Source organism: Phragmites australis, chromosome 3 (genome assembly GCF_958298935.1).
Source record: "Phragmites australis chromosome 3, lpPhrAust1.1, whole genome shotgun sequence".
NCBI classification, from domain to species: domain Eukaryota; kingdom Viridiplantae; phylum Streptophyta; class Magnoliopsida; order Poales; family Poaceae; genus Phragmites; species Phragmites australis.
Genome location: NC_084923.1, coordinates 36601165 through 36673253, shown reverse-complemented (window position 1 = coordinate 36673253; position 72089 = coordinate 36601165). Strand labels below are relative to the sequence as shown.

The window sequence follows — 72089 nt, the reverse complement described above, 5'->3', positions numbered from 1 at the left end:
ATTGATGAATCTTTTGCTGATGATGCACCACTGCTACCCTCAGGCTTCCGTGTCATACCACTGGATGCCAAGACGGTTAGTACAACAGTTTTGTAGTTGTAGCGTTAGTCTTTGTGATTTCCTAAACTAACGATGGCTTGGTAACAATGAACTGCAGGATCCACCGTCAGGCACACGTACACTTGATCTAGCATCTACTCTTGAGGTTGGATCTGGTGGGGCTACAAATGCGTCCAGTGATGCCTCCGGCACCTGCAACACAAGATCAGTCTTGACCATTGCTTTCCAGTTCTCATATGAAAATCACCTTCGAGAAAGCGTTGCAGCAATGGCCAGGCAATATGTCAGAACTGTGGTGGCATCAGTGCAGCGAGTGGCCATGGCAATATCTCCTTCCCGACTTGGTGGGCAGCTTGAAGCGAAGCAAACTCCAGGATCTCCTGAGGCGCAAACACTTGCAAGGTGGATTGGCAGGAGCTACAGGTGAAACTCTCCTTTTCCTTTACCAATTCTTCAGAACATTTAAACAGGTGACAGCATTAGCTGGTGTATCTATGCACTGTAAATCGTATTGCTTTGTTTGATTGTGCAACATATTAATTTGGTTGCATTGGAATTTTCAGGTTCCACACTGGAGCTGAACTGCTTCGCACAGAAACCCAATGCACGGATTCTTCCTTGAAAGCATTGTGGCAACACTCAGATTCCATCATGTGCTGTTCCCTCAAGGTCAGTAATGTGGTTGCTTATGTTGTCGATTCGTAACATTACACCGTGCGGCCTGGCCCTGATGAAAATTGTCCAACAATGCATTTAGGCTGCTCCTGTGTTCACATTTGCCAACCAAGCCGGCCTCGACATGCTGGAAACAACGCTGATTGCTCTTCAGGACATCTCTCTCGAGAAGATCCTTGACGACGATGGCCGCAAGGCACTGTGTGCTGAGTACCCCAAGATTATGCAGCAGGTATGCGCAACCGCCATTTATACAACAGCCTCCTAAGTCAGCTCATGGCCTCATGCCAACCATCTCTGATGCTAATGAAATGAGTGGTGTCCTCTCCAGGGCTTCGCGTACCTCTCTGGTGGCGTCTGCGTGTCGAGCATGGGGCGGCCCGTGTCCTACGAGCAGGCTGTGGCGTGGAAGGTCCTTGGCAATGACGACACCCCGCACTGCCTCGCGTTCATGTTCGTGAACTGGTCCTTCGTCTGAGACCCCTAGTAGAGTCAGTCGCCCAGTATTTGCAACTGTCACTTCTGAAGAACCTTCTATGTACCGGTACTCTGTCGCTTTTGCCTTTGTCATGAGACCTGTGGAACACCCTGCAAGTTATTGCTGCTCTTTACTTGGTTGCTATGTATGAATATTGATCGTGGTTTGCATCTCCTGAAATCGGCCTCACGAGCCCATTCCTTGAATGTTGGATGCCCTGATATGTTGCTTGATTATTGGGGGTGAAATGTCAAGTGTGCCGTGGCCTTGTGCTGACCTCGGACGCCGGCCAACTATGGTGCGGCAAGGATGCAACTGCCATGGGGCCATGGATGGCGACCGCCGCCGGCGGCTAGGTGGTGGTTGCATCCGGGCTGATCTGGTTAGGTCCGGTCTATGGTTGACCGCTATAGTAAGTCCGTGAACGACTGAAAGGAAGTGGAAAAAGCAGCGCCCGGGGGACACACCTGGGGATAGCGACGCCCCGCCGAAGCGCCGGCCTGGTTGGCTGCTGGCGTTCGGCGTGTCGCCATTTTGCCGTGCTTTTTGCTGTGTTTTGACCGGTTCGCGTTCGCGATGTCGAAGTGCGCGTGGGCGGTGGGTGATCGTGGGACGAAGCGATGCGACCGGGGAGGACGGATGGGGAGCGTTTGTGGTTTCGTTCCGGCGTGACGGTGGAGTGGTGTTGCTACGTGTCGCGGTTTCAGGGGAGCTGCCAATTTGGAGCGCGTTTAGGTGTGTTGTGTGTACTCGGATGATGAGATGAGCGCACCGCACTAGCGCAGAAAAAAAGGCACAGTGGAAGCTGGACGTTGAGGACACCTGCACTACGCCACTCACCTTGACGTACAAAACGGAGTGGAGCATGGGAATGGTCGACAAGTCCTAGGGAGAATATGCCTAGGTCTCCATCTCACTGCCAGCTAAGGTGTAGTCAGTGAATTATCCAATGTTTAGCCCTCTCGCACCGCTAAAACCGGTTCCGCTAGAAACAAAAAAATAATAATGGAAACAACTGCAAACCAACTCCAAACCGGTTCTGTCACTATCTTGACAGGCATAATTCGAATATGGGTCCACATAATAATATTTTTATCTTTTCACAATTTTATGTAAATTATGCTCTGTAAGCATTTAATCTTGTTTTTCTTTACTATTCCAATTGAATAACTTTTATTTGGATTGGGATATTACACTTCATCATCTGTGCAGTCTGCAGATTGCGCCTTTCCCCATCCTAACGTCATGATCTTGAGCTACACAGTTCACGCCTAGTGCAACGAAACCCATATCCTCCTATATTGATTCACTCATGTGTCCTGCTCTACAGAAAAATAGCTTCCTTCGTCGGCGTTCGTTGTCACTACTAGAGGTTGTAGTTCTACTATCAACGATATGTAGTCTACGTCTTACTCTATTGCCTGACTGATGCCATGACATTGAACTACAGGGTCTAAAACCCAGTGCAGCAACGCTTGTATCCTCCCCTATGTAGCAAACATGCCCTTTTGGATATTGTAGCAAAACATCTTAGGGCATGTATGTGATTTTAGTGATTAATGATAATATTGTTAATGGGACTAATATGTTTATTAAGTATATACTTTAGTAGATCTTATTGATGCAATACATAAAGAAGCTACCGCAATCGGGACAAAGATTAACTAAATTGAAGAAGTCCTAGGAAAAATATACTCACCGGATGGTCCAGTGCTGAAAAAATTGTATTCACCAGAGCTTTGTGTCCAGAGGTAGCTTCACTGGATGGTCTGGTAATCACCAGAGGATCATACTGGACTAATTCTTGCAGAGAAGAATCCAATCACAGAAGAACGAAGATCAACTCACCGGAAGGTCCAGTGCCTGTGTTGTACACATCGGATGCTTCACACCAGAGTATTTCCTACAGAAGCGTTTCTAAGAATTGAAGATCAAAGAACCTCACCGGATGGTCCAGTGATAGGTGTTGTGTACATCGGATTATAGCACCGGATCATTTTTTTAGAGGCGATGACAAGTGTTGAAGAGTAAAAAACAACGCACCGAAGGTTTGGTGCTTGAAGATCAACACACCAGAGTATTTCGTGCAGATAAGAAGTGGCGCGGTCTGGCTCAAGTGAACTCGCCGAAAGGTCCGGTGATGGAGTTAAAGATCTCACTAGAGTATCTAGTGTTCATGATGACTTTGAGTGAGAGTCCAACAGCTAGTTTTTGATGATGTACACACCAGATTGTCTGATGATTGTACTACTGTTGTCACCGGATAATCCGGTGTTAATAACTTTTCTAAGTAGTTGGGTTAACGGCTAGTTGGTGAGTTTGAGGCTATAAATATCTCTCCACTCGGTCATTTGAAGTTGCTGGAGTTTAGAGAAACACAGAGGCACTTGAGAAAATATCCAAGCCACCAAAGTGTTTAAAGTGATCATCCAAGTTAATTAAGCACAAGATTAGAGAGTGCTTAGTGCTTATAGGCCTAGAGTGAGTTGTAGCTAGGTACTGCAGCTTGAAGAAGGGATTATGGAGTGATCCTAGCTTGTACCAAGTGGTACGTCGGTGTCTTGGAGTCTTGGTGACTCACTGGCGACTTGAGTCGGAGTTGCTTAAGCTTGTTGACCCTCCGACTTCGTGTGAAGCGGCGGCAAGACGCTTGTACGGGGACACGGAGACCCTTGCCTTAGTGGCTCAAGCTCCGAAGTGATCACGGCGGCAAGTGACCGGAAGAGAAGCTAGTGGTGAGACCTTGCCTTGGTGGCTTGATAACTCATCTAGTTTGAGGCCTTGCCTTGGTGGCTTAGTGGCTCAAGAGTCGTGACAGGGTGCCGATCGAGAGCATATCCTTAGTGGAGCTCCTACGTGGACTATGAGTAGCATTTATGTCATCGATACCACGGGATAAAAATCTCTTGTGCAGAGTTTGCTTTCTCTACCGTCTTTACGCTTCCGCATTTACATTCTTGCAATCTACCTTTGTGTATTTACTTTTCTAAAGTAGTTTGCTAGGATTGACTATATGTTGCAAATCTTTTAAGTAATAGAATAGACACACTAGATAAAGTTAGAGCACAGTTAGATAGAAATTGATATAGGTTTATCTTGTGAAGTTTTTAGAGCCAATTATGTTAGTTTTTAAGTATCCTAATTCACTCCTCCCATCTTAGGATGTCATCGATCCCTACTATTGGTATTAAAGTAGGGGCTCATACCTTTTATAAGGACACACCATTTCAAGTGGCATTTGAGATCTCGTCTCATTTTGATTGGTTAGGCTAGTAAGTTGTGACGTTCGGGGTTATGATGGATACCTATAGTGCTCCACTTTTTTATGGCTCAAATTTTTCTTGTTGGAAAATTATAATATATTGTTATTTGCAAGCTAATGGTCTAGATGTTTGGAGAGTCACCGATAAAGAGTTGAGGCAACACATCACTAACAAGGAGAGACAATTAGATGTATTAGCGAAGAGTATCATTTTATCATCTTTAAATGTTGATGCTTATTCTCTCACCAATGCACATGATATTTGGCTAGTCTCATTGAAATTTATGAATGCACAAAAGATGTGCTCAATGAGAAATATCATGTGCTAGTTACTAAGCTCAATGGCATCAATAACTACCCCATGAAAATACTAATGACATGTACTCACGTTTGAATATTCTTGTCAATGAGATCAATGGGTTAGGTTCGACGCAAATTGAAGATGATCAAGTGGTGAGAAGAATACTTCAAACTCTTCTTCCAAAATACAAGTTGATAGTCTCCATCATCTACGACAAAAACAACATCAAGAGGATGACTCCAAGTTAAGTACTCGTCAAGATCACTGTCTCTGAAATGACTATGAACATAGGGGTGGAAGCTTCTTCCTCATCTGACACCAAGAACCTTACCCACATAAGCAAGCAAGCACCATACCCACATATGAAGGTGAAGATGAGGAGGCAAGAGCAAGAGTCAAGTTCAAGTGAAGATGATGAAGATGAAGAGAGCGATGAAGAAGATGAGCAAAACACCTCAAGTGAAGAAGAGATGAATCCCGAAGTTGCCAAGCTCATCTTACAAGTAGAGAAGAACATTAAGAAGATCAATGCCAAGATTGATCACCGAATCTTCATAAAAGACTTGGTCAAAATAATCGATCATATCAAGAAAGAGAGGAAGATCAAGAGCAAGAGAGAGACAAGAGAAAGACGTGAGGCATTTGCAAGCATACGAAGATAGGTGAGTGAAGATGAAGCTTCGAGCTCAAGTGATGAGAGCTTCGCCACCCATTCCTCCAAGAGAAACTTTTCGTCAAGTTCGTCATCGTGCAAGCCATCACACAAGTGCCTCATGGCCAAAGGTATAGATATCGTTATAAGTGATGATGAATCTGATGAGGATTCTCCCTCTCAACAAGAACTTCTTGATTTTATCAATGAACAACAAAGGGCTTTAAAGAAACAATCTAAAAAACTTAAGAAGATTGATACACTTAATGACATTCATGCTACCTTTGTTTTCAATTAGAAACAATTATTGAGCAAATTCAAATTGCTAAATAAGGAGCATGAAAAGCTTAAGGTAAAATTTGAGTGCATTAAATCTCAACCTAATATCCCTTTGATGCAATTTACTTCTCTATTTAATTTCAATCCTAAGGTAGATGTTTGTACCTCTTGTGATGATTTAATTGATTTATCTAACTCACCCCTTTGCAATGAAATATGTGTGGAGAATATTCTTGTAGAACCATCTAATGAACTCATTGCATAAAAAATGATGAGTTCAAGCAAGAAGTGAAGAAGTTCAAGAATGACTTGCAAGATTAAAGGGCAAAAAATATACCCAACCTTCTCAAGATAATCGTTCTAACATGGTGAACAAGCTTGCAGAGGGGTCCACCGTGACATGCTTCAAATGTCATCAAGAAGGCTACAAGTCCTTCTAATGCAAGCAAGTCAAGAAGAAGACTAAGGAGAAGAGGATAGTGATGAACCTCTCCATTAAGACATCCACTTTCTACACCAAGTCCAACTACAAGATCAAGGCCAAGAGCAACAACTACAAGCTCAAGAAAAAGGATAATGGCAAGGTGGTTGCACACAAGGTTGGGAGAAAGGAATGGGGTGGAACCAACCCATTTAGGTGCCCAAGGAAGTAATCACAACATGAAGGAACTCCAATCGGTTCGGATTCCACAGAAGACTTGAAGCCCAAGGGTTGGTTTGGTGGAGTTGGAGACTTGGCACACAAAATAAGGTGAAAATTCAAGCAAAGAAGTCAAGGATACAAGTTTGGACGTATTAATAAAAATCATGATCAACATACACCCAACATCCCCCCATCTAAAGGTAAAAGAGGTAATAGTAGCTAGATTCTTGTTCATGCATTTTGTGTTGCATCTAATTACTTTGTCTTGCCTAGAATTGCATATGTATATTTCAATTTATTGCAGTGGCTAGTGTAGGTCTTTCATATGGTAGGTTGTTTGTGCTTATCTCTAACCCATGAGCAACCTATATGGTTTATTAGTAGTATATTCCTTTCATGGCACTAGTCTTATATTTGATATCATTTATATGCCATTAATCCAATCTATAGGGTAAATTCCCCATTGTTATCAATGACGAGTGCATATATATCACAAGTATTCAACATTTGTATGTACGTATTTACGGGGAGCATATCCTATGGGTTATGAATTTAAGACTAACATGTGTTGCAAGTTATATCTTTTGTAGTCTCATGGAGTAATCCTCAAATCCTCGGAGGTATGCGATGCTTAAAAGTTTCAATTGGTATCATTGTCAATTCTTTTTTCATTTAAGCCACATCTACGAATAATATAGCTTAAACTTCCTATCTTTACATATTGTATAGTTATACATATGTTTCTATCTTACCATATATATGCACATATATAGGGGGAGTTTAAATCATATTATGTGAGTTTCATAAATTGTGATCTATATGCTTTTATTTCAGTTGGTACTATTTTCTTGAATTGAATTCTTACCAGTGGTATCCCTTCAATTGGTATTATTTTATTTAATAATAATTTATGAAACTCTCTTTGATGTGCTCTAACATTTTCTCTTCAACATATGCTTGTAGCCATTTTTGAGATTGTTGACAAAGAGAAAAAAAAATTGATGACCAAAGCAAGATACAAAATGGCATGTCTAGGAGAGAATAAGCAAGATGCATGATAGCATGTCAAGATTGACAAAGGGGGAGTTCTTGCATGGGTTGAACAAGGGAGAAAGTAGCAATAGAGAAAGGGGAGCCACAACAATAGGGAAACTAAGTAGTAAATACATGCATCCAAGCAAAGAGGTAAGATCTTTGGCCATTTATATTTGGTATCATTTTTAATTTGCCTCTTGTTTTTATTGTGTTGTCATCAATTACCAAAAAGGAAGAGATTATAGCAAACATGCTCTTGTGGAGATTGTAGCGGAACATCTTAGGGCATGCATGTGATTTTGGTGATTAATGATAATATAGTCAATGTGACTAACATATTTGTCAAGTATGCTTTAGTAGGTCTCATGGATGCAATACATAAAGAAGCTACCGCAGCCGAGACAAAGATTGATTGAATTAGAGAAGTCACAGGAAAAATGTACACATCGGATGATCCGGTGCTAGAAGAATTGTACTCATCGAAGCTTTGTATCTATACCTCACCGGATAGTTTGGTGTCAAATGGACATAAGTAGCGGAGCATTGTTGATAAAAGTGATAATACAGATAGCTTCACTGGATGGTTCGGTGATCACCGGAGGATCATGACGAACTAATTCTTGCAGAGAAGAATCCAAGCACAGAAGAACGAAGATCAACTCACCGAAAGATCCAGTGCCTATGTTGAACACCGGATGCTTCACACCGGAGTATTTCCTACAGAAGTGTTTCTAAGAGTTGAAGATTAGAGAATACATCACCGGATGGTCCGATGATAGGTTATGTGTACACCGGATTATAGCACCGGAGCATTTCTAACAGAGGCGACAACAAGTGTTGAAGAATGACGAACAACGCACCAGAAGGTTTGGTGCTATAAAGATCAACACACCGGAGCATTTCTTGCAGAGAAGAAGTGGCGTGGTCTAGCTCAAGTGAACTCGCTGGAAGGTCTGGAGATGGAGTTAAAGATCTCACTGGAGTATTCGGTGTTCAGGATGACTTTGAGTGGGAGTTCAATGGCTAGTTTCTGATGATGTACACACCAAATTGTCAGTTGATTATACTATTATTGTTATCGGATAATCCGGTGTTAACATCTTTTTTAGCCGTTGGGTTAAAATGGCTAGTTAGCGAGTTTGAGGCTATAAATACCTCTCCATTCGATCATTTGAAGCTGCTTGAGTTCAGAGAAATATAGAGACACTTGCGAAGACATCCAAGCCACCAAAGTGCTTAAAGTGATCATCTAAGGTAATTAAGCACAAGATTAGAGAGTGTTTAGTGCTTATAGGCCTAGAGTGAGTTGTAGTTAGGTGCTGCAGCTTGAAGAAGGGATCAAGGAATAATCCTAGTTTGTACTACGCCAGCGCCTTAGAGTCTTGTGTGACTCGCCGGCAACTTGAGCTGGAGTTGCTCAAGCTTTTTGACCCTCAGACTTGGTGTGGAGCGGCGGTAAGATGCTTGTACAGGGATGCGGAGACCCTTGCCTTAGTGGCTCATGCTCCAAAGTGATTATGACGGCAAATGATTGGAAGAGAGGCTAGTGGTAAGACCTTGACTTGGTGGCTTGGTGGTTCATCCAGCTTGAGGCCTTGGTTTAGTGGCTTAGTGGCTCAAGAGTTGTAACCGAGTGTCGATCGGGAGCATATCCTTAGTGGAGTTCTAACGTGGACTATGGGTGGCTTTCATACCATCGGTACCATGAGATAAAAATCCCTTGTGCAGAGTTTGTTTTCTCTACCGTCGTTACACTTCTGCATTTATATTCTTGCAATCTATCTTTGTGCATTTACTTTTCTGGAGTAGTTTGCTAGGATTGGCTATAGGTTGTAAATCTTTTAAGCGATAGAATAGATACACTAGATAAACCTAGAGCACATTTAGATATAAATTGATATAGGTTTATCTTGTGAAATTTTTGGAGCCAATTAGGTTAGTTTTTAAGTGTTCTAATTCACTATTCTCCCTCTCTTAAGACGTCACCGATCCCTGCACCCTACTAATCCTTGTCTTCATCGATGTCGGTGGCCATACGGGTCATTGGACTTCTCTTTTTTGTTGCATCCGTCTTAGTTATTTGGCATTGGATACGCGGTCCAAACTTGTCTCTCGCTTTAACACCATTACGCATTATGACATCCTTAACGTCGACGTCTTCCCACCTAACACAGCATCCATCCCCTTCCTCTGCTACAGAGCGGGCAACGGTGTTGGCCAATCGAATCGCCAGCCCATCTACATTGTCTGGGAGGGAGAGAGAATCGGTTATATTGTTTTTTTTTCTTTGAGTGGATGCTTGTTTTTCCACAATTTGAATAGATCACCTTGTATAAGGTCTTATCTTCTTTTTGTTTCTTTTTACACCTCTCTTATAGAGCTATATTTCTATTTTTCTTTTTTTTTATTGCATTTTACATCAAAAGATCATTTGAATTGTAGCTTTGAACACTTTAATGCATCTAGGGCACACCGATCTTATGTATTAATCAAATTAGGTTGCCTTTTTCTTGCTGGCATTTGGCTTTTTTTTAATAACAGCATATGTGGGTAATATATAAGCATGTATAGGGACACTTTGCTTTTTTCTATCTCTGATTAATGTGGTAACTAGCAATCGCACACGTGTTATAAATACATGGAATCAATAAATATTGTAATGGGAGTAAAAAATTTGTAAGCATGCATATGTAATGCATCAAATCATCATTTTCGACTTTCATTATAATATTTATTGATTTCATGTGTATGGTTGCTATTGAAGATTACAGTCACAGAGACAAAAAAAAAAGTTATAACACAATTTACTGGTAAAACCAAAAAACAACAAAATCATGTACCTACAGGTAGAAAATCAATCAATAATATAGCAATTTGAAGAAGTAAAAAGTTACCTATCAATTAAAACATGATGCATATTGTGTATGTTATTCACACATGCATTAAAACCGTAGCATACTATGATAGTTAAACCACCTTTTAACTAATCATACATGGAGGAATCACTCCATAAGAATCAAATATCTTAAATTTGAAAATGAAATATGGAAATTGCAGTTGAAAAATGCAATAGTCACAAATTAAACAAGTGCATATCATACGAGTATCAATAATTCCATACATGAAAATGAACACAACTCCTCACGGTATCTCGCCAAGTGCAAGCTAGGATCTTGCACTATCTTTTATAGACTCATCATTATCCTTTCAATCTTCCAGTGTAACAAGAAAAAATGGAAGTGTATAATCCATGATCACCTAAATATAACATAGCAAATAATGAACTCTTTTCATATAAATTGTGTTTGGCACATGGACCTGACATTATAGTATTTCAACAAACAAGAGATGCGCATGAGCATCCATTGAAGTGAGATCAACAAAACACAGGAAAAACTAGTTTGGTATAAAAGAACACAAGCAATCCTACAGACAAAAAATTAAATGGCAGAAAGGATGCCTCACCTCGCAACATGGGAAGGAGTGGTCGTCAGCACAGGATCACGGCATGGGACGACCATGTGGGACTATTGTGGCCCTGACATGGGTGGAGTGAAGTAGGAGATTGGCATATGCACATATGTGATAAGGTGATGAAAGAATTGTGACATGCCAGAAAGATTTATGAGTGGGTTTCCTAATTGATCAAGAATAATTGATTGGGTGATATTTTGCAAGGAGATTAATTGATTTCGGCAGTATTTTGGAAGGAGATTAATTGATTTGGGGAATATTTTGGAAGGAGAATAATTGATTTGGGTAGTATTTTAGAAGGAGATTAATTAATTATTGGATATAGATGGAATGAAATAATGGTGTGTTAAGGATATTTAATGTTGATAGTATTAGTCAATTAATTGCATATATAAACTGGTTAGAGGTTTTCAAACTTATTGGGTTTCTAAAATCATCACGCGTTAATTTGGAAGGGAAAATGAGTGAGGGGTGATGACCAATTGATATGGTTTTGGTGCCTAATTGATGACTAATTAATTGGGGTTTCTAAATTAATCACAAGTTAATTTGAAAGGGGAAATTGGGTGAGGGATTTTGACTAATTGATGTTGTTTTGGGGCCTTATTTATGACTAATTGAGCCTAATTGTGTGTCCTCGATAGATCCCATGTGCGGCTTGATGGCGAGCAGCAAGGATGCATCTTCGATGGCGAGCAAGTTAGAGGCGTCCAGTACGGTGAAGGGCGGCAACGATGAGAAGTGAGTGGCGTGCTGTGGAAGGGCGTCGCCTAGGCATGGCAATGGTGGCGATCAAATTTGCAGCATTGGTGTGGATTGAGCAAAATTCAGGGAACATGTTGCACGTAATTGATTGCATGCATTATTTGATTGTGGTTTCATAATTAGCGTGCATGATTGTGACCTCCTAATTGATTTCGAAGGAATGAAGAAGGAAATAGCAACCGGATGAGGTGCACGTAGCGAGATGAGAGGGGAGGGACGATGCAATCTCAGTCTTTGGATGCAATGACACAGAGTCAATCGAATCTGGGTTGTTGGATGTGTAACATTGTTTATAGATATTTACATATCCGAGGTTGCTGGTTGTCCCGTGCGTATTTTTTGGGTGGACATAAAATTATTTGTGGTTGCTCTTTATAGTATAGATTTATAGCATTGAGAGCAAAGGAAAAATCTTCCTTATTAATATAATAAAAGACATATGACTTGCTAATGCTCAACGTGTTAAAACAAACAGAGACAAGTCATTGGATGACTGTCTACACTTAGTCACCTAACTATTGATAACAAAAATTGGCATTTTGTAAGAGTTTCAGAGCTAGTAGTTTCAACGCATCCGAACATTCGATCGGAGGATTAGAACATCCGGTTAAATCTTTTTGCCAAACAGAAAGGTTGGTGTTTGAAAAAATCGGACCTTCCGACTAGATTGAAACATCCAATGTTATCATCAAAACATCTGATTAAATATTTTTTACCAAACAGAGAGGTCAGTGTTTAAAAAAACTGGACCTTCCGATATGGATTGGAACATCCGATCATGAGTATCGGAACATCCGATCTAACCTAGATCTGGATTTTTGGGAAGAGATCGAGTTGGATTTGAAGATAAGTTTTGGTAGATTCCGATTCAAAATGGGGTAAGACTAACCCTCCCTATAAATATAAAGGGCCATGGATGATTGAGAACATCCAACATCCAATAGAACAAATACAATTTACTTTACCTTTCTTTTTTTAACCCTTTTGCCCTAGATCTCTTTTCCAACCTTCCTATTGCTTCTTGTTCTTGATCTCGACGACCAAGGACAAACCGCTGGCCATCTACGTTCTAAATTGTCCCTCCCGAGCGTGGGTGATGATAAAGTTCCAACGGTGCAGCGCCATGACTAGAGTTTCCTAGGTGCTGTCTGTCGGATATTCAAATCGAAACATCTGACACCGATCGGAACATCTGATCGGGGGATCAGAACATCCGATCCAATATTCTACACATGAAGTGCTTAGTGTTTGGCATGACATCTTTTCGTGTCAACACACTTTTTGGCAACTCCGCTAGGGAGAAGCGTTTCAACCATCTTCTAGCCAAATCTGGAAACCCTAGCCATGATGAACGGAGCTGAAGTCAACCCTGACAACATCGTTGTGCCCGCCATCAAGGAGCTAGATGAGGAGGCACAACGAGAATACGAGAAACATAAGATGGAGTTTGACAGGGCGTTCGCTTCATTCTACCAAAAGATGAGACAGGGCGTCATCTGGAAAGGAAGAGATTTCACACCTATCTACACCAAGCCTGAGGTAACTTCCACTGCAAGTGATGTACATCTTACTAAAGATAAAGTTTCTTTGATGATTGATCAGCAAGTAGGTGCTTCTATGTATAATGCATTGGATAGGTTGTTACCTAGTCGTCTTAAGGTTATGGGTTTTGAAGTGCAAAGTGAAAAAGATCTAAAACAACATGTTTTGCCTCATGATAATGGTAGCAGTAATAGCAGCGGTCAGCATGACTCTTTGCTTGCTAATGCATCAGCAGCAGGTACACCATCTAAAGTTACACCGCAGGGTGTGCCGATGCAACATATAGCTAAACTAATGCGTTAAGTTCAGTTGGTCATAATGCATTACCACATGTTATTCCAAATACTGTTACCCGAATCTACAACACTTATGCCTTCACCGTTTGCAAATGCTAATATGGTCAATTCGGGTGCGCCTAATGTTAGCAATTGCACTGGTATGGGAGGAAGCTTGGCAAATTTCCAAACACCATTGTATCGCACTATAGCATACAATATACCTTCCATGCCACCTCAAGGTTCCGGCATTCCATATGGTCCACTACCTACTAGTAATTTTAGTAGTTCTCTACAGCATATAACAAGTACACAATTGAACCATACTAATGCATATGAAACACCATAGCTCAATATTTTTAGGCCACAGCAACCAGCTGATGGGACATCCACTCGGCCTATGGCCGAGTCATAAATGGGGCCTGAAAATGTTAGAGAGCAAGTGTTTAGTGTTCTAAGAGAGCAGTTCGGGGTAAAGCCCAAAGGTAGAGCACGTGCGTGTCAAAAGCCATAGCCCAATTTCTATGAAAATATTCAGTATCTCAGAGGGTTTAGAGTGCCTGAATTTATTAAGTTCATTGGGGGTGATGGTAGAACCACTTTAGAGCATGTTGCTCAATTTATTTTGTAGTGTGGTGAAGCTAGTGCTAGCGATACATTAAAACTGAGATTGTTTCCTTTTATCATTATATGGCCTTGTATTTACTTGGTTTACTTCTTTGGCACATAATTCTATTTATACATGGTCTTAATTAGAGAAAAAAAAATTCTATAAGTATTTTTATACTGGGGATATTGAGCTTAGATTATCACATTTAACATTGATTAAACTAAAACACAATGAGCCCGTTGCTGATTATATTTGAAGGTTTAGAGATACAATGACCCGATATTTTAATTTGAAATTTTTTGATAGAGACTTGGCTGATCTAGTTTACTTCCTCATTTAAAAGAAAAGCTAGAGAATCATGATTTCTCAGATGTTAGTAAAGTGTTACAAAAAGCTTTGGCTCAAGAAAGTCAGGCAAAAAAGTATAGAATTTTTCAGAGATCAAATGATAAAGTGAGAGAAAATTGTCCTGATGTTCACATGCTTGAATATAAATCTGAAAGTTTGGACGAGGATGACTTTGATGTATGTGTGGCCCAATGCATTTGGTCTTTTAAGTCTAAATCATTCGTTTGTTCAGCTCTTAAGTCGATACCTCCTAAAAATCGGCAAGAAGACATTAAATTTACTTTTGATGTAGCAAAGTACGATAGATTTTTTGATTACTTGCTACAAGAAAAACAGATTAAGCTGTCTCATGGTCATGTAATTTTGACATTAGATGAATTAAAGAGGTGAGCTTATTACAAATGACATAATTCTTATTTTCATGCTACTAAAGATTGTAATATTTTTCGTCGACAGATTCAATCAGCCATTAATGAAGGACGATTGAAATTTTCGGAGATGCAAGTGGGTAAGCAACTGTTCCCGGTTAATGTGATTGATCTCCAAGATAAGAGTATCCTAATTCGGCCAACTCAAGCTGAATCAACTAAAGGAAAAAATGTAGTCGTTGGTTAAGAAATGCTTAAACCTTTGAGGGAGAACAAAAACTTGCTAAGATAAGTGCTACTTGAGAAAACTTCTGAAGGCAAAGAATCAGTCAAGATTGTAGTGGATACTTTAACCTCCGGGGGTATGACAATGCTGAGCTAAGAATGATTAAACCAAAAGGCTCGGAGGTTTGTGAGTGGAAGTTTAATGAAGCAAAGAGACATGACAAGTTTGAAGCGACCAAGATCACCTTCAAGGAAAAGGGTGTATAATCATCATCAACCAAGGGAGGATCATCCTACTAATGTCTACCTGCCACTTGGTCCATCGCCGTCATTGCCTTGGACACTTCCTCTAATGCTCTTCCCTCCTTGTCCAACATAGGGCTATAATGGTATGTGGATGCCTCCTCCTCCTATGCAATTTATTCCTTTTCATTCAATGTGAGTAGCACCACGAAGGCTGATATTTGATAGAATATAACTTCCTGTGCATGACTGATTGGGTCATATAAATTGGTCTAATGATGTTCAATATGCTAAGATTATAAAGAAAGCATACCAGGTCAAGGGGAGTAGTGTGTCTACTCAAAATTCAGATTCTAATATTGGTAAGACAAGGATCACTGCTACTAATATTATTGAGATTGGTTCAATGAAAGTGGTCATCGAAGAACTTGGTAAAAGACCGATTATTTGTGGTGATAATCCGGTCAAGTCTAAACATGTACCTACTACTGTCTAAGATGCTTTAAAGACCAATAATCATGAAGCAAGTAGTAGCAAGTCACTTTCTAAGTACCTACAGCCGAGGTGATGTCCATCGAGCTTATCTCACACAAAGAAGAGAAGATTGCAGCAGCGGCGCAAGCAAGAATTAATGGAGCGACAAACAGAAAAATTGTGGGATGTTGCTTTCAATGAGGTTAAACCAATGCAACTCGTGAAGCAAATGTGAAAACCAAACTTAGATGCCATAACAGTTCCTACGGCAGCCCTTTCGCCAATAACAACACCAATGCCTACGCAAGATGATAAAGAAGATGAAGAATTATTTGATTATAGAAAGACGCCAGTGCATGCTAATAATGTTTCACCAACTGAAGGTAGGGATATCAAAATAGTTTTTGTGTTACCTTCAGAATTTCATGCTATGGATGAAGGTGAAGTGTATCAATAAATAAATAAAGAAGCATGGCCGATGTATTGGTTACCATCATCCTAAGGGATATTCATAGACGATGTCTTGATCATCGTCCTAAGAAATGGGTATAAAGGGAGATGATATGCTTTTTGTAAGCAAGCTTCACCAAGAAACAGGGGGCATGTGTTGATGACAAAAATTGGCATTTTGCAAGAGTTTCAGAGCTGTAAGTTTCAATACATCGGAACATCCAATCGGAGGATCGAAACATCCAGTTAAATCTTTTTGCTAAACAAAGAGGTCAGTGTTTGAAAAGATCGGACCTTTCGACTGGATCGTTACATCCAATGTTATCAATCGGAATATCTGATATAAATATTTTTTGCCAAATAGAGAGGTCGGTGTTTTAAAAAATAGGGCCTTCCGATATGGATTGAAACATCCGATCATGAGTATCGGAACATCCGATCTAACCTAAATCCGGATTTTTGGGAAGAGACAGAGTCGGATTTAAAGATAAGTTTTAGTAGATTCTGACTCAAAATAGAGTAAGAGCAACCATCTCTATAAATATAAAGGGTCATGGCCGATTGAGAACATCCAACATCCAATCGAACAAATACAATTTACTTTACCTTTTTTACCCATTTTGCCCTAGTTCTCTTTTCCAACCTCCCTATTGCTTCTCGTTCTTGATCTCGACAACCAAGGACGAACCGTCGGCTATCTACGCGCTGATAGAGTCCCTCCCGAGTATGAGTGATGATAAAGGTCTAACGGTGTGGCGTCACGACTAGGGTTTTCTATGTGTTGTTCGTCAAATATTTAGATTGAAACATCCGACACCGATTGGAACATCCGATCGGGAGATCGGAATATCTGATCCAGTATTCTACACATGAAGTGCTCAGTGTTTGGTGTGGCATCTTTTCACGTCAACACAAACCCGAGTAACATTATTATATGGAAGTGACAAATTAATAGATGGCACTAAAGGAGTCCAACTTTTGGACGGATTAGGGATTTAGCTAGCTTGCAGTGATAAACCAGGAATTCAATCTTTAAAAAATGAAACGTTGGTGCTTACTGTATGTCACGTGCGTCGTGATGTTAGGGTATGTTTGTTTTAGTTTTAAATTATGAGAATCTAGTTGTGTCTGTAGAATTCGTGAAACCTTATTCTCATCAGATTATAGATCATTGGAATTTATATTAAAACTTGATTTGTGAATTGTGATAATCGATTTTTATATTATGATCATTTATTTTTACTTTTACCTTTAGAACTATAATCCATAATCAAAATAAAAAACAAACAAAACTTACTTTATTACCCCTACGTGCACTGAGCCTAGTCTATTACATACGTGCACTGAGCCTAGTCTATTAAAGGGCCCAGAATTGGAGCAATTATAGAGAGCAAGTACTGTAGCTACTGTTTATGTAAGTCATATACGTGTACATACATATATACGGATATGTATATGTATACATAATTTTTTATGAAATTCTAGAAAATAGCAAAAATAATAATAGTTATATTGATAAATCAGCTGAAATAATTTAAAATACATAGGAAAATATCTAGATCTAAAAAAAATATAAAACAAATTTAGTTAGATTCGTATTACTGTCGTCTACATGTTAAAATTATGTGCATGCATGAAAATACCAATGTTTTTCTTATAATTAAACGAATGAGTTAAATATTGATAAATTCATAAATAAATATTGAGATGTATAAAATGATGGATTCAATTTTTTAATCTTTTTATTATGCTCTGCCCGATAAAAAATAGATGGGACGTAGACGCGTCAATCCGTCTGGTTGTGTTCGGAGGAGTAAATTTGGGTGGAGACGGAGTAGTATCGATAATTCTTATGCAGCTACTCTGTCGTAGGACCAGAGCTCACAACAGGAGCATGCGCCGATGCGCGCATACGATCGTGCTGCAGCCTGCAGGGTGCAGCTGGGCAGCTGTCCGGTTTGTATGCGGCAGGCGGCAGCCATGGGCAGAGGCCTCGGCGTGCCACGTGAGACGTCAGCGCGGCAGAGGAGGAGGGCAGACCAGCCCGCGTCTTGTCAATGGCAGATCTCCTTTTACAGCTCTGCTCCATCGCATTACTCCCATCTCCCTCATTTACTACGGCTTCCCCTCTGACATCCCGCGAGCCTCGTCGCTCGCCATTCGCCGAGGCAAGTCCCGGCGCCGAGATCTACCGGTCGGGGATAACCGGGCGCGGCGCCGGGGCCCGTGCCGGCAGCAGATGGGGCACGCGGCGGCTGGACGGGCTGTGGCCACACGTTCATTGTTGTTCTGTGCCCGCGCCAGTTTCTCCCACTCGGGGTCCGCGTGCGCGGCGGGTTCGGCGTTCACGCGGCTGACGAGTGACGAGCCCTCTTGGACGGACGGAAATGTCCGCGCTCTTCGGCACGATGCCCCGACCACAGGTATCCGGTATTCCTGCCGTGACGGTTCCCATATACTGTATACTCCACTAGCAATAGTACGGCTGGGCGCCGGCGGGGGTCGCGGCGCGTTGTTCATTCGTGGCGACGTGCAGTGCGGCGGCCAGCAGGAGAGTCGACCGTTGAGCAAGCCTCAAATTAAAGCTAATGGATAGGTCGCAGTACGGCGCCGTGGCACATTGGCTGCGTGCCTGTGCACGTACTAGTTAGTACTGCCACGCGCTGTGCTCGTCCGGCACGACTGAACGAGTAGTACAGTGCTAGTACAGCGTGCTAGCTTGAAGGCTTTACTGTTTGGAACTCTGATGATGTGATCAGAGTGGGCAGGCCGGCCCGTGAATATGCGATTTGACCTGTCCCTGCGCCGCTGTGCGTACCGGTCACCCTGCGGGACGGCAGCAATACTACCGGCAAGGGCAACGGCAATGTTTAATGCCCAACTGACTACAAGGTGAGATCTAAATAAGTGGAGGGTTATAAATGCTATAATATATATTGTAGAATTATCGATATTAATATAGGCTCAGATTACAATAAAAAATTACAATCTAATTAATAGTTTCCCTCTCTCTTTCATTCGCCTTCCCCACATTGAACCAATCTTCTTGTTCTCCTCCCGATTGTAACAATGCCTCTTTTTTCCTTATCCTCCACAAAGCGACTCTCTCACACGCCCTCCACCGAATTGAATTCCCTAGTTACATGATCCGTCTCTCTTCCCACAGGGGATAGCATCAAGATCCATGTGAGATGTTGCGGCTGACAGGTCTCTTTTTTAGCCTCCATATCCTCGCCCAACACAATAGAACAATGGGACTAGCAGTCTAAGCCGAAGCAAATCGTTTTTCATGTCCTAGTGCAACTCTTCTTCCCTAACCTAGGGTGACTCCCAGCGTAATGTTGTCCCGATCCTCGCTCAATTCTGATGAAAACTCATCTTCCCTAACCTCGGTGGCTCCCGGCTGTGAGTGGCTCGGGCCGTCGATAAGCTGCCAACCATGGGCAAGCATCTACCAATGATGTGGAGGGCATGCTTCCCTGTCTTTGTCGTGGCGGCAAGAGCAATCGTTCTGTTGTGTTGGAGAGAAACAAGAGATTTAATCATTTGTTTATTGCTTGTGGCTCGGCTATAGGTATACGGTCAACCTTAAGGACTTTTTGCTTGTGGTCAGGTTCCACAATGGCTATGGCAGAATAGTGATGTAGCATTTAGAGAAAATTCCCTGTATGCCATTGGACATTAAACTTTTGTCTTATGTGCCATCAAAAATTTAGAGTTCCCTCATGTGCCACTGATAAAATTTTGCTCTCCCTTCCATACCATTTCCGTTAGATCAGTTAGTTCGGTTCATCGTTAGAGGCAATTTTCTTGTCAATTTTTTTGGATAATAACAAAAGCACCCCTGGTTCGCATCGAGCGGCATTGAGCTTGCTCGTTGGCGGTGAATCAACTGCGGACAAGGACCGAGTTGTGGTAGCTTAGGCTCCTAGGACCATGGCAAGCTTGCTGGTGCCAGTGGTTTAACAGTTTGATTGCTGTAGCATCGCCGACGGCGGTCAAGAGCGTCGAGGCTTGTCGAGTGTAGCAACATATGCATGTGCGGTGTGCTTCAAGCCAAATTGGCTTGCAGGAGAGCACAATTGTGGTTGATAGGCAGAGATGAGCTATCGGTTCGGCTCCTTGTCATCTGGTGATGGTGCACAAACGGGGAACTGAGCCAAGGCTAGTAGAGGAGGAGATTGGGCACGACGACGACATTGGTTGGAATTGAAGAAGAAGTGATTGATCCTGACGAATGCAACATGGGGCCACACAAGACTCGTTGGTGAGCTCTTTTAGCCATCGAATCCACTGTGCTCCAGCGTAGATCTACTTGGAGGAGCCTTGCCACACCTTTTTTTGCCTTTTTCTAGCCCGATTCTACCGCAACGGGGAGTTGAAGGTGGGATTTCGTGTAGAGAGAGAGAGCTGTCGAGAGGAGAGAGAGGTAAACTAGGATGTCGTAGGAGGAAGAATGAAAAGGAGGCAAGAGCATAACGATCTTTTCGTGTCTCAAGTAATGGTTGTTGGGCAAAAATGGCACAGAAGGGCAATGAAAACTAAATCAATGGAAGAGAAGGGAACTATAAATATTAGATGGCATATAAGTCAAAAGTTTAAGGTCTAATGGCATACAGGGAATTTTTTCTAGTATTTATTGCTTAAAGTCATGTTTTTTAGCATATCGTGGTTGCTCTTGAGAGTAAACCTGAAACCATTTTCTCTCTCTCTTCTTTTTTTTTTTTTTTTGAGAGGTCTCTTTTTGTGCGTGTGTGTAGTAGAGCCATGGGTTGACCAAACTGATTCGATGGGCCACTTTACCAGAACAATGCTAGCTGACAAAACAGGCTGAAATCTACAGTCCCATCCAGATAAGTAAAAGTGTTAAGCCCAAACTATTTGCGATCCGTTTTGGCCCAATAGCTTGCACCCCCTTTGTGTGTAGGGATTTAGTCTCCTCGCAGGCCCACGAGAGCCTGCAATCCTACAAGCAGACGGCCCCAGCTGAAGGGAGGAACGAACAGAGAGACGGGGGAGGTGAGCAATGGAGAAGTCGACGGAGACCGCCGCGGAGGAGGTGGCGGCGCAGTTCAGGTCACTTGTGGACGCCGAGGACGTCGCCTCCATCAGGCAGACGCAGCACCTCATGTGAGTCCCACCACTCCCCTTCCTTCGTTCCCCCCCGATCCCGTCGAGCCCTGTTCTTGTTTTCAGTTCAGTTGTTCCGATCCATCAGTCGCTGTGCCTAGCCTGCTGATTGCCATGTCTTGGTATTTTCCTGATCGGGTTTAGTTGGTTTCGGGGCTACGTTCGTTGCTTGTGTGCATGCATCAATGGTGGGGGGTTATAATTTGGTGCTTGCATGACTGATGAGGGTTCAGGGTTAGGGTTAGAGAGCCTAGAGACATTGCTAATTTCGCCCATAAAGAGTTCCAAAGTGAGGATTGGTGATTTGATGTGTGACTTAACATGTATGGACCCTACGCTTATCCCTTGGACGGGAAGCCTAAAAGTTCAAATTTGAGCTGGAGTTTTCTAGGTGGTGATCGAAATTTCACATGCATTGATGTATGGTGCTTAAGCCGTGGTAGGTGGCGCTCTATTGGTGCAAGGTAAATTCAGACTTTCTTCTCTGTCATTGGGGGCAACCTGTTGGTCTTTTGGATCGCAAATGTTTGTAGTTATGAAAAATTCAAACTTGATGACTTAGACAAACTAAATTGTTCTAAGTCGCGACACGAACCGTCACAATTTTTTTGGTAATACTTTTGTACTTGTATTGGTCATGGAGGTTATTGAGCTGGTAAATAGATCTTAAAACAGTAACTAGTTCATCTACAGAGAATGGAAACTTGCCATATCCCTTTCACTTATGTTACTGTGTTTATCAGAAGGAAGCTTATCCTGTCACCTCCTAATTGGGTATTTGCTTGTGATGACCAATGAGTGCAAGAGATTACAGAAAGAAAGCTAAAAGATTGCATTTAGTTATGTGCTGCTAACTATCTATGCACTTGCAGGTGCTCTATAAAATTATTAAGTACTGTCATATATGGACACACCACCATTTCGACTCTCATGTTAATGGTAATAATTATTGAAAGTTGCTCCTGCCTGCGCACCTGTGCCATGTGTCATTTTCTACTGATCCAATATTCAGCGTCTGTTGGATTGCAATTCCCACTTCACTGCCGGGCCTCCCCTCAACCAGTCCAGGAATAAAATTAGCAAGGTAGATATGCAGGAGTAGCCTCTGTTTCCAAAACTTCTTGTATTGTTAAGGAGCCATCCCTCCAGTAATCATGCACTTTAGCTATCATTTTTTCATGTCACAGTCCTTGCAGTGCTTGCTGTCATACTTATGACTTATGCCTTGTTTTGCGATGGAATCTCGGCATCAGTGGCGTTGCTAGAAAATCAGCATTGGGTGTGCACAAAGCGTACCTCCTTGAGTTCCTCCTCCCTCCTGAGTTCCCCCTGCTTTAGTTTCTCCATCGCAAATCTTTGCTGACTTCCCATTGTTAAGTATATATGGTAACATATCATCCCAGTATGGTAACATATTATTCTGGAGATATTGTCCCATGAGTATCAGCTCTATATATTGACATCAAATCTATTCCCCGGATGTGCTCTTCCCTCACAATTCTAGTCTAAGGTAACATGGAATCAGAGCAAGGATCAGGGTTAGGGTTAGAACTAACTACGATCCCAAAATCAATTCTTTTTTCCCCCATCGCCTGCCGCCGTCAAGCTTCTCCGTTGCCGCCACGCGCGAGCCGCCTGTCGCGGTTCCTGTCGTCTTCTTATCCATCCTGTCGTCAGGCAACGTCGTCGATCTCCTGTCCGTCGTCTCTGTCGTGGATCCGACTTGTCGCCCTCACCTGTCGCGTCCACACCTCGCAGATCCAGCCTGGCGCGCGCGTCCGTGCCTCGCAGCCGCCTCTGTCCCGCGCGTCCGGCCGTCGTGGCGGCGTCACTCCGCCTGTCGTAGCTGTCTCTGCCCATGCGCCTCTCTGCCCGTCGCGACGGCCTGACGCGCACGTGCCTGTCTGGCGTCGCCACCGTCCCTCTGCCTGTCGCGGAGCCAAGCAGGTCTCTCCACCGTGAGTCGTTGCACCTCTGGTCGCCATCTATGGTGGGGATCGCTCCCATCTGCTCTGTTGTTGTGCGGAGAATAGGGGCAGAAGAGCTATTGCTTCTACTGTTTGGCCTCTCTCATTTGTTGCTGCTCTGCGAGGGAGGTATTCATCAGGTCGCCCTGTTACTGTGCTGACACTGTTCATCTACCGGTATTGTTCGCTTGTTGTTACTGTGCTGCCACTATTGCTATTTGCTCCTAATATGTCACAACTAAGTACAATTGCTATCCCGATTAAGCTTGATGGTCATAATTATCGAGAGTGGGTTTTTTCTGTGAAAACTGTGTTGAGAGGATATGCTCTGGCGTCTCACTTGACTACTTGACTGATGTTCCACCTGTTGATAAATCGAAAGATGGTTTTGGTATTGTTGAAGTCAAGAACTGGCAAAATGATGATGAAAGGATTATGAGTGCCATTGTCACTAGTATGAAGGAGTCTTGATCATCACAAGATAGCTAAGGAGATGTGGGATTATTTGCAGCATCGATATGTTCAAAATAGTGGTGCCCTCTTGCATACTATCATGATAGGACTTGATGGCCTTCAGCAGAATGATCTCTCCATAGATGAGTACTACACTGCATTTGATCGTTTGATGGGACCGTTGCTCTCTATGGTCCCTCAGTGTACTGGAGGGTGTTTAGGCTGTTGTGATCAGAAGAATAAGTTTATTGAAAAGTTCTTTATGTATCAGTTATGTCATAGACTACAATTGGAATTTGAGTCTATTCGTATGCAACTGCTCAACAACCCCACTACTCCATCCATTGCTGATGTATTGTCTGCTTTGATTGCTGAAGAGACTCATCTTTATTCACTTACGTATACTCCAGTGTCAGTACCTCAGTGTACTTGCAGCTTTCCAGAGGACCAATAGAGCTAGAGACAGTTCCTCAGAGGATATTCTTTGTGAGCATTGCAAAAAGACTGGTCATCGTTCAGAGAATTGCTTCTCTCGTTATCTAGAAAAGTTGGCTGAGTTCCGTGCCCGCCGTGCTACTCGAGCTCGTAATACAGCTCCTTCCTGAGGTTCTGTATCTGTTCCTGCTGCTCCTAACAGTGATTCTCAGTCTTGGGTTCTAGATTCAGGAGCTTACTTCCACGTCACATCTGATAAGTCTCAGCTGGTTGCTTGCAAGCCGATCGCTACTGGAGGTTCTATTCAGACAGCTGATTGTACATCTTCTCATATCACTCATCAGAGTGCACTTTTCACTTGTTTTTCTGTACCTGATGTTTCTTTTGTACCTCAGTTATCCAAGAATCTCCTCTCCGTAGGTCAAGTCACTGACTAGAACTGTTTTGTTGGATTTGACACCTCATCTTGTTTTATTCAGGATCTATGAAGCGGGAGTGTGATTGGGGTTGGCCGTCGCCGTAGTGGGTCTCCTGGCCTCTACATTCTGGACACCTTGCGTCTTCCTTCTTCCACCAGCTCCACTGCTTGTGTCCTCTGCTGCATCGTCTTTTGCTTTATTTTTTGCCAAGTGGCATCATCGTCTTGCTCACTTGTGTGGATCGCGTTTGTCTACTTTGGTCCGTCAGGGTTGTTTAGGTCTTACATTCATTGAGTCCACTTTTCATTGTAAGGGTTGCAAGCTTGTTAAACAGCTCCTAACTCCCATATTCTAGTAGTCTTTCTCATTCTTAAAAATCTTTTAATCTTATTCATTCCGATGTATAGGGTCCTTCACCTTTTTTTTCAAAAGGTTGTCATAGTTATTATGTCATTTTTATTGATGATCATTCTCGATATACTTGGATTTATTTCAAAAACATCGCTCCCAGTTGTGCTCCATATATCAATCTTTTGTTCATATGGTTTATACTCAGTTCTCTACCGCCATTAAAGTATTGCGCTCTGACTCTGGAGGAGAATATCTCTTCTCTGTTTTTTGTCAGTTTCTCACCTCTGAAGGCACTCTTGCTCAGCTCTCATGCTCAAACATCGCCATCTTATAAAAACTGCATGCACACTCCTCATTGCATTTTTTGTTTCGTGTTATTTCTGACGAGAAGCTGTTTCTACAGCAGTATATCTTATCAATCGGCAACAGTCTTCAAAGTTGGCTGGCAAATGCCTGGTGAGGCTCTTTTTGGTACTCTTAACTATGATCATTTTCGGGGTTTTGGCTATACTTGCTATGTCCTGTTTGCACTCTGTGAGCAGACTAAGCTGCCTGCCCAGTCAATTGAGTGTCTTTCTTGGATATAGTCTTGAGCATAAGGGCTATCATTGCTATGATCCCTCCTCTCGTCGTATGCGTATTTCTCGTGATGTGACTTTTGTTGAGGACCATCCCTTCTTCTATACTCCCTCCACTCAATTCACATCCTCTCCCACAGAGTTCACTTCCTTCATATGTCTTCCTCCTCCTTCATCTGATGATCATGCCCCTGTTCCATCTTCACCCACCTCTGATTCGGTTTCCGCTACTCCAGTCATCTCTGCTCCGCATTTAGCTTCTCCACCATATGTTTCGTCTATCATTCATATCTATACTCGTCGGACCACAGTTTCTTCTGATCATCTGTCTGATCCCACCTCTTTGTCCAATCATGATGCTCCTATCCTTACTGATTATGATATTGTTGATGAGTTGCCTACTGGTCCTCGTTATAATCTACGTGATCATGCTATTATTGAGGTTCCTGACATATTGGGTTTTCCTGGTACGAGTGCAGTTGTAGCTGAGGAGCCATATACTTATCAGGAGGCTTCTAGTATTCCTGAGTGACAGTCTGTTATGTCTGATGAGCTTGCTGCACTTGATCGTTAAGGTACTTGGGATCTTGTTCCCTTACCATCTCATGCAGTTCCTATCACATGTAAGTGGGTATTTAACATTAAGACAATATCAGATGGTTCTGTTGAGAGATACAAAGCTCGTCTTGTTGCTAGAGGTTTTTAGCAGACCAAGGGTTGTGATTATGATTAGACATTTGCTCCTCAGCAACTTAGTGAGCAGTTTTAGATGTCTGATTTAGGTCTTATTAGTTACTTCTTGGGGATTAAAGTTATGACTTCTAAAAAAAGGTTTCAATCTTTCTCAATCTAAATACACTTAGGACCTTATGGCTAGCTCTAGCATTACTGATAATCAGATAGTTGCCACACCTATGGAGTTTCATTTGCAACTTCGTCCTACTGATGGTACACCCCTTGAGGACCTCTCTCAATATTGTCATATTATGGGTAGCCTTGTCTATCTCACTGTTACTAGACCTGATTTTGCGCATGCAGTTTATATTTTGAGTCAGTTTGTGAGTGCTACTTCTGTGCATTTTGGTTACTTGCTTCGGGTATTATGTTACTTGAGGGGGACATCATCACAGTGTTTGTTCTATGCCTGTTCTAGTCCGTTTCAGCTTTATGCTTACTCGGACTCCACTTGGGTGAGTGATCTGATGGATCGACGTTCTGTCATTAGTTATTGTATTTTTCTTGATATTTCTCCTCTTACATGGAAGTCTAAGAAACATATTGCTGTATCACGGTCCAATACAGAGGCAAAACTTCGAGTTCTTGCCACTACCACTTCAGAGATTGTATGGATTCGCTGGTTGTTGACTGATTTTGGTGTCTCTTGTGAAGCACTCACACCTCTTCTATGTAATAATATTGGTGCTATACAAATTGCAAATGATCCTATGAAGCATGAACTCACAAAGTATATTGATGTTGATGTTTCTTTTACTCGGTCTCCTTGTCATCAGAACGCTATTACTCTTCAGTATGTGCCATCAAAGTTGCAAGTTGCAGACTTCTTCACTAAAGCACAAACTCAAGCACATCATCAGCTTCTACTCAAACTCAGTGTCTCTGAGCCTCCTATACCACCTTGAGTTTGGGGGTGTGTGTTAAATATATATGGTAACATATTATCTCAGTATAGTAACATATTATTCTATAGATACTGTCCCATGAGTATCAGCTCAATATATTGACATCAAGTCTATTCCCCGGATCTGCTCTCCCCTCACAATTCCAGTCTAAGGTAACACCTATTTCGATCCCCATAGAAAGATTGGATGTCCATGTTCCTCTTCATACTTTAAAGCCCGTTCTGAAATCTGAACTTTACAATCACAAATTGACAGGGTAACAAAAAAACTGCAATTCCTAAGTGGTTTCAAATTAAAATTGGAAGCACAATGAAACAATTTGTGAGAAATTGAGAGCTAAATCACCTCACAGGATACTGGATCCTTGCAGCTTGCTTGACTGCTGCTCGCACTCAGCGCACGGATTGCTCGCCCACACCCATGCGGCCACGTCGTCGATTCGCTGCCGCTGACCGCTGAGTGCCATGCGCCCACGCCTACGCGGTGGCCGCGCTGTGCTCGTCAGCTCGTGGTCGTGGATGGCTGCTTGCTGCTGCCAGGGCACAATAGGCGCTTTACTGTGTTAGGTTTCTGAGGGGCTTCCCTAGTGTATGTGGCATGTTGGCCTTGGACTTTTCAAATGGGTTGCTGAGAGTTGGCCCAAAGTAAAATGAAGAACTAATTCCTGTTTAACTTTCTGAAATTTGGGTGTGCCTAGGCACCCCTCTAGCTCCGCCACTGCTCGGCATCCACCTTAGCCATGCTTGAAACTTTGATATCTTGTGAAGGTTTTGCTTGAGATCTAATCAACCTAAAAGGGCAGCTGGGGCATTAACTGTTTAGAAATTAACATTTTTGAAAATTTTATATTGAAAATTTCTGCTATTATACTTGAAGAGAAGGCCAAGTGGTCTACAAATTTTGTTTGGGGACTGGATATGGTTAGAAGTGGTTGTAGCTGAAGAAAACTTAGGTTCCAATTTGTTGGGGTGCAAAATATTCTTTCTGTAGACTGCCACTCAGTAATCACTAATCAGTACTCACCAATACAGCCTATTGGCTCAAAGCCTCAAACAGTCTGGAATTCCAACAGGTTTGGTAGTTTTTAAAACTTGTTTTTAATATGGGCAATCCCCATATGTACATAACTAAATGCTGTAACCATGTACCAATTTTCCTCTTGCGATAAAAATCTGACCTACTTTTGCGAGGAATGAAGAATCACTTGCTGCTTTTGAAGACAACATTTTCTACTAGTATATGTACTTGCTGGTTATCTATTGCGAATGAATTTTGGGTGCACAATTCTGTTCCACATATGAGCATTACAGAGCTTGAATTACCTTATCCATCCTTATCCATGCCATCATTGTTCTTGATCTGATTTCCTTGATATAGCTGTATGATTAGTTGCCCATGTTATTAGTGGGATAGGTGGGTAATTGACTATGTTCAATGACTCTACGAAACTTACGGAACACAATGGCTGGTACAAAAGTACTTGGTTAAGGATTCTAATCTTGCTTAGTCTTCATGTAGGTAGAACATGGTTTTTGTGTTTCCCTGGTTATTCATTAACTAGAGATATTGCTACATAGGATATTCATGATTACTATAATGGCAAATCATAGGTGCTTACAAGTTACAAGTTTGACCATTGTGTAAATTTGAATCAAAAATTTTGTTCATTTTTTTGACATAGGATGTTGCTGTAGCGAAAATGACCCTATTAGTCTATGATTGTGATTTTAGTGATTAATGACAATATAGTTAATGGGACTAACAAGTTTGTCAAGAATATATGTTAGTAGGTCTCAGGGATGCAATACATCAAGAAGCCACCGCAGTCGGGACAAAGTTGATTGAATTGGAGAAACTCTCAGAGAAATTGTTCTCATCGGAAGGTCTGGCACTGAAAGAATTGTACTCACCGGAGTATTATGTCTAAAGGCAGTTTGCCTCACCAGATATCCGGTGATAAAGAGTGTACACGTCGGAGCAATTCTGTCAGAAGGAGTCAGAGTGGATTGTACTCACCGGAAGGTCTGGCGATCAGAAGAGATGTACATCGGACTATTTAACAGAAGCTTCGTATTTTCGGAGGAAATGGATTATAAGGCATTTGATGATCCGGTGATGAGATGGATAGCACACCGGAGGCTTCACCGGAGCATTTAACAGAGTGTGTGCAAAACCCAGAAAAGAAGAAATTCTACACACAGGAAGGTCTTGTGATGAAGACAATGCACACCAGAGTATTTTGTGCAGAGAAGAAGCTTGGCACGATTTGGCTTAGGATAACTCACCGGATAATCCGGTGATGAAGATGATGTATACACTGAAGTATCTGGTGTTCAGAAGAACTCTAAGTTGAGTTCTAACGGCTAGTTTCTGAAAATGTACACACCGGATGATCCGGTGCTTGTACCTCTGTTAACACCGGATGATCCGGTGTTCACAGAATATTTGAGCCGTTAGGATAACAGCTGGTCTGCGGGGTTGAGGTTATAAATGCCCCTCCACTCATTCATTTGGAGTTGCTGGAGTCCAGAGAAACCCTTGTACACCTAAGAAGACATCCAAGCCATTCAAGAGTATAAAGTGTTCATCTAAGGCGATTAAGCACACTATTAGTAAATGATTAGTGCTTATAGGCCTAGAGAGAAGAGCTGCTAGGTGCTGCAACCTAGAGTGCGGATCAAGGAGTGATCCAAACGTGTACCAAGAGGTACGCCGACACCTTGGAGTCTTTGTGACTCGCCGGTAACTTGTTGACCCTCCGACTTGGTGTAGAGCAGCGACAAGAGGATTGTGCGGGAACGCGGATGCTCTTGTCTTTGTAACTAAAGCTCCGAAGTGAAGACGGGGTACAAGTGACCGGAAGAGAGGTTAGTGGTGAGACCTCGCCTTGATGGTTTGATGGCTCATCGTGCTTAAGGCCTTGTTTTGGAGACTTGGTATCTCAAGAGCCGTGATCGGAAGAGACTTAGCGACTGGGAGCATATCCTTTGTGGAGCTCTAACGTGAACTAGGGGTGGCTTGTGTGCCACCGATACCACGGGATAAAAATCCCTCGTGCCGAGTTTGTCTCTCTACTTTATTTACGTTTCCGCATTTACTTACTTGCAATTTACCTTGCAATTCTCTTAAGCGGTAGAGTAGACACATTAGATAAGTTTAGAGTATATTTAGATAGAAATTGATATAGGCTTATCTTGTGAAAGTTTTGGAGCCAATAGTTTTTAAGTATCCTAATTCACACCTCCTTTTAGGATGTTCTCGATTCCCTACAGCTACTGATATTACTCAAAAAAACCGAATCATAAATCTTGTCTATTTTTCGACATAGACTTGTGATGCATTGTAGTTCCCCCTTTTCATGGACTATGCTCTAATTTATACTGACTGGCCTACCTCAATTCAGTGAGCTGACATAGGAGATGGAGACACTTCAAATCATTTGTCATCCTGTAGATTAGTCTCCACCTTGAAATTCTGTCGTTGCTATTACACAGCAAATGCTGGTCATCTCGGTTAGTCCATGCTGTGATGCAAAGCCAGCATATCTTCCCCCTTTCTCTTAAGATTCTAACCACTATAATGTTTCTTAAAAATTATACATTTGTATGTGTTGTTGATAAAATATTTATCACTCTTATACTGAGAGAAATTCAGTTACTGAAACATGCGGGATGTCCTGTACTATGTTGTTAGACGTATGAGCAAAACTAACGGCTGAAGTGATGCATAACCTTCGTTCAAAAAAGTGATGCATATCTTCTGTTTGGCAGTGGAAGTTGCAGAAAAAGTTGTCTTTTGTCTTACTTTCCATTTTCCAGTAATGATCATTGCTATTTTGATTGCAGACTGGGGCGATTGCAAGATGGCAATGCTGTTCTTACACATTTTAATGAGTATTCCGAGCAATGCTTTGCAGAGGTGTCTAGTGATTTTGCCAGTAAAACCCGCCTTCTCAAGTCCATGAAGGCTGATCTTGACCATATTTTCACAAAGCTAAGGTAGTGTCCCTATGCCATTTTTCGAAATTATCAACTGATGTTTGACTGTTTCCATCTCCCTATTAAATTTCTGGTGCCACTGTCTCCATGTGCTTGGTCTCTCTTATCCCCTAGTGCCCATTCAAAATTTTAATTAGAAAATAGATTTCCAGCTAAGCAAACTTTCGTCTTACGCCCTAATTGTAGAGGGATGAAAGCGAGGCTAGCGGCCACTTATCCGGATGCTTTCCCTGATGGTGCAATGGCAAAGACGATGGACCAAAGACCAGACCTTGAAAGTCCTCTGGATTAGTCGGTCTAGCACCAAAATTTGGCATATTGATGACGAGATATGCAGGCATAGCTATGAGTCATTTGGTTCCTCTACTTGAGAACTGAAGCAACATATCTTCTCCTTATGTTGCTGCAGAAAATTCCAGCTTTGAGGAACTTATGTTTCTGCTTATACAGTTGTAACTCTGTGTATTATAACAGTGCTTAATAGATCAATATTTTTGTTTTGATGTAATTGTTGGATTTTGGTTGTATGCTCGGCAAATCTATTTAGAGTCAAGAAGATCCTTTCCTGTGAAGGATTCATTCTTCTCTCGACGCCTCAGGTGCTCTGCAAATCGCTGTAAGGAACTTCTTGCTGTTGTGTCAAGTTACATGATATTAGCTATTTTCAGTAATCAAACTTAGTAATTAGTATACATATATGAATTTGGAGCGTCCCGTACGAACTGTGAAGTATAAACAATTTACTTGCCTTTGGTAAACCGAAAGATTAACCATTTCTTGTACCTCACATATAAGCTTGCTAATTCTAGCTGGGGTACAGCTATTGTACTCTGTAACTACAAACAAGTTTGATCTATGATAAAAAAGCATAGCCTGTCGAATCTGGATGACGTGTAGAGCTTGAACATTTTCAACCGTCCTGGGTGCCGATTCCTTGCTTCGATTGTATATCTTGGTTGCCTCCTTTGCCGGGTTTCATAATTTAAATGCTGTTTTGTGTTCCAGTCCTGCTCAGCTAGCCGTGGCCAGGTGCGATTATGCATCTATCTCTCAGAAAGTACGAGCAGTCTTTTTGAGATTCAAAGCCTATTCATTATGATCTTCCACGTATGTTGCGATCATAGATACGAAACAGATGTCCATTTAGGTGATGACAAGTTTTTGTCGGAAATTCACCGTATTTCCCTGCCACAGACCGTACAGCCGTCTCCGTGTCGATCACAGCGTGCAGTGCCCAACCGGCGCTGCCAGGTAGCAGCCAAACGGGTATCGTGAGCTTGTCCATGACGACCAAGCTCGGCCTCCCTTTCGGCGACGATGCCAGGTGGAGATTAATCCCGATGCAGTAGCTGGGGCAAGCCCTCCGTTGGGAGGTCGATCAACCCTGCCGTCGCCGTGCGAACATCGTAGGTGAGGATGCGGAACCTGGTAAAATCCGCGGCGAGGAGAAGAAAAGAGCAGCCGATGCCATCCGCAGCGGTGAGCAGGACGTGGCCGTACTCGGAATCTTGTTTGATCGAGCTCGCAACGATCTCGAGGAGGTCAGCCGAATGTGCGCACGTCGGCGTGGCCTCCGGATCACGATCGTCTGGCGGCGTCACCGCCCGTGCGTGCAAGCACTTGCTAGTATTTCGTACTTTAGGTGTTGGCGAATTTGATGTATACGATGGCTGCCTAGGAGTTCTATTGTGATCCGACTACATACACAATACGATTACGTATGAGATATGTGTTTATCTCTAGTTTTATTAGTCAAAAAAGACTTTGTATGTTTGTAATTCTCTTGGGCTTTGACAATTTTCAGAATGGTCAAATCGACTTGCTGAAACTGAAAGCACACCCTTTTTTTCCAGAATATTTAATTTGATGTAATCTGCAAGCACATCCATGATACTTTAATTTCTCAATTGCTGACCTCTTGTCGGCGCTGCCCACATGCACGCCGGAAGGTGTTAGAGAGAGACAAGAGAGAGCAATGGGTTGGAGAAGAAGGGTCGAAGCACCCAATGTAGTGGGACTGGAGGGTCTTTCCTCAAAATATGTAAGTGGTAGAGCCCCATCCGATCTAAACCCAACTAGTATATAATTATCATATTTGAATACCTCATGATTTTTCATCTTTCTCAGAGTATATTTTTATCTCCGGGAAAGAAATCCCTAGACGCGTGGAAACCGCCTGCAGGTACCCAGGATATCTCATAATCAAAAAAAGTTTATCTTTAAGAATAGAAAGAAAAGACTCCAAAGACCGTACACCCTAACAATTTCAGACAAATTCCAGACAAATAGAGACAATCCAACACAAGCCATTTCACGCAATTGAAGCATGCGGAAGCTCTGCATTTACCAAGCCTTTCGCAGTTAGATATGTATTAGTATCTCCCACGACTGCATGCAAGGAAGCCTTCCAACTAGGTTAGATCCATCAAGTCTAGCCACACACCCCTTGTGACGGTCTCAAAGATCAATACAAGATGCAAGACTGTTATCCTAAGGGATGACTGAACATGTTAAAAAAACTCTATGTGTGTTCGTTGATTCGTCTACTAAAAGCATCCCCTATCTTATTTACAAGTTTGTAAGATCAGTGGTTCACCAATCGTCGATAGCTGGCACCGTCCGCAGGGATCATGACAATATGTGTTGAAAAATCTACACACGATATGTCATCGACCTCGCCCAAGCCTGCACCAAGGACTAACTTCTCGGATAAGGGCTTCTACGATAACTTCGCCCTTTCAACCGATGCGCCGGTGATCGATCGGGTAAACCTCGATGAAGAACTATCTGAGGATGATTCCGACGACGAGGTAAGTCGCTTTGAGAATCAATGAGCCAAGGACTATGACATTGAGTTTGAACCACTTGACTACCAAGACAATCGTGAATGCGATATTCACCATAAGTCGGGATCCACCCCCACAGCTTCCGACAATATGGATTGTCAAGATACCTACCCGGACAAATCCATGATGGATCTAGACTCCTCCTCTGGTGGAGATTACCCCTAAGAAATCTTTGCCATCGAAAACGGTGATGACAGTCTGGTCAATCATGATAACAATCCTACAAACACATAGATCCATGCAGCTCCGGTTCTAAGCAACGGCCAACTTTCGCTGACCACATCTCCCCAATCTAAAACCCTAACAGAGCGTAGGGTTTACAATCTCCTGACCATTAGCAGGGTGCTCAACGCTATAGATTTTCAATGACGCAGATGTTCCTCCTTCTACAAGAGGCTCTCATGAGCCCTCAGACTACTGATATGACAACCCCAGCTGGCAAGGGCTAGATAAACTCGGTGACTGGCATGACAAAGGAGGCTCTCATCCAGGCTGAGAACTCCCATCTGCACATAGTTGAGAATAGCTCTAATCGGGGGAAGTCCCGCACCGCCCTCTCTCGTGATGGATCGGGCTCAGGGAGACGTAATCCCCAGAATAAAATAGCCTAGAAGACAAATGAGCAACTAACCACTGTAAGACTTCGCCAGTCATAGGTCATTCGATCAATGACTTGTGTAAAGCTATCAACAAGAGGAGGCGCTCGAAGACCCCTGATGAGGCATCGACTACTCCTCGACGATATGGTCAGAGGACATCCTGGAACCACTCTAGCCGAGGCCGATCTCCGACCCCTGTGGATAAGACACCCGAGGCCACCTAGGTCAAGCAAGGTGCCATCAACGAGTGCTCGACCTTCTCTTCGGATCTAAGGAATGTGAATTGGCCGGCAAGGTTGCGCCTTGGGTCGATTGAGAAGTACAATGGGAGCATGAATCCCATTGAGTTCCTCAATATCTATACCACAGTTATCCAAGCGGTTGGTAAAACGAGAGGGTAATAGAATATTACCTCTCCACAACCCTTGAAGGGACAGCCAAAACCTGCCTGACCAACTTATCGCTAGGAACAATCTACTCGTAGGAGAAGCTCTGCGATGTATTTCAAGCTAACTTCCAGGATACGTACATTCGCTCTGGCATGAAAAATGATATCTATCATTACGAGCAGACGGATAAAAAACCTTGCGCAAGTTTGTGCACCATTTCAGCAACACCTGAAATACCATCCTCAAGATTAGCGACTATGATGTCATTCAAGCATTCACTCAGGGGGTTAAGAGCCAACGATGTGTTGAAGACGTCACCAGGAAGGAGCCGGGGATGTTCAAAGAGCTCATGAAGATCGTTGATATGGCTGCCAAGGCCGAAGAGATGCTCCTCTTCATCAAGGAGAAGGCATAGGGCATCAAGCGACCGCAACCCAAGCTCGACAACGACATGGCCAAGAGCAAGCGCAAGAACAACTCCAAGGGAGGTAAGGCCATAAAAGCCAAAGTCGATAAAGTTTTTGCAAATCTGCCCAATACCCATCTTGATAAGCGCTCCAGTTTATCCTAGGGCAAGAGCTACACATCAGGCACCGAAGAACGCAACGGTAAGCCTTGGTGCAATATCCACCACATTGACAATCATAGCCTCTACGAGTGCCGTCTCTGGAAGAAGATGGTTAATGCCAAGATCAATAAAGCGGTCAAGGGAAAGAAGACACAGGTGCAGCAGCGAGGATGACTCGGACCCGATGTCTTTCCAACCGGATGAGAGGACTGTCGACCACATGTTCGGTGGTTCTGCATCCTATGAGTCCAAGTGGCAGTACAAGATGGTGGACCGAGAAGTCTTAGCTGCTCTTCCTAAGGGTTTCCAGACCATTAAGTGGTAGAATGTCAAGATTTCCTTTGGTCAGGACGACTACCTAGAGAACTTTGTACGGCTAGGCTGCTTCCTGATAGTGCTTGAGCCTATGATAACAATTGCAAGGTCTCCCGAGTGCTTATCGATGGAGGAAGTTCCCTCAACATCCTCTTTACGGGCGCACTCGAAGCTATGTAGATCTCATGATCTTGCATCAAACCAGTAACGCAATCCTTTCACGGCATAGTACCTAGATCCTCGGCCACTCCCATCAGCAAGATATCACTCCGCGTAACCTTCGCGAAGCATGACAACTTCCGGACAGAAAATATTTTATTCGATGTGGTCTACTTTGAGACAGCGTACAACACCATCTTAGGACAACTAACTTTGTCCAAATTCATGGCTACCATGCACTACGCTTACCATTATGTGAAGATCCTAAGACTCGAAGGGGTTATTACCATCCAGGGTTGCCCTAAGGCCGGTCTTCACTGCGACAAGTGAAGTCTTGATATGACATCTCAACACCGACACAACAACGAATCTAAGGGCTCAAGGGTCAAGGTGAATGAGAAGCCTACATCATGATCACGACCATAATGCTTCGACGAGAAAACTCGATTACCTGGGGATCTGTTTCCATGACTAGTTCAGAACCCATGTAATAGCACTATGCTACCCTTGAGCATCGTCTAGGTTTAAAATATTAGGTCTACAATAGCTCGTGGATCGTCAATTAGCTCTGTAAGTCCTAAGTGTAAGTATTAAGAGTACATTCATAATAATAAAGATCATATTGCCTAGAAAGTTGTTTGAATTCTTTTTCTATCTTACTCGTCTTCTCGCGCATTATAATACCCAACAACAGGATAAGTCGCATCTCAGGAACCTCATCCCATGAATGCACTCGGGGCGGCAAAAAGCTTTTTCTATGAACTAAAGGCAATATGAACTTTCTTCACTTTATTACGTTTTTCCATTTATATTGCCTACCCGGAAGACCTTTTCGACTATGCAGTCGGGGCTTAACAAGCACTTAGTACTAGAAATAGAAAATGACATATTGTATACATTTTGAAAGCTGATTCTAACGAGAAGGGAAGGATCGTTGTGTTGTGACTTTGGGGTTGCGAAAAGGTTCCTTATCACGCTCCATGCGTGACGGGGAGATATGATGCCTTCCACTCAAGCAGACATAATGCTAGCCATAATAAACGCTCCGACTAGTGACTAACATGTCCTAAACTAATCAAAGGAAGAAGTAAGTAAGGATATCATGATATACTGCCGAACGCATTTAACACCAAGTATCCTCATCGAATGCAAAGAATTTAAAGATAAAAACTCTTAAAAGTCTAACAAGCTATCAAGTTCTTTATTACAGAATACAGGATGAAAATTTAAGGCAATGACCCAAGTCTAAAGTCCATCGTGTCCACATAAGCCCTGGTCGGCCTGAGATCTCCTCCACCTCCTTTGTCGACTCCTCATCTGTCTCTTGTGGGAAGTCCTCCTGGATAACATCAGTGTCGATGTTCTCACAGTGCGCCTTCAGTATGGCCAGCACCTGGGTGACCGCTTTCTCCGTGCCTCGTCAGGCCTGGCTCGAGATGTGCTCGATAATCTTCCCTCGGAGCCCCCTGCAGGCCTCGGCAAGCTTGGTCGCCCAGGTGGCCAGTCCGGCTGTATCGACGTCTCCAACAGGCTTCACCTGGATCCCATCTCCGCCGAGCGCTTCCTGGAAGACTTCAAGGGCGGTGACAAGTTGTTGCCGCGATGCGGACATCCGAGCCCCCTCTTGGGCCAAGGCATCATGGATCTCAAAGAGTTCTACAAGACATCGCGTTCAAAACGAAAAGGTGAAGAGGCGGTATATCTGGGTTATCGGGAGCTTACCTTTTGTTCGGCCCTCTAGCTCTAGGCTTGTCTTCCCCTTTTTAGCAACCTTCAGGGAGAGCTAATGACGCATCTTGATAGTTTCTTTCTCAAGTTCGGCTACTCAGGCAGTAGCCTTACCGGTGTCATCGTGAAGTTTGTTCAAACACAACACGGACAACTACAAAACATCATGTCAATACCTATTATTTCATTGACTAAGTGACTAACTTGTGTGTAAATTCTTACCGTGAAGGAGGTGAAGACCAACTCCAAGCCACAACCCCTCGTTCCTTGAACAATCTTCTTCCAGGTCATGTCGTCAAGCAGCCCGAACATCTTTTTCGTGGCTACCAAAAGCGCTGCAACATCCACTTCCTGGCTGTCGACATCCGATGCTCGAGGCTCGCCGGGCTTGCTTCCACTTCCCTTGGAGGATGTGACGTCTAGGATCTAGAAAGGTTGAGACTTAGGGGCAGGAGGTGGTGCTCTAAGCAACTTGCGAGAAAAGGATTTGAATCTTGTGCTCCTATCAACATAGGAAAGACGTCCTTAGCCTGGCCAGCGAGGGTCTTAGCAGGACTAGCATGGAGGCTGCCCTCTTGGCTACCTTCTCGGGGTCACCTCCTCCCATCCCTACCTTTGGCGTAGCTAGGGTTGCGGTGCTCGATGTGCCCGCGACAATGATTGCCTATCTACAATCCTGAGTCAGTGCCTAAACATACTCGAAGTCAAATATCATGGCTACAAAGGATTTTTCTTAATGCTTAAACTTACTGGAGTTAGGACTGATGTTCTTGGTGCTGGGGTCACGACCGAATCCGCAATGGTCGTAGTCGGATCAGATCTTCAGCTGTCTGAGCTGACGCTTGATCCGTGAGCGGAGGATTCGAGCCTGTGACCTCAGGAGCTGTGGGTGAAGCAAGAGTCGTGGGAGTAGAAATGGGTGACATCAGTGGAATAGAGACATCAACCGGCTAGTCAACGCTCGCTAAGAGGTCATCCTCATCCAGCGCCTCGTCGCTGACGTAGGACAAAGCCTACGATGTGGCACCGCAACCACCACTTCCACTTGAGCCTCTGGTCCCCTAGATCTGGACCTCATCCAGGTCCTCATTCTAAACGCCCGCGTTCTTGGCTTTCGGGTCGGACTGCTCATGCCTGGGGAGCTTCACGATTCATGACAGTCACCACCATGGTTTACGACTACTCGGAAAGAAGATGAAATGAGAAAACAAGAAGGCTCGTGATGCTTACCGATAAGATCATTTCCTGAGCATTGGCCTCCATCTCTACGATGGGGACCGGGACATTCAAGCGATTGAACTCGAGGGATGAGTCGAACAGAAGCTTGGTCTTCTGGTCCACCACCTTTGGTAGGATTTATGTGGATAAAAAATGACTCATGATAAATAAGCCTGCATATTCCTTAATGGCTACTCGGGACTAGTCGGTACATGTCTCACCTTCTTGGGTCGGGTCCTCCTTGTAACACCCAGTTTTAAAGGTATAAAACTGGGCACAACACATGTATACCAGGATCAAGTTTCATATATGCATTTACGTCATCAGTGTATCATTACAGTACCATTATTACAATAATGTATTTAACTTAATACAAAAGGACCCAAGGGTCTAAAAGAAAACACAGCGAAACTAAAAATCTTCAACACCAGTGGGACTTCTATAATCCACATGCGTCAACCGGGGGGCACTCTAGCCTAGAACAGTAACTCTGGGTCAAAATTGTCTTCATCAAAGGTTGCAGCTTCATTGACGGCTTCTGAATTGCGGCAGAATGCAAGAGAAGGGACAATAGGTGTGAGTATAAAAATGTACTCCGCAAGTGTAGGGAAAACATGCTATGGGGCTTAAGTCAAGGAAAGGTTAGACACTGGTTTATTGCACTACGCGACGTTGACCTAAATCTCCAACAATAGGCATCCTATTTACTAAGTGCAAAGACACAACTATATCAAGAAAAATAGCTCATCGGATTCCATCCGACTACCAAGACTCACCAGGTAATCCCATTACCTGGCTACCCGACCATTCATACCAAACCCTGATCCCAACTAATCAAGAAGAAGTCCAAGCCGCTCTTGACCGTGAGCATAGCTGATCGATCAGGTTTATACTCTGCAGAGTTTGGCCATCTTTCCCCACGAGTCGTGATTTCATCACCCGCATTACCAGGTGACAGCCTCCATGTTGCCATGTTGATCAAGCACTTACACACTTTTGAGGTGTGCGCTAGAAGATCACTACAAGTCCTTTACAAAGCTCCTACTAACCCGCAAGCACCCACCGAGGTTTCACCCCTAACAGATGATTACATCGCTACAGAAGCCCTCTCTTATGCCACTCAACCGTCCAATGGTGCTCACAGAACCGGAGGGTGGCTAATTAGTTGGCCAGGCCGTACCCATATAGGCCCCGTGGATGGTTGCGGTTCAGCTTGGTTACATGTTCAAGAACTGGTCCTTAGGATCCCACAAAGGAACAACCACAAACCTGTTGTGCAGCACCACCATAAACCAACCATCCAGTTAGGATCCCTATACCATGTTGCTACAAGATTACCGTACTCGATTCTTGTTGCATAAATATTAGTCAAGATTAACATTTACCCAACTATGGCAGCACTAGAATATCTACCCTTCATTAACCATGACTCATCAACGGCGACAAGAAATAATTATACAAAAGCTAGTAAACCCTAACATGTGATTCCAGTTTAGACAAGCATGCAATGAAGGAATAAATAGCTACACATGAATCCTAAAACGGGAGCAAGATGTTCAAAGACACTTTCCTTCAGCTGAAGATTGCTCGAAGTCTTCAAAAGCTCGATCACGCAGATTCCCGAACTGATCACCTCCTAAACAACACACCGGAAAAGCACATAAGGGAAACTACTAATAACAGTACACCAAATAGTACCAAAAGTAGGTAAAAAAACCCTATAAAAAAGATTCTACACGCCGCTATGAACATTTGAGCGTGAAAATCGCCCAAATCGAAACTAAAAGCAAAAAGTTATGAGCTTTTGAAGTTCTAAGGGCTTTTCTGCAAATTTTACTTGATTTCCGAGAATAAACCGATTTGTTGTTATACTAAAAATCTTATTTATGATGTCATAAATAAAACTGAATTATTTTTTAATTCAAAAGCCTATGAAAATGGTCCATGGACCCAGGGACCACGACCTGAAGGGCCAGTCCATGTCCACGGTGGACTGATTATGAGATAGTGAAGGGGTACGCGATCTCGGTCGTTGGATCTCGATCGGACGGTCGGGAGCGAAGGGGGCTTGGACCGGTGGTGCGGACACAGACAGCAGCCGGCCGATGGCGGCAAGGTCGCCGACCCATCACCAGAGACGCGCGAAAATGCGCGTCCAGCCACAGATTTTGATGGGGAGACACGCAAAATGAAGAGGAGGGTGAGGGGAGCATTACCAGAGGCTTCTCGTCGATGAGAAGGACGGAGGGAGGCCAGCGACGGAGAGAGGCAAATGGTGGGGCTTGGTCACGACGCGGGTGGCGTTCCTTGGGTCAGACGATGTCGAGGTGCAGCTAGGAGCTTCTCCGGTGACCCTGCAAAGCCATAGAGGGGAGGAAAGGGTTAGAGACGGCTCATCCACGGAGAATTATGGTGGCGGCGGAGCTCTCACCAGCAACAGAAAAGATGATGGCGCTGAGGGTGAAACCGAGCGAGAAAGGAGGGGGAAACAGGTTGAATTAGTGTGGAACCTCGCCACGGGAACAAAGGCCAGCTTATATGCGCGAGAGGGGAAGTGCATCGGCTGGGATTCGAAGAGATTGGCCAGCGGCCTTGATGGAGATAAATGCGGCAAATTACGCATTAGAGAGGGGGAATGGAGGGGGGGGGGGAAACGGTCGGGGTGCTTGATTGAGGGGTGAAGATCGCGGTAGTGGCGTTTAATTGACGCGAAATGGCTCGGGGAGGCTCAGATTTGAACGGGTGGCGACAGCAGGCGGGGATTGAGCTCGAGCGGGAGGAGGAAGAAGAGGAGCTGATGGGCAAGTGCGCAGCATGACGGCTCATCTCGGCTCGGGCAGGGTCCACGAGGCAGAGAGACACAGGAGGGAGGGGGCTGGCTCGGGCGCGAGGGCAGCGGCCAGCTCGGGCGGGCTTGGGCTGTCAGGACCCTGAACCCGAGTTCCCCTCTGCCTCATGTATCAGTCCCTGAATCAAGTAGCTGATATGTACATAATTTAACAGAATGATATCAAATACATACTTTGAATACAAATAAGTAAAATAACTACCTGAAAAGAGTAAAAGATGATCTGGCAGACAAGAATCCACAACAGACCAGCCAGGTAGAGGAGCCTACAGTGGAACAGAGTGAAACAATGGCGCAACCCAATGCCACAGGCAACTCAGGTGCAGACGTGACCTTAGACTTCTTCTCTTCAACTTTATCTGGGCTGAGGTTGATCTCCAACTCAACAATATGAAAGCAACAAGACTAAGTACGGAAGGTACTCAACAAGCACTATACTACCTCAAGGGGTTGATAGATGCATAATGGATATTTCAAGGATAAGGCTTTACGGTATAGTTTTGAGCGTAAAACAGGTTTTATGCAAGTATCCAGTTATATTCTCCATTGTTAACCTTTTGAAATAAATGTAACGAAGCTTTGAAAACAGTTTTAAAAGTAACAAATGCACGCATCTTCTGTTGGTACTGAGTATCATCTGAAGTCCCCAACGTATTAGAAGGTGACCTGGTAACAAAGCTGTCGAAATAGTTTTAAAACCAGAACCAAGGTAACAAGTTATATCTGGGGGTTTTCGGTCCTCAAAGGGGCTACACCCCACTCCGCAGTCCCTATTATCACATCTAGTGTACCTCTAGTACCACACAACTTCTGGCGGATTGAGCTAGGAACCTCATCACATGGATATCTAATCCACACACTCACTCATCAAGACACACGCACCTTGAGTCTATTCAAGCATGATCATACCTTTGTGTGTCCATGACCGTAGACACGGCTATTCAAATAGATTTACACTTTACCCACGCGATATGCTCAGACTCCAACCGTTGCAAGTGGAGGAGCAAATCATACCGAGACCCTCCAAACACCTTTCATGCCGGGCTTTTCTACGAGACACCCCAAGTCCCAGAGGCCATACACTGAAGGCTAGCTCCCTTTTTAAGCCTAGGCCGGTTCTTGAAACCGTCAGACAGAGGGACAGATGGACACTTAGCCTCTCATTGCTGTCCCTCTGTCTGACGGTTTCAAGAACTTATGGTAACCGAGCAAAAATCACGATAACCGACCTTCTCGGTCCGGTTCGGTTTCAGAAACCGAACGGTAACCGAATTTAAATTCAAAAAATTCGAAAAAATAACAAAAATAAAAAATTCAAAACAAATCTTAAAAAACACTAGACACAATTCTAAGAACTTATGAAAAACATTTTCAAAAATAATGTCATTTGCATCATATTCTATTGGGAGGAAGTTTGAAAAAAATGAAAAAAATTGAAGCGTGCGGCTCAGTTATTAACTCAAGTTAAGGAAACCTTTAACATGCAAACAGATATTTTTCTTGTGTAAAACGTATCTTAAGAGGATCTTTAAAATTAATTTCACTTTATTTAGAGTTTTATTAATTTCTCTATGATTTTTACAAAGTTCACAAGCATAAAGTGAATATGTTAAGAAACAACACTGTAATTAACTTTTTCATGTCTACTATTATTTTTCCTACGTAAATCATAGTATAAATAAACTAATAAAAGTGGTTTCACTAATTTTTTAGGTGTGATGGGTCAGTTATGAATTAATCTAGTTGCAGCATATTTACACAATCATGCATATTACAATAACTAATTCATGAGTTCATGTATTTTTAAAAGACATAGGATCATGTAAGAAGACTAACAAAATTAGTTTCATAATTTTTGGATTAGCAAAGAGTAAACTATGCATTTAACTTGGTTTAACAAATACAATATCTCAAAGAATATTTTGAAGTTTTTTATGAGTATAAATACTTTTATCATGTAGATCATGTTACAAGGAAACCAACAAAATTTGTTTCACTTGATTTGAAGCTCAGATGAATTAGTTATTGATTTTACAAGATTGAGATAATTTTTGGGTTTTTTGTTGAACTTCACTGAAAATCGAGAAAACCGCTCGATAAATCGAGAAAACCGAGCGGTTACCGAGAAAACTGAGTGGTTACCGACAATGCAGAAAATTCGAGAAAACCGCTCGGAAAACGGCTAAAATCGCGATTTTTTTTTCCAAATTTCAAATTTTGCCAAATGAATTTTGTCCGAATTTTTTTGAATTTTTGACCAGCTACCGCGATAACCGCGAATTTTCAGTTACCGCCGGAGCTCGGTAACCGAGTTCCGGTTGGTAAGGTGAACCGTGCTCTCAGCCTCCTAGTATTATGCCCAACTCAGTTTGATGAAAGAAAAGTCAAGTCCTGCCCATTTAGGACACATGGTTGCACGGGAGTGGCTAAGCATGACTGCACAAGACTCGGCCCTTAAGCGACTAGAGTAGGTATCTTCCAGCAATGAACACCACAGAGGTGACTCAAACCCCCAGGAGCATCCTCATCCAGAGTACTACTCCACCTGCCCCCGCCAAACAGTTTTCACCCATTTTTACACAGTACCCACCATATCCCACAAGACATCAAGTATTTCACAACCATCAAGGAATTCACAACCATCAAGGATTCATGGTATATGAGTTATCATTGACAACAGTAAATCTTATCTTTGAGGAGAGGTGTTTTAAAAGCGACGTCTCCGAGGAGACGTATTCAATCCTAAGCATGCTTGATATCGTGGTGGCATCCGATGTTAATATAGATAACGACAGGTAATCCTAGGTTGATATGTATTCTGGATGATAATATTCAAGATATGGCATGTGTTTGATAGGATTAACTATTGCAAGTAGTTTGTAAAAGGCGCAATACATATCACATGCGATAATAAGTTCGATTTTAGTTGATCATGTATATTATTTGAAAATTATGGGTTCAGTATGATCAAGGAAATAGGACTTTCCTTGACGAATGTTAATTCATGATTGGTCTTGTCATTCGAGTTTCCTGGGTTTTCATTATCGGGCCTCGCCTTCAGTTCCTTCCTCGCGTTTTGCTTATATCCTTGACTTCGAGCCTACGCAGATTAACGACAAAAAGCGTACAACGACTAAGAAAATGAGCACCATAATAAAACCAAAGAAAAATCAAAGGGAAGAAGAACGACTGAGGAAAACGATGGAAGCTAACCCTAACGGGAAAACGATCGGCAACACTTAGCTAAGCGAAAACTGATACACAAGACTAGCGAGGTAATCTAGTGAAGCTAGGTCAAGTTGTTAACCTAGTTATTTTATTAACTTTAGAGAAAAGCCTAACAAGTTATTAACGACTAGGTGAGCGTTTATAAGCTTAACTACCGGAAGACGACAGTTAGGGTTTCTACGTGTAGATGAGTGCACGTGTACAGACTTAAACGTATGTGTGATATTTGCATCTATATGTACGTGAGCATGTATACATATATACGTAAGTATAATCCTAGGTGTTTAAACACTATATGTGCTTAAGTGTCAGATTAATATTCTAATCAATAGCACTAATCCCTGGTTATCTAGTAATTAATCTTAATTACCTAGCGTTACTTAATCGTCACTCTAATTAAGCTATAAACTATAGCTATGATAAAAGCATGCATGTAATTACTTAATTAATTAGGTTAATCTACTTTTGAATCTAATTAATTAATTATAAAAGGTTATTCAATTAATTAATTATTAACATTTAAAATATTCTTTCATATTCTAATGACTGGTATTTATTTATTTAACCGCTACACTAGTTAATCTTATTACCTTAATTAAACCAAGATTAAACAATAGCCTAAGCATGAAATAATAATCTACTCCAATTAAAATAAAAGCAATCTTAAGTTTATTCTAAAAAATATTCTTTAATTAACATAACGATTAAACCTACACTTAAGCTAGATTAATTAACATAAGCAACTAATATATGATTATAACCTAAATATGGTTATCGAATTATCTAAACTCGTATTAGTTCAATAAAATACTAAATCTAATCTAGGTTAAACACCATGATATGAAATAAATACCGAGCGAGAAAATAAACGAACTCCAAAAATTACAAGAATTTGGCGGAGAGATAGATTATGATTTTGGAGAAATATCGGCGAAAGAATCGTCAAAATCGGAGTTGAAACGGAGGAGTTATCGACGTCAGAAGATTTGCCGGAATAGAAATCCTGGAAATTAGAAAATGTCACTGTTTCACAAACACGGTCTACTGATTTGTGAGGGGGGTTCATGGTGCATCGGCTTTGTGGACTTGGTCCATGGTTTTGGTGGACCGGTGAGCCTTTGCAGTGGGTGTTCCACCATGGACCGTGGCCATGGGTTGGGGGCCTGCCAGTGGGACCCACATGGCGGTGAGGGGGAGAAGGGCAAAAGATAAGGCTGGCCGGTGATTTTTCCCATTCACATGGGTGATTCACAGCGGAAGAGGGAGAGGGTGACCAGGAGAGAGGAGGGAACCAGAGAGGGGGGTGGCTCCGGGATGGAGGTCGGAAAGCAAAGGTGGGGGGAGTAGATCCTGCCGGTGGCCGGAGATGGCCGGAGGGAGAGATGACCGGTGGCAACTGTCTCTTTAGCTGAGCACGGTGGCCGGGGGAGCCAGCAGAGAGGGAGGTGGCGCCGAGAGATGAGGGCTTGCTAGAGAGGGAGAGGGCCTCTTGGCAGCGAGATCGGCCAGAGAAGTGGTGGCGGCTGGCTAGGGAAAAAGGATGCAGCTGACGAAGGGGTGACTGGCGGGGAGAGCTCGATGAGAGGAGGCTCACAAACGGGGGCATTTTCGCACGCACCCGCAGAGCAGAGACGATGGTTGCGGCAAAGCTCGGCATCCGCAGGACAGCGTGGCGCGCGGTGCGGAGGAAGGGCCGGGATGGTTGTGCGCGACGTAGGAGCCCACGACGACGGAAGGGAGGGTGAGGCACGACACGATCAGGGGTGCGGCGTGCACGGTGGCTGCGCAGGACGATGGCCGAGCAGAGGTAGGAGGGAAGAAAGGGGAGGAGGTGCCCATCGTGAGGATGAACGATGACGGCGCGGAGCTGCTGCGTGATGGCGCGGTCGAGTTACGGCGACGACTCTGCGGGGATGGCAGCACAACGACAGCATGCACAGAGGCGACGCGGCTGCAGGCGGTGGCCTGGCACCATGGAGGAACTCGGTTCAGCGACTCGGTGACGTAGAGGATGGTGCCCTGGCCAGCTGTGCGGTGGTCGAAGGTTGGCGACGCGCGTGCCATCGGCGGTGTGGCTCTCACGGCTACGAAGGGAGCAGCCGATGCCATTTGTTTGTGAGGCGCTGGTGCCGTTTGTGCTTGTGTGTATGCTTGTATGTGTGCGGAGGATGGAGTCTTGCAGATGAAAGAAGAGAGGAGGAAGCAAGGTTGGCTTTTGCCTGCTCGGTGAGAAAGATCAAAGAGGGGGATGGTGCTGGCTGGTGTGAATGCGACCAGCGAGAGAGGAAGGAGAGTAGGGCATGGGCGAGGAGTGGCCGGCTGGTCTGGTCAGTGCGGCGCAGAGAGATGACCAGAGAGAGATGAGAGAGAGGAGCAGTTGGATTTGTGCTATGTGACTGTGAGAGATAAGAGAGAGAACATCTTGATGATGAATTCAAATAATGTATTTGAATTTGTAAACGTGTAATGATTCAAAGGAATCATTTGAATTGAAATGGCTTCAGATAAACCAAATTGTATTGCATGGTATTGTAATTGGAATGTGAGACAATTCGAATAATGATATTCAAATTTGAACTAGATTGTATGACAATTCGATAATTCAAATTGATTGCATTTGAATTGAGATATATGACGATTGAATGAATGTATTTGAATTTGAATTGAGATATATGACGATTGAATGAATGTATTCGAATTTGAAGCGATTGATCTGGATAGAACTGGATACATCTCGAAATATTCGAATTTGCATTCGAATACGAAATCGACTATGATTTGATCAAATTTGAACTTGTAATATTTGGAATTAAATTCAAATAGGTTTATTTCAATTAGGATTTGGATTTGATTTGTGGTTGATTCGAAAGGAATATATGAAGTTGGATTGAAATGAATTTGGCATTAATTCAAATATGGGTATTTGAATTAGTAAAAAGATTCAAACTTGAAGCTTTGGGATTTGAGAGATGTTTGAATTCAGGAGAATTGAATTCAATTTGTATTTTAGCCGAAAAGAATAAAAATTGATATTCGAATTTGAGAGACATTCAAATTCGAGTTGATCAAAGTAACTTGGGGATAATTCAATGGAATAATTGAATTTTAGATTTTAGCTGGATTGGAAGATCGATTTTTTTGGATTGGTTTGGATTAGGAAATTGCCAAAAGGAACTAGAACATATTCAAATTGAGAAGCAATCTATTCGAATCGCCATGCAAAGAACCATGAAAGCAAACAAACCAAAAATGCATATGCTCAATTTATTGCATGGATTAATTCTGAAACGAATTCAGTGATCTTTGGAATACTTAGCCAAATAATATATTTGAATACACACATACAGATATATACATATTCAAATATATATTTTCTTTATTTTATACTGGTTTAATAATTAGAAAAAGTTTTAATTTGGAGTGAATTTTGCTATATTTTTATATGCTAATACTCAGGGTGTTACACAGGCAGGCCGGCCCGCGCGGGGAGATAGGGAGGCGGCCCACGCCTGGAGAGAGAGGAAGGGGGAGGGGGAGATGAGCCAGAAGAAGGAAAATCGGTCTGAGAGGCTTTTACAATTTTGAAATTGCTTTTCTTTTTACATTTTGAACCAAATTCAAAAGAGGTTTAAACGAGCACCTACTAGTGAACTTTTGCAAACCTTTTGCATGCATAAAAACCTATTGCAACTACGACGGCATGAATGCATCAAACTTATATATAACCTATGGCAAAATTAAATTTAGAAATTAATTTTTTCTATAAAACAAAATTTGCAACTCATATTTAAAATTTTAGCAAAATTTTAAACTATTGCAAAAATTGAAATTTAGGGTGTTACACTCCTTGGCTGCGAACTGCCAAGTGTCGGAGATCCTTGACCTTAGAGGACTCAAGCGTCGCTTGATGAAGTCTCTGGCAATGTCGTACACCATTAATCCCAGCTCCTTCTGGTTCCAGATCTCAGCAATGAGAGTCAAGCAGAGGACGGTCTCCTTCGGCTCTTTTGTCCATGTAAGCCTCGGCAGCAGAGCAAGGCCCCATTAGGGGAGTTCTGGTGGCTGGTTGGCGGTAAAACCATCTTTTGTTCCACCCCAACCAGGAACTCATGGTGGCGAAATTAATGTAGTCTGCCCTTTTTTCCTCCTGGAGGTGAAATCTAGTGCCACCAGGGACCTTGCCTTGAAACCCCTTTAGAAGAAAGAAGTACCTAAAGAGGTCGAGGGATGTGCACAGGTATATGAAGGTCTCACACAGGTGTGCAAAGACGCTGAGCATGACAATGGAATTGTGGTTGAGGTAGATGAGTTCAAGGCCGTAGAAACTAAGAACTTCAAGAAAAAAAAGCTGGAAGGAGGGATACGAAAGCCGTAATTGAAGAAATCGAGGAAGACGACAGTCCAGGTGGTGTCTAGACTAGGAATCGTCTGCCCTAACGTCAGGGCGCAGGCGATTAGGGCGCATGAGGGGATGACCTTGTCACGCTCCGCTTTAACTAGCGCCTCCTCTGAGATATCGGATTCCAGTTAGGATGGGATCATCATCGCCATCATGCCTGCGGTAGAGCTTTCCACCTTCTCGATCTTCTTGCGGCCCATGGCACTGGAGAGGTGGTAGTTGGAGGGTTTGAGGATTTTAGAGGCGGATGAAAACAAGAGAGGCTCAAGGAGATGACGGGAGGTAAATGACAATGGAAGGGTAAACATTGTGTGGCCTCCTTGTCTCACTTTATTGGGTGATGACTCTCAAAACGGCTCTTCAGCTTACACCATGCTAGGACTCGATGCCATGATCTTCTGCTTTTCCATCACGTCACATTTAATGCATGTCGCATGAATGAGCAGTGGAGTAGTAACTTAGGGAACTCGGCGCACCACGCCGCCATCCACATACGTTCTCCCAGCATCATCATTATCTCTCATTAGCTAAAGTTCTCACCACTACCTGAAATTTCCACTACGACAGGCCAACTTTCAAGCCTGTCCAAAAACAAGTCGTTTCCCCCTTCCTTTCATGAGGTTGCGACGATATTTCTCAGGCAAATAAGAAATCCTACTCGGACGAAATACCTTATCGAGGACTTGCTTGAGAACTCGTAGGCATTTAAACTCCCGAATAGATGATCTGAAGACCCTGAGAACCTGGTTAGACGTGCCCTCCTAATCGGGAATCCAAGTTCTACTCGATGACGCGATCGAATAAAATGTTTATCTTTGCTGACCAGGTCTTTGATCCATCGAAGCCTCATTTCACGCACTAATGAGAGGCTTGATGGTGAGTAATATAGAACTATCATATCCGGATACTTTAGGGTTTTTCATTATTCTCGGGGTATATCTTTATCTCTGGGAAAGAAATCCGTAGATGCATAGATCCGTCTACAGGTATCTAGGATATCTCGTAAACATGAAAGTTTATCTTCAAAAACGAGAAGGAATGACTCCAGAGGCCGTACGACACCCTTATATATGTGGAGCCTGGGGACCCTACGAAGGACAATTCAAGACATAGAGACAATTCAACACAAGCCATTACACGCCATTCAAGCCTACAGAAGCTTTGCATTCACCAAGCCTTTTGCAATTAGATCTGTATTAGCATCTAAAACCCTTTTGTACCCTTTTGTATAGATCAATCTAGACTAGCCATGCACCATTTTACAACGGTCTCAGAGATCAATACAAGATAAATATGACACATGGCTATTATTCTAAGGGTCGTCTAAACCTGTATAAAAACCATCCTGTGTATTTTTTTCATTCGTCTACTCGAAACATACCATCTCTTTTACAAGTCAGTAAGATCGACGATTCACCAATCATCAATAAAACCTTTAGAACACAATCCAACGTCTCAGATTGAAATTTTTACATTTCCAACACTTGGTGCGTTTGTTAAACGCATAAGGGATTAGATGGTCCAGAACTAGATATTAGTTGTCATATTATTTTTACATGACTATTATACTGTTTATTTTTCTCTTTCATATATTTTGAAACCATCTAAACATATGTTATCTTACCCCAAAATGCAGTCATATAGGTTATTTGATTTCAGTTATGTACAAATGTAATAGGTGATCGTAAACTTTTATATTGTAGTTTGGTTTCAAATGCGGGGTCTATAGGCACATATGTGACACACGTGTATGGTTACTAATTATCCATAAGATTACTAAAAACCACGCACGTGTTCCATACACATAAAATCAATAATATTTTGATGGAGACAAAAAAATTCATGAGAAAAAATAATTAAAAAACAAAAAGATAAAGTACATCCTTATAGATGAAAGGAAATAATAATGTATCAATATTTTTAATACTGATAGCGTATATTAATTGCAGGTTTTCAAATTAATTAAAGTTTTCAAATAATTAAGATTGAAGAAGACAATGACTAACTTTAATTATAGTCTGTTGGATCGTTTTATACTAATAAAAATAACTTTCCCCATGCACCTATAGTCACCGCGGTCCACGTGGATCTCCTCTCCAGCGATCTTTATTAGGCTCCGGTCGACATTTATTAGGCTCCCTGCAGCACCCGAATGGGCCTGGGCCTGACCTGGCCTGGCATAAAATAGGCCTCCTCTTTAGCGGCTAGGCCCACTACTGTGCTAGTCCACCCGAGCGATAAGCCCCTCTTCCCTTAAATCTTTGTAGCGGCTTTCCCCCACCTCCCTTCTTCCTTTGCTGCTAAATTTCTCTCCCACTCCTCCCACCCCCGCGCCCCCTCCCGCCATTTCAACCCAACCCAAACCCCCCTCCCCCCTCCCCCCTCGAAACCCTAACCCTAGCCGACGCCCGGCGGACCGACGATGCCGAAGGCCGGCGGTGGGGCGGCGGACGAGGAAGAGTTCCGCGCCGAGGTGGAGGATCGCCTCGTCAACGAGGAGTACAAGATCTGGAAGAAGAACACGCCCTTCCTCTACGACCTCGTCATCACGCACGCGCTCGAATGGCCCTCCCTCACCGTGCAGTGGCTCCCCGACCGCGCCGAGCCGCCCGGCAAGGACCACTCCGTCCAGAAGATGATCCTCGGGACGCACACCTCCGACAACGAGCCCAACTACCTCATGCTCGCGCAGGTCCAGCTACCCCTCGACGACGCCGAGGCCGACGCGCGCCACTACGACGACGACCACGCCGACATCGGGGGGTTCGGCGCCGCCTCCGGCAAGGTATTAGTTCCTTACCTTTGCTTCGCTTGCGTCTGCCCCCTTCCCCCCTCTTTCTCTGCGCCATCTCTCTCTCTCTCTCTCTCTCTCTCTCTCTCTCTCTCTCTCTCTCTCTCTCTCTCTCTCTCTCGTATGAAGTAATTGTCGATGTTGCTACGGCTATTCTATGCTGTGCTATGCCCTGGGGGATCATGGAATTTAGTTTCATCTTGATCTGCAAGCTCTTGGGGATTAGGGTTTCTGTGTTGATAGTTTGTTAATCGGGTGTATTTTGGGTGTCGATGTCCGCGGGTATCAATTTTATGAGGAAAGATGAGGGATTTGTGTTGATCTGGTCCGTGCTAGCCACCTTATGTTCGAAATGGATGCTTGCTACATTATCATCCTCAGTAGGTTGATCTGTTCGGTCGAATTGTGGACTGTTATACCAGGGGTGGTGGAGCTGTAGGGGTATTGTGAGCATGCTACTCGGCAGGATCCAGGGTTCCGAAGGGGTAGTTCAGATGGAGTAGATTATTTTGGTTGAATTTTGCATATCGGTGACCAGAGGTGAGATGGTCTGATCCATTTGATTGATAAAAAATCTTTTGGATGTGAGTGTGGAACTTGCACTACGGAGTATTTTTATGACAATTCATATACTTGAAGCATAACTGGAAAGGCAGCTTTATTAGGTACTTGCAGTTTGATTTTGTTCTGAGTGATTGAATGAGCTTAAGGGTCTCATGTCTGAAACTATATGGTACCTGATGGTCCAATGGTGAAAACGATGGTCCTAGAAGAGGCCTTGTGAGTTCTTTTAATTGGTTTAGCACCTTAACTTGGCATTTCAGTGATGGGAACTTCAGCTAAGGATCCTGCGGTTCCTCTTCTTGGGAACAGCAGGCGAAACAGCAATGTGGTATCCACATCTTTCTATCTTGTGGAAAGCTCAGCTTTAGGAAACTTTTGTCTGTGCTTATTACAGTTTTGCCGTTGTAGATAGCCGTGCTTAGTAGATGCGTGCAGAAGCCCTTGTTTCTGTTCCCTGTTTTGAAGCAAGATTTTTTGTTCCCAACATAATGAAAATGAAAATTTGCTGAAGTTTCTTGAGACTCTAGGACTAGCCCAGATTATCGTTATTTTATTTGCATTTTTTATTGTCAGATTATAGCAGTTGGATCTGATTGGATATTTTTTTCTATAATCTCAACCTCCAACAGGAGGCTGCGATGTTGTTTTATGGGTTTTCTTCTTTTCTCGTACATGTCTCATAAACATCTTTTTTTTGTTGTTGTTCCCAGTCAGTTCCTTGCATCAGGTAAACCCAAATAACATTAAATACGTAAAAGGAGCGTGATAATCTCATTAGAGATGCTTGCGCTGACCAATGAAATACATATACTTGCATCGTTAATTAACATAGAACAAAGAGGGGAATAATTTCTCAAACAACCCAAATAAACTGCCCAAAACCATAATCAACACAACAAATGAACCGCATGCACTCCTAAACCTTGATACCGATCATTGAACAATCTAATTTTCTACGTAGTCACATCACCCCTGATTAGAGATGCAGATGTGCTCATATCTCTAATAGACAAAACAAGTCCACCTTAAATAAATATAAGTTTTCAAAAGACTCAAATGCCAACAAGGGAATAACCTTGACAACTCCAATTAGCGGCACTAGAAAAAATCTTCACTCATGTCACATAAACATCTGAATCATAGAGAACCCTAATCCCAAAGTACATCAACCGCAAACAAAAAACTCATTTAGCCCACAACCGCATCACAATAGAAACTACCAAAGTGGGTATCAACTTTGTTGGATCCTAGTACAGCTGAGTTGATGTTAGTCGCTGAATTCTTACTCTTGGTAGTAGCAGAATTCTTACTCTCATAGAGAGGATGACACTAGGAGTTGGGGCAAATTTTTCTGGTTTATTTCTCACTTCTCATACAATGCCATGCCAACCTGAGGGGTTGGGGATACATATTTATAGGCCCATGGCCAGCCAAGCATATGTCAAGATGCTAGTCTAAGATGCTAGTCTAAGATGCTAGTCTAAGATGCTGTCCTAGATGCTGTCCTCTAGTCTAAGATGCTGTCCTAGATGCTGTCCTCTAGTCTAAGATGCTGTCCTAGATGCTGTCCTAGTGTCCTAGATGCTATCCTAGTGTCCTAGATGCTGTCCTAAAGCATATGGGCAGCAAGACCACCATGTGGCAGCCCCACAAAGACCATGCAGCAGCACAAGGACTTATCCCATCATTCTCCCCCTAAGTCTTGTGCGTCGTCTTGTGGGAAGATTGAACCATCCCGGTCCTGGAGCAGAGCTCAAGAAACTTGAGCCTCCCAAGAGGCTTGGTGAGCAGGTCCGCAAGCTGATCCTTGGTGTTGATGTAGCTCGCCTTGATGCTCCATTCCTCCAAACAGCCTCGGATGAAGTGGTACCTCACCCGGATGTGCTTGCTCCGTTCATGGAAAACGGGATTCTTTGCCAGGGCTAGAGCGGACTTGCTGTCCACCCTGAGCTCCACCGCTCTAGTGTCTCTGCCGAGGAGATCACCAAGCAGTCGAGCGAGCCAGAGCGCCTGAGTCGAAGCGGTGGAGGCCGCTATGTACTCGGCCTCGCAGCTGGACAGGGCCACCACCTGCTGCTTGACCGACTGCCAGCTAACGAGGCACTTGCCGAGGAAGAAGAGGATCCCGCTCGTGCTCTTGCTGGTGTCGATGTCGCCGGCGTGGTCGCTGTCGCTGTACCCGACGAAGTGTGCCGCCCCAGGGCACCTAGGGTAGTAGAGGCCGTGGTCGAGAGTCCCCGCAACGTAGCGGATGATCCTCTTCACAGCCTGCTGGTGCTCCGTCGTCGGTCGCTGCATGAACCGACTAACGTAGCCGACGGAGAATGCCAAGTCCGGCCGTGTGTGGGCGAGGTAGCGAAGGCTCCCCACAAGACGCCGGTACTGCGTAGCGTCCACCTCCTCCGTCGTGCTGTCGCGGCTCAGCTTCAGCCTCTCCTCCATCGGAGTGAGAGCTGGGTTGCAGTCGGTGAGCCCAGCTAGCTCAACGACGCGCTTGGCGTAGGCGGTCTGTCGAAGCGTGATCCCGGAGTCATCCTGGTGCACCTCGATCCCCAGGTAGAAGGAGAGAGGCCCCAGGTCACTCATCTGGAAGGTGGCCTTCATCTCTTCCTTGAATGCCGCCACCTCCGCATCCTTGGTGCCGGTGATCACCAAGTCGTCGACGTAGACACCCACCAGCAGAGCAGTTCCTCCACTGCCCCGTCGGTAGATGGCCGCCTCGTGCGGGCTTTGCTCGAAGCCCATCCCCTTTAGCGTGGAATCCAACTTGGCATTCCACGCCCTCGGCGCCTGTCGCAAGCCATAGAGGGCCTTGCGCAGGCGGAGCACCTTGCCCTCCTTGCCGGGGATCGCAAATCCCGGCGGCTGGTGCACGTAGACCTCCTCCTTCAAGTCGCCGTTAAGGAACGCCGACTTGACGTCCATGTGATGAACACGCCAGCCCTCCTGGGCAGCTAGCGCAAGGAGGAGTCGCACGGACTCCATCCGTGCCACGGGAGCGAAGGCGTCGTCGAAGTCGACCCCCTCCTGTTGCCCGAAGCCTCGTGCCACCAAGCGAGCCTTGTGCTTGACGATGGCGCCGGCTTCATCCCTCTTCAGCTTGAACACCCACTTAAGGGTGATCGCACGGTGACCACGAGGGAGGTCAGCAAGCTCCCAGGTGCGGTTCTTCTCGACCGCATCCATCTCCAACTGCATCGCGGCGCGCCATGCCGCGTGTCTCTCGGCCTCTGCAAACGACCGAGGCTCGCCGTCGTCACACGCAAGGTGCAACTGCGCCTCCAGATCGTGAGGCACCAGTCCCGGCACCGGCTGGTCGCCGAGAAGGTTCTCCATCGTACGGTACCGCAACGGCTCGCCGTCGTGGTACGCGTCGATGCGCTCCTCGTCGTGAGAGAGCGGAGTAGCGAGCTCAACCGGGCTGTGCTCGACACGAGCTGGTGTTGGAGTAGACGTGCCCGGAGAGGTGCCTGTCGGTGCTGGAGTGCGTGGCGTTGCCGGCTGTGGTGGAGCTGGCGAAGAACTCATCGCAGCCGAGGTCCTGGCTGGAGAGCGTGGTGCTTTCGAAGTAGCAGGCGCCGGGGTCGGTGGAGGCTCGGGGACTGGGGTAGACACGCTCGTCGAAGAAGAGCTGCCTACTCCCCCAGCTTCCTCGAAGTGGACGTACTCGACAGTGAAGTCGTCGTACGTTGGAGCCGAGCCGTCGTCCACCGCCTTGTCCCACGCCCATCCTCGCCCTTCGTTGAACACAACGTCGCGCGCCGTGCGCACACGCTGTGTCTTCGGGTCGAGGATGCGGTAGGCCTTCGAGCCCTCCGCGTAGCCGATGAACACTCCCGGAGTGCTCCTGTCGTCGAGCTTGCTGATGTGGCCAAGCTCCTTGGCGAACGCGAGGCAGCCGAAGACCCGCAAGTGGGAGACCGCCGGCTTGCGCCCATGCCAAGCCTCGTACGGCGTCCTGCCGTTGAGCGCCTTGGTAGGCGAGCGGTTGAGGATATAGACGGCCGTCACCACCGCCTCTCCCCAGAAGACAGCCGGCATCCCCCTCTGCTTGAGGAGGGCCCGAGCCATCCCCACAACCGTCTGGTTGCGCCGCTCGACGACGCCGTTCTGCTGCGGGCTGTACGGCGCGGAGTAGTGGCGCTGAATGCCCTTGTCAGCGCAGTACGACGCAAATTCAGCCGCCGTGAATTCGCCGCCGTTGTCGGTGCGCAGCACGCGCAGCTTGCGGCCGCACTCCGCCTCCGCAGCAGCCTGCGCGCGCCTGATGGCGTCCGCAGCCTCTCCCTTGCTGCCGAGGACCATCACCCACATGTAGCGGGAGAGGTCGTCGACGAGCAGCAGGAAGTAGCGTCGTCCTCCCGGTGTGGCCGGTGTCACCGGACCACACAAGTCCCCGTGCACAAGCTCGAGCCTCTCCTTGGCTCGAAAGCTCGCCTGCTGGGGAAAGGGGAGTCGCCTCTGCTTCGTCAACACGCAGACGTCGCAGAGCTGCTCCACATGGTCGAGGCACGGCAGGCCTCGCACCATCTCTGCGGCACTGAGCCGCTTCAGGGCCTCGAAGTGAAGGTGCCCGAAGCGCTCGTGCCACTGCCACGCCTCGTCGTCCCGACGAGCGGCGAGACAGAGGGGTTGTGCCACCTGCACGTTAAGGACGTAGAGTCGATTTGTGCCTCTGGTTACCTTGGCAAGAAGGCGACGACGGCGATCCCAAATCCTCATGACTCCATCCTCAACCACTACGCGCGAACCGTTCTCATCCAGCTGTCCCAAGCTGATGATAGAGTTCCTCAACGCGGGAATGTAGTAGACTCCGGTGAGCAGCCTGTGCTCACCAGACACGGCGGTGAAGATGACGGAACCGACGCCCTTGATCTCCACGCCGGAGGCATCCCCAAATTTGACGGAGCCTCGGACGCTAGAGTCAAGCTCGGTGAAGAACTCCCGTCGACCGGTCATGTGATGGGTGGCGCCAGTGTCGAGGCACCACCCGTCAGTCTTGTCGCTGCCGGAGCCGTCACCGAGGAGGGCGTGGGCTTTTGGCTCGTCAAGGTGGAGGAGAGCCGCTGCGGCCGGTGCCGCTGGAGGTAGCTCTATGCTCGCATGAGCCATGAACAGAGCCGGCTCCTCCTCCTCCGCTTGTGCGACGTGGGCCTGGCCGCGTCGTGGCTGACGACAGTCCTTGGCCCAATGGCCAAGCCGGCCACAGTTGCGGCAGGTGTCGTCTCGTGCCGGCTTGTGCTTGCCGGCGGCGCCGCCCTGGGCGCCTCCGCGGGCATCACCCTCGGCACGTCCTCGCGCCCCGGCCTCGGCGTCTCTGCGCGCCTTGCGCGGCTTGCCACGCTTGCGGCCGCCTGTCGTGGAAGAAGGCTCCCCCTTCCTCCGGTCACCCTGGCAGGCATCCCACTGCTCCCGAGTGAGAAGGAGCTTCCCGCCAGTGGTGATGGGCCTTGAGAGAGACTGTGGCTCATCGCTGTCGACGACCTTGAGGCGACCTATCGCCTCCTCGATCGACATCGTGGAGAGATCCAGCAGAGACTCGATCGAGCGAGCCATCTGCTTGTACTTCTCGGGGACGCAGCGGAAGAGCTTCTCGACGGCTCTCTCCTCGCCGTAGGTGTCGTCGCCGAACTGCACCATCTTCTGCAACAGAGTGTTGAGACGGAGAGCAAAGTCATCAACGTCCTCACCTGGCTTGAAGGCCAGGTTCTCCCACTCCTTGCGAAGTGCCTGCAGTGTGGATTTGCGGGCGCGGTCGCTGCCGATGCGTGCCGCAGCGATGGCATCCCAAGCCTCCTTGGCAGTCCGCTTATTGGTAAGCGAGAACTGCATCTCAGACGGGACTGCAGCGATGAGGGCATCCAGCGCCCGTCGATCCTGGTCGTAGTCGACGTCGCCGTACCGGACTGCCTCCCACATGTGCCGCACCTGGAGCTTTACCCTCATCACCGCAGCCCACTCAACATAGTTGGTCTTAGTGAGGGTAGGCCACCCACCGCCGGGGCCGACGTCCCTGACAACAGCCTGGAAACCGTGGTGACCACGGTACCGATCCGGGGAGAGAGAGCCACGCCGCCTGTGAAGGCCGCGCTCTCCATCGACCCGTCCGCCACCGTTGCCGTGCGCGCCTCCTCCAGGAGCGCCGTCGGCGCGTCCGCGCCTGTCTGGGCTGCCGCCGCGCTCGTGGGTGTGCGCGGCTGCCCACTATGCCGCCCGCTCTCGCGCTGCCTCTGCCTCCGGCAGCTTGAGATCCGCGTCGGCGCTGTCGTCAGCAGAAATGGAGCTGCCGGTGCTGCCGCGCAGAGCCTCGACCTCCGCTGCCGCCGCACGCGCTGCATCCGCCGCCGCCGCTGCTTCTGCCTCCGCTCTGGCTGCTGCCAGCTCCGCCGCTGCTAGCCTCGACGCCCTTGCCGCCGCCGCAGCGGTCTCTTCCGCCGCTCGCTTGCGTTCCTCTGCCGCGGCAAGTTCGGCCTCCTGCCGACGCCGCGTGCTCGAGGCGACCGAGCGCTGAGACTGCCCTGCGGACATGACGCGCTACCGGGGGAGAGCTGCTGCGTGGGGAGAGTCTGTGCAGAGGGAGAGGAGTGAGCAGGAGCAACCGGGGCTGCTGCTGCTCTTAGCTGGGGCTGCTGCGAGGCTGAGGGGGGAGATGAGCAAGAGATGCTCAGGCTACAGGATAAACAGGCTCTGATACCAGTTGTTAGTCGCTGAATTCTTACTCTTGGTAGTAGCAGAATTCTTACTCTAATAGAGAGGATGACACTAGGAGTTGGGGCAAATTTTTCTGATTTATTTCTCACTTCTCATACAATGCCATGCCAACCTGAGGGGTTGGGGATACATATTTATAGGCCCATGGCCAGCCAAGCATATGCCAAGATGCTAGTCTAAGATGCTAGTCTAAGATGCTGTCCTAGATGCTGTCCTCTAGTCTAAGATGCTGTCCTAGATGCTGTCCTCTAGTCTAAGATGCTGTCCTAGATGCTGTCCTAGTGTCCTAGATGCTGTCCTAAAGCATATGGGCAGCAAGACCACCATGTGGCAGCCCCACAAAGACCATGCAGCAGCACAAGGACTTATCCCATCAGTTGAAGCATCTTTGGAGGGTACATGGACTTGAGCGATTATAAGGTAGTTGGGATAGTCATCAAAAGTTAAGTATGTGACACTCAGCACACATACTTTTGATGACTATCCCAATTACCTTATAATTGCCCAAGTTCATGCACTCTGCAAAGATGCCGTGGCTGACATGTGCTATGGATGCAACAAGGTTTATCCCCTTCTTTGGTGTTTACTAATATAATGTGGCTGTTGGCGAATGGAGTTTTTAGTTTGCGGTTGTCACACCCGGTTTTAAGACCAAACCAAATGCAGCTATATGTATGTTAGGATCAAGTTACATACATATAGTGATAGCATAAGTGCAATAACAGAACAATATCTCTCGTTACAACGTTAACTTTATTACATCAATGACCCTAAGGTTCTAAAAGAAAAACTCACTGTAGCGGAGGAGGTGAACTCTCCATTGAGTTGCTTCTGCAGGTCCCTGACTAACTCCTCTGCGTGAGCCAACCGCTGTAATAAGAGATATTATTCTATTATTGCACTTATGACGTCACTATATGTATGTAACTTGATCATGGCATACATATAGCTGCATTTGGTTTGATCTGAAAACCGGGTGTGACAGCGGTTTATTTACTAAGATTAGGTTTTGCTGTGCTTTGCGTGTTTATGTGACATTAGTGAGATTTCTTCTAATGTGGCTGATTGGTATTGTGATTGTTTCCTTGTTGGGATTTGAATCTTTGAGATGGTTCGTTTATTTGAGATGGACTTGTTTTTTGTTAAATTAGAGATATGAGCACCTCTGGATATCTAATAAGTTTTTTTTACTGGTCAGGGATTATATTGTTTGATTACTGGTATTTTAAGGTTTAGGAAGGTATGTGGTTCTTTCCGCATGTCGCTGTGGTTTTTGGGTAGTTTATTTGGATACTGGTTTTAGAGGAAATGGCTTGTCTTGAGGCCCTATTCCCTTTTTTGTTCTTTAAAATGGAGTTTCTATTTTTGTTGGTGTTGTGGATACCAGTTCTATTTAATTCTGCATGTCATTGGTCAGCACAGGCATATATGATAATATAATCTCTTTTTATGTATTTATTATTATTTGGATGAATCTGTGAACTGGTAGTTTGGTTGGTTATGTGGGTTTGGTATTGATTTGATGCTTTACAGGAAAGGCTGCTCCATTAGATTGTAATTGAATTTTCCTGTGTCTCATATCTAAAACCAGCTTTCTTTGCATGAAGTAGGAAGAGGATGACACAGGTTTTCTTCATGTTGTGTTGCGCCACCTGTTACGATATTTTTGGCTTCTACATAATATGGAGTTTTTTTTAAATAAATAAAATCTGTATGCAGTTCCAATTCAATAGCTGATTTCTTAGAATTCGGTTGAATTTGTGCTACGGAATAAGTTGTGTCTTGGAGAGTACCACGAGTGTTTCAGTTGGATATATGGTTAATTTGATGATGATGGTGTTTCTAGTTGTGCAGATGGCTTGGTGGGAAAAGTTGCACGAACACCTTTACACTTGAGTGATATGTGTTTCCCATTGGTTTGGATTGTCCTTTTCATGAAGGAATACCCTATTCTGAAATATTTGGTTACTTCCTTGCATTGGTCGTGTGCCGTTTTGAAAAGCTCCTGTGATTTTTGGTTGGTTCTTAGCACACGATTTTCCATAGATTGGTACTGCAAGTGGTTTTATAGCTCTTGCTACATTAAGGAACAACCAATCTATGTATTCACACGTTTCATCATTCTATTGTATGGTCATGTTGACTTTTCTTATATTTCATGAATATCTTGATTATGTTGCCATACCAATCTAATGGTTAACCTACAAGCTATTTCATTTTTTAGTCCGTTCTTTGAATATTTATTTCCATTTTGTTAGATCCTTAGCTTCTTTGGTCCATGTTGTTAATCTTTTGCCATGGAAATAACTCTTAACCAGTTTATGCAATCAAAATTTGCCAGTTAATTTTTTTTCTGCATTCAGCATCTGTTCTTGTGATTCCATATTACTTTGCTTGCTAGTAAGAATGCATGGGAACTGCATGTCATTACCAAAAAGACAATAACTGATTAATATTCAACTACTCTGTATCTTACCAAAAGTAATACTGCTATCGTTATTGCACTCTTGCACTCGAGTAACATGTGTCATGATATAGGTGGAAGTTGGAACAGACAGTTCTTTGGTTTGATTCATGTGTGCCTTAAAATGATGGCTTTTTGATCAATACATCAGTCCTCATCATCGTATCTGCATCATAGGAATTTTGTAAGTTGCAGAGGTTGGGGGTACAGATCCATCATTCAATGCTGGTCTACGAAAATGTTACATTCGTGGCTTTTCTGTAATTCTATTGTTAGAACTAACATATACACCTGGGGCATATTTACTTCCATATTTTTGTTGTGATATGTTGAAGTCTTCAACGTGTATGGATGATATACAATGTATTCTCTTGTCCTTATTTATCTTGTGTTTTCTGTTTGCAAATTCAATGGTTAAAGCCTGTGTTCTCTTCCTTTTGTAGGTGCAAATAGTTCAACAGATAAATCATGATGGCGAGGTTAATCGAGCTCGCTATATGCCCCAAAATTCATTTATAATTGCTACCAAGACTGTTAGTGCAGAAGTATATGTTTTCGACTATAGCAAGCACCCATCAAAGCCTCCACTAGATGGTGCGTGCAATCCTGATTTACGGCTGAAGGGACATAACTCTGAAGGATATGGCTTATCCTGGAGTATTTTCAAAGAGGGACATCTGTTGAGTGGATCTGATGATGCTCAAATTTGCTTGTGGGACATTAAAACCAACAGTAAAAACAAAAGTCTTGATGCTCTTCAGATTTTTAAGGTATAGCTCATGTGCCTGAATCCATTTGAGTGTGTTAATATTTGGAGCTTTGTGTTGAGCACTGTTCATGACATTCTTCATTCTGTAATATTCCAATTCTTATCTGAAATTTCCGTATCATCAGTATGCAGATACTTGGTCAGCTTACTTAAGAGTAAAGTCAAATCATAGACATCTGATGGAGCTAAGACAGATTACCCTGTTTGCTGATTTGATTTTATGTAGTGATTAACACAATTATGGTATAACGTGTTCTTGCTATACAGCTGATTGGAAATCTAAATGTTCATTGTTTTGACAACTACAAATAAAAAATTTGTCTGTATCTCACTGAAACCTAGAGCCTCTATTTTGTAATCTAGGAATGTCAATTTCTCATCTGTTTGGTTATCTAATCCACAACCAGTTAAGCTGTACCAATACTATGTGTTTTTTGCAATGATACTTCAATTTATTCTGTGGCTAGCATCATGATGGTGTCGTTGAAGATGTCGCTTGGCATTTGAGGCATGAATACTTGTTTGGCTCAGTTGGGGATGATCGTCATCTTCTGATTTGGGATTTGCGGTCTCCCGCACCTACTAAGCCTGTACAGTCCGTAGTGGCACACCAGGGTGAGGTGAGTATCCTTTTGAGTTTTGAATCTCCATTTCTTGTGTGTTTTGAATCTTCATTTTCTTGTATGGAAAAATATTAGTATTATTAAATAGAGAATGTATTTTTGTTTCCTGGTTACAAATCTTGAAGTTTTATTTATTTATTCTTACATGTCAAGTGAGCATCACGTGATCCTTAAATAAAGAAATCAGATTACTGTATGCAATGGTACTGTCTTTAAAAGGATTGGCTGCAAACAAAATTATCTAAGAGCATCCTTTATCAAGATGGTCTCTTTTTTATTTTCGTTTTGGCATGAAATATGGACGCAGTGTCCAAAAAAGGCAAGCCTTTATGGAGATTTTGTTGTATTACTTTTCCATATTAGTTCCTATTATTCCCTATCTTCCCTATTCATTCTAGTCTTCCATGCTTTGTATTTGAAGGATGTTTCATTGAGCATCAGAGCATGCATTCTATCCTTTTGTTCTATTGCCCCTTTCATCTTGAGAGGACACCCACCCGGGGTCGAACCCGGGTGCTCTCACGTAAATAGTGGGTGCATCCCTGAGAACTGGTTTCGACGAGTTTTCTGGTCAGCCAGGGTTCGGTGCTCCCCTCCTTTAATGCGAAGCCAGTGGGATGTTTTCTCCATGTGGTCGAGTTGTTTCCTCTTATTATGTTTTTTTTAAAAAAAATAAGACACATGCTTCAACATCTTCATTGTGGGGTTTTTGGATTATTGAGCACTAAAATAATGTGAGGTTTCCATGTCTTTATAACTTCTAATCAGCAATGTTTGGGAATCATATACTTCTGTTACACTTACATGTACTTTGTGGCTCTAAGTCAAGGTGTAGGAAACCGTTTAGGTATTTGTTCTAAGTTTAGGGTTGTGATATCAGATCCCACCATGTGAACCTTACTCTAAGCACATGATTCCTGAAAGAAGAGTGCCGAGATTCTTGTGTTGATGCTTCTTTATTTATAGGTGAACTGCCTGGCTTTCAATCCCTTCAACGAATGGGTTGTCGCAACTGGTTCTACTGATAAAACTGTCAAATTATTTGATCTTAGGAAGATTGATACTTCCCTGCACACCTTCGACTGTCACAAGTATGTTTCCACTGTCACTGTTCTGTTCAAAGCTGCTACCTGTTTAGCTGACAATAATTTTCCGAAATATAGCATGTTTCATTTACTACAAATTTTTATCATGTTATATTATTATTACTGTTCTTAAGCCTTTTCAACATATTGTGTAATCAGAGAGGAAGTATTCCAAGTTGGATGGAGCCCAAAGAATGAGACTATACTTGCTTCTTGTTGCCTGGGCAGAAGACTAATGGTCTGGGACCTAAGCAGGTAAGCAGTCGTGCAGCATTCTAAGGAACCCTCCAGTATTATTATTGTTTGTTTCCTTTCCATTGGTGTGCAGTTTATTCTTTCGGAGATCAGATAGTTCTGATATTTCTTGATTTTCTTCTATACTGGCGAGCATCGATTGCATTTGATGGCCAAAGTGATGCTGTTTGTAACGTAATATACATCTTGTGATTTTTCTGTGGTGCCCTTTTGCTCACTATGTTACGAACTGTGCAAGTATAATTGGTACAGAATGGTTCAGACCATGCCATTGACTGATCTCTAATAACCACTTTGTTATCTCACAGAATTGATCAAGAACAAACACCAGAGGATGCGGAAGACGGCCCTCCGGAGCTCATGTTCATTCACGGGGGCCATACAAGCAAGATCTCTGATTTCTCCTGGAACCCATGCGAGGATTGGGTGATTGCTAGCGTAGCTGAAGACAACATCCTTCAGATATGGCAGATGGCAGAGAACATCTACCATGACGAAGATGATCTGCCGATAAGTGATGAGCCGGCAAAGGCTTCTTGAAGCCCGACAATACAGATAGAATCTTGACTCTGTCGACTGTAGGTGCTTCTCTTGATCGGCACCCCTTGTTGGGTTGGCCAAGAAGAGTCTTTAACTGTGTTACTATAGGTGCTTCCATGATCGGAACCACTGGCCGGGTTGGCCGTTTCTTCCACAGTTTGTATGTTAGCCGAACCTGCTGTGTTATACATTCCAATTGATTCGATCTGTTGTAGCAGTTGGGTCTGTGGTGTTGTAGTCGTCTATCTAAATCGTGCCTATTGATCTTTGATTTGCTGGGGCCTGGGAATCTAGACGTCTAGTAGGGTTTTTTTTAAGCCTCACTGGATATAAGCTGTAGTATCTAAACATATATTCAGAAGCACACAATGCTCTATTCACGCACATTCAAATACATATCTGGGCACATGTTAGACTTACAATCTATATATATAGAAATCTACTGAAGAATATCTAGGAAACCCCCCTGGTGAGACATCTAGATCTGATCCTAGGGATCGAACCTAGGTGGGTGATGTGCACAACTGCAATGCTACCACCGTGCTTGTAGCGCGTGCTGACGTCTAGTAGGGTTTTTGTGGGCATGACATATCTTGACAAGCTGAGGTTGAAAAGAGTGAAGTGTAGTAGTCCAAGTGTTCCCTCGTATGAGAGAATTCAAACGCACCCACCGAAGTAAGTAGAGAAAGTAAAGAACGGCAATGCAATGCTTGTTTTTAGAAAACAGGTTGTGTGGGTTATGCATCGAATAGTTGATATATGCTTAATTAAAGGCTGATGGAGAAAACTTAAGAGAGAAGCCATTGTAGAGGTTTTTTCTTTTGTTGTTACCGAGAAATGGCATTTATCATAACATTTTTCATATGAGAAGGCGTCATGTGTTCTGGGAGACCGGGAAGCGTGCTCTGGTTACAGTCTACCCTTTGAGGTGACTTAGGATTTGAGGATTCACTAGTTCTTGGGGAGATATGCAGATGCTATGCGAGAACAGCGTAAAACTTTGATGGTTAATGCATCACTCGGTCTAACTATAAAAGTTGTACGGTTTGAGGAATATAGCGGATTGGTCCATCGTTATCTCATCCTTCACAAGAATATCTAATTATCTATTTTAAGGAATGAAATGAGATAGGCGGCCCTCATGAGCACATATCTATTTTGCAGTGGAGTAGGTTGTTTAATCACCATGTCATCATCCTTCATAGGCATATCACAGAAACGAGGAGAGTTGTTTTTCAAAACCATGAGATGGTCTTATGATGGACTAGCTGAGTCGTGTTTGGCCTGGGTGCTTTAATCCATTGTTGCCGGCGTCTTGCTGTTACTCCAATGTACTGAGTTGGGTATTTTAGTTTTGAGTGAACGCTTAACATAAAAACTATTGTTGGTGCTCGTTTTGAGGAATGGGGCAATGGTGGATTATATTGAGCTAAACAGTACACCAATACAAGTATATAACAGTTCGATTGAGAAACGTAGAGAGAGAGAGAGACAGAGAGAACCGGGACTAGGGGACGTCTTGAGCATACTATCCCTAGTTTCTCAAGCAATAAGCCTTGTTAGGCAAAGTAAACAATGAGTGAGGCAGCCCGGCGGCAGGATATGTAGGCTGGGACAACGATCAAATGATCAGTATCCCCATGTTCTTTGCTCTGCAGCGTTGTTGTGCTCTACAGAGCATTGCTGCCACTGCTCCGTGCCTGAATGCATGCATTCACGATCGAGTTCGGAGATCTACTGGTTCGGAGAATAAAAGGCACAGCTTCTTTTTTGTTTTCTTAAGATGCTTTCGTTGACGAATTGCATGCGTGTTCCATCTACGACTTGCCTGCAATTTGCATTGACAACCTTGGACACTCATGTGGACTCATACTATGGGTCTGTTTGATAAAAAAAATTCTGATTCAAGTTTTTTGAGAGAAGTGATTATCTGGAGAAAGTGATTTTATAATTTAATGTGAATTTTCAGTGATTCTCTAAGATAAATACTATAGATAAAATGATTCTGTTGGACAAGTGAATCATGAGAAGTAGTTTTTTTTTCAACTCCTAGCATATAGTTCATTTTTTAGAATCATTTTCACATAATCACTCTGAAAATTAAAAATTGCAAACTTTCGTTTGACAGAGTTTTCACTAATTACACTCTAACAACCGCTCTAAGAGCTTTGTCAAAGAAGCTCCAACAGTAAGCCACAATAATTTCATTCAAACGGGCATCCAGATTCCTTCTGCAGTTCTGCCGGCTGCTAGTGTGACATGCCTAACAACCATAGGTTACATAGGTCAGTTGTGTGGACTTTGTACTAACGATTTTCTGATATTCGAGTCTGCTAGTGTGACACTTGTCCTCCTCCAAAAAAATAAAAAAAATCAACCGGGCACATCATTTATGCCAATATTTTTCTGTCCAACTGATCGACTCGAACGATTGGCATATTATGAACGTACGTGCACTCCAGCGCTAACTGATTCTGAGGGAACGACAAATGCATGCATGGGTGTGTGTTGTGCGTGTGTCCGTCCAACCTCGAGAAAAGAGCTGAAATAGAGGTCGTCACAATTGAAAATCTTACTGTTTATAGCTTTCCCGGTATGAACATACAGTCATGTGAGTTGCAGACTTACAGCGATGAGCTATAAAGGATAGACACAAAAACAAATCATAGTATCCACAAAATAACACATGTAACACGTAGTTAACGACAGACTTGAGGCAGACATAAAGCCATAAAAGATTAAACATCATGGATAGGATGAGCAAAAATATATGTGCCGCAGAAAGATAGTTTGTTAGGCATGAGTTTAAGCTGACTACTTTTATGATTTCCTTTTGTTTTCTCCGGTTTTCATGTGGGTTTAAGACTTTAGAGAATCGCTTAGCTTTTTATATAGTAGATAGAACAAATATTAAGTGCAGTGGATGATAAAGCCAGTTGGAATGGAGCTAGCTGGCTTTAATTAGGTAGTGTTTGGTTATTGAAATAAGTTAAGTGAAATAGAATTGCGCTAAATATATAGGATTATCTTAGATGAAATAATATAAGTTGGCTATTTAAATAAATGTATGAGATGAGGCCGTACCTCATATAGTCTAATTTCAACCCGATTTGTTTGTAAGGAGGCCGTACCTCCTCTACTTTGCTTGAGCCCTTGAATATTCCTTTTTTTTTCCCAGATGATACATCTCCTGTTAACTACATGATCTCAGATTTTCCCCTAGAGTTACATTTAACACCACTAGAGATCGCACCGACTCCTGGCAGATTCCGCCTCTTCGCTGGGAAGTGAAGAGCTGAGAAATCCACACGAGCACATCTGTACATGAGAATCTACCGACACTTCTCTCACTGCGAGCAAGTACTATCACTCAGTAGCAGTAGTAGTAGCAGTAGTAGTTGTACTGGGGTGCTTGTTTCCTCATGTCCGGAAACCACGTGAAGAGTGCGCGCCAGATCCAGCGCCGACGGCCTCCTCGCGGGGACGGGGACAGCACGGCGACGACGTGCAATCAATCAACCCAACGCAAGGCAACGACGTACGACGCCATTAACTGCAGCGCTGTACGAACAACGCCCTGCACAGATGCAGCCTGCAAATGCCAGCGCACGCTCTGAGAGTAGGGATGAAAAGGAAAACGGTAAATCCTGTTTTCCTGGATCTCGTTTTTGAAGTCTTCTGTATGAAATAGCTGAAAACGAAATTACGAGGAAATAGAAATGAAAATGATAAACGATAATGGAAACAATTTTGGGTTCTTCCGATTGTTTTCAACCTTTTTCTTTTTAGGTAAAAATTACTATCGGTAACTACCGTTTCTCTCCGGCTCTCAAATGTCAGTTATAAGTGTCAACATATAATGGTCCATCGGTTAGCCTGTTCCTTAAACTCATGATGGAGACAGAACTCTCGTCTCTTAGTGACTTGAAGGACATATTATTTATTTTATGCGTAACCTATAAGGTTATGAATGTTGACTGCTTTGTTAGTATCTGTGATGATGCATTTAGTACCTTGTTAAGCTATAAGTATTTTTTTAACCATGCTAGTACTGTATTTGCCATAGAAAGTTTATCTGATACTATATTTCCCAAAAGATTATATTACCACAACTGTGTTCTAGTTGATATGCTACTTTTGTAACATAACTTGTATCCATCTTGGGAGTTGGGACTTGTTTAGGTGGGTGTGCTAAAAAACAGCATTTACCTGTTTTTTTGTTAAGCACTTAATTTGAACATTATATTCCTATTTATGGTTCTATCGCTCAGATGCTTTTAGATTTGAATTATCGATTCTCGATCAATACTATCAGTGTAATAGATAAGGAGGTGCCCTACCCGGCAGGTCTCTTGCCCTAAGGCTTGACGAGAAGTAGCGTGGTCGTCCTCGGCTAGTTCGAAGCGAGGCTGGTCGTCCCTCTGCCGACCAACACTGCTCGTAGAGCCTCCACTCGTGGTCGATAGCTGACTCTAATCAGCAGGTTTGTCTTTCCTCATCCCACAAGAGAGACCTAGCGGGATAGCGCCATATGGCGGATGGTTGGCCTGGCCTCGGGATTCGGGGACCCCTGGTTCCTGATACACCGACACCCACCGAACCGTTATTTCCTTAGCACTCATCCTTCTCCAGGACGGTCCTCGACCGGGCACGCCTCAACGCCACGCTGCTTCACCTGGCCACCGTCGATCCCTCTGAGGCGTCACTGCGACGAGACATGGACAACCTCCTAGAGGATCGCCTCCCAGCCTTTTCAGCCCGCACCTGCACATGGCGTCATGACAGGCTCATCCACTCGCTCCACCTCTGCCACCACCATTTCCCGCTCCACCGCTGTGGCCACCACCCGAACGGTGACCACGACCCCCTGCTGCACCCACTCCCACGTTAGGAGCAGCTCCACATTGACCCCTCCCTCCATCATGCGCTCTGCTCATGGCACCGTTTCCACCGCTATGACTCGGCCATCCACTGCAACCTTCCATCGATCTCTCTCCCTGGCGGTCCTATCTTCATAGTGCCGGTTGGGCCCTGCTAGAGACGTGCTGATATTCTTGGATGACATGCGCTGGTGGGGCATCTCGCCGATCCGGTCAGACCATCACGCAATCCTCAACGCGCTCCTGCAGGAGAAGACGACGGAAGCCTACACCATCGTCATGAAGCAGATGGGCTCGGACGAGGTCTCCTCGGGGCTCCCATAGTTCGAGCAAATACTGCGGGCCTTCAGCGGTAGCAGGGAGTTTGACACCGTTGAGGAGGTGTTCGACAAAATGCTCCTCTGGGGGCTTGTGTGGACGTGTGTGTCTACAACGTGTACATTGGCGTGCTGTGCAACAAGGGTGACCTTGTCGGCGCACGCTGGATGGTGGTGTGCAGAGATGGCCAAATGGGTCATGGGCCCGTCTAGGCATGGCTTGGATACGACACGGCTCGATAGGCTCGGTAAGGTTAACGGGCTGTGCCATGCTGGCTCGCTTGTTGGAGGCACAGCCCATGGCACGGTCCCTCATCCATCGTGTCAGGTCAGGTCGGGTCGGCTCAAGCACTACTGCGATACGGCTGGCATGGCGGCCCCAAAGGCACGTTGAGGTGGGGGCGGCACGACGATGGGGCACCATAGTGGCGAGGCGGCATGTGGGTAGGGCGGGGCGGGGCGTGACGGCGAGGCAGGGTGGCACGATGGTGGGGCAGCGAGGCTGAGGGTGGGGCGGTTGGATGGGGCGGCATGGCTGCAGGGCGGGCGACCGGGTGGGGAGGAGAGGAGGCTGGGGCGGGGCAGCACGACCGCAGAGCAAGGTGAGGCGGACGTGCGGCAGGGCAGGGAGCCGGGGGCAGGGCCGCACGGTGACAGGGCGGGGCAGGGTGGCACGGCAGGGTGGTGGGGCGGGGCAGTCGGGTGACGGGGCGAGGAGGCTGGGGGCGAGGCATCACAACGGTTGGGCGGGGCGGGGCTGGGTAGGCTGTGCCCGTGTCAACCCATCGTGCCGAGGTGTCGACCTAGGCAAGGCCCGACTAACCGTGCTGTGCCATCCCGGCCTAGTAGGCACGACTTAATTGGCCATCTTTAGTAGACTGCATGGAGCGTGTCGGCTGCTCGCTGGACATCAGGATGTTCGACGTCATGGCCGCCAGGTGCGTGGCTGTCAGGGACATGGACGCGGCGAGGGAGGTGGCGTAGGAGGTAGTAAGGCGGGGTTTGCAGTGGGATTCACCAGCGTTGTCGGAGCTGGTGGGGCAGACATTCGATACGCTAATAGGCTGCGTCATCGCGCTGCTCACCTTCTTCGTGGGTGCCAACTGGCACAGTGAAGCGAGGAGCCTCATGGGCACCAACTTCGACATCGACATGTGCGTAGGGAGCCTATGGTGTTCACGTGGAACAAGCTCGACAGCAAGAAGGATGCGTTGCTCATGCCGGCCGTCATGTCTAGGATCATCTATGACGACGGGATCTGAACGTTCCCGTCGTTGTTGCTCACACTGGCCATGGTCAAGCCACCCATCTGCATGAAGTTCACCCCCGGAAGCTAGAGAGAGTAGGGACCATTGACATTCATGCGCAATGCCAATGCGTATAGAAAGGGAGGCCGTTTCAGATTTCAAGGAAGAACTTGAGCGTTTTGGAGAAATTCCAAATGTTCAAAAATTCAAATTTGTATGAATAATATATTTTTGCTATTTAATTATATATTTTTGTATTTTACAAATATGCTACAAGTTCAATTGAATTAGAAATGTATCACAAAATAATAAACATGGCACACGAAATAGTTAAAGGTATTACAGACTTTTGCTATGCACAAACAGTAATTCAATCCAACCAGAATCAAGCAAACAAACAACAATCAGCTTTTAGA

At 44.5% G+C, this 72089-nt stretch overlaps 3 protein-coding genes across 4 annotated transcripts in view; all 3 read left to right on the top strand.

The window, feature by feature from the left end:
* The window catches only part of LOC133912934 (homeobox-leucine zipper protein HOX32), a 5906-nt gene extending 4487 nt beyond the window's left edge, over positions 1-1419 (top strand). Inside the window, exons 14-18 of the mRNA XM_062355918.1 lie at positions 1-75; positions 158-483; positions 624-729; positions 818-967; positions 1067-1419. The exon at positions 1-75 is cut by the window's left edge and continues 60 nt beyond it. Coding sequence (XP_062211902.1) covers positions 1-75; positions 158-483; positions 624-729; positions 818-967; positions 1067-1213 — 804 coding nt within the window. The 3' untranslated portion in view covers positions 1214-1419. The remainder of the gene's footprint in view (positions 76-157; positions 484-623; positions 730-817; positions 968-1066) is intronic.
* Positions 1420-21116: 19697 nt separating this feature from the next.
* Positions 21117-31638, top strand: LOC133912933 (kxDL motif-containing protein LO9-177). Of its 2 annotated transcripts, XR_009908927.1 has the most exons (4): positions 21117-21289; positions 30978-31130; positions 31317-31532; positions 31568-31638. XR_009908927.1 is itself a non-coding variant. In XM_062355917.1 (3 exons), exons 1-3 carry the CDS (start codon positions 21186-21188, stop codon positions 31420-31422), a joined length of 363 nt encoding a protein of 120 aa, XP_062211901.1. In that variant the 5' UTR covers positions 21117-21185; the 3' UTR covers positions 31423-31638. The 2 variants fall into 2 exon arrangements, 1 of the variants encoding a protein (XP_062211901.1); XM_062355917.1 differs by having other exon boundaries at positions 31317-31638.
* Positions 31639-51712: 20074 nt separating this feature from the next.
* On the top strand, positions 51713-65432 carry LOC133912932 (histone-binding protein MSI1 homolog). The gene is made up of 6 exons (XM_062355916.1): positions 51713-52212; positions 62401-62727; positions 63194-63346; positions 64316-64440; positions 64594-64689; positions 64998-65432. The coding sequence occupies exons 1-6, from the start codon at positions 51850-51852 to the stop codon at positions 65227-65229; spliced, it is 1296 nt and encodes a 431-aa protein (XP_062211900.1). The 5' UTR covers positions 51713-51849; the 3' UTR covers positions 65230-65432.
* The last annotated feature ends 6657 nt before the right edge of the window (positions 65433-72089 follow it).

What these genes read in the sequence shown, in the direction of transcription:
- LOC133912933 (XM_062355917.1), top strand. Translation starts at nt 21,186, where the DNA reads ATGGAGAAGTCGACGGAGACCGCCGCGGAGGAGGTGGCGGCGCAGTTC. An exon ending in AGGCAGACGCAGCACCTCAT is followed by an intron (nt 21,290 to 30,977) that starts GTGAGTCCCACC and finishes TTTTGATTGCAG; the next exon opens with ACTGGGGCGATTGCAAGATG. An exon ending in CATATTTTCACAAAGCTAAG is followed by an intron (nt 31,131 to 31,316) that starts GTAGTGTCCCTA and finishes CCCTAATTGTAG; the next exon opens with AGGGATGAAAGCGAGGCTAG.
- LOC133912932 (XM_062355916.1), top strand. Translation starts at nt 51,850, where the DNA reads ATGCCGAAGGCCGGCGGTGGGGCGGCGGACGAGGAAGAGTTCCGCGCC. An exon ending in ATGCTCTTCAGATTTTTAAG is followed by an intron (nt 62,728 to 63,193) that starts GTATAGCTCATG and finishes TTCTGTGGCTAG; the next exon opens with CATCATGATGGTGTCGTTGA. An exon ending in CACACCTTCGACTGTCACAA is followed by an intron (nt 64,441 to 64,593) that starts GTATGTTTCCAC and finishes TTGTGTAATCAG; the next exon opens with AGAGGAAGTATTCCAAGTTG.